The sequence below is a fragment of the Glycine max genome, chromosome 2 (genome assembly GCF_000004515.6).
Source record: "Glycine max cultivar Williams 82 chromosome 2, Glycine_max_v4.0, whole genome shotgun sequence".
Lineage (NCBI taxonomy): Eukaryota > Viridiplantae > Streptophyta > Magnoliopsida > Fabales > Fabaceae > Glycine > Glycine max.
In genome coordinates, this window is record NC_016089.4 from 33534784 (window position 1) to 33606872 (window position 72089).

At 34.9% G+C, this 72089-nt stretch overlaps 1 protein-coding gene, 1 non-coding gene and 1 pseudogene across 2 annotated transcripts; 1 reads left to right on the plus strand and 2 right to left on the minus strand.

Annotated features, from left to right (window-relative positions):
- Window positions 1-15036: 15036 nt before the first annotated feature.
- LOC100775753 (protein SUPPRESSOR OF NPR1-1 CONSTITUTIVE 4-like) lies at window positions 15037-37901 on the minus strand (annotated as a pseudogene).
- Window positions 37902-47301: 9400 nt separating this feature from the next.
- On the minus strand, window positions 47302-47408 carry LOC113001048 (small nucleolar RNA R71). Its single transcript, XR_003266381.1, has one exon. It is a non-coding gene; the product is annotated as a small nucleolar RNA R71 (small nucleolar RNA).
- Window positions 47409-58495: 11087 nt separating this feature from the next.
- LOC102669332 (uncharacterized) lies at window positions 58496-59239 on the plus strand. The gene has a single exon (XM_006575937.1). The coding sequence runs from the start codon at window positions 58496-58498 to the stop codon at window positions 59237-59239; it is 744 nt and encodes a 247-aa protein (XP_006576000.1).
- The last annotated feature ends 12850 nt before the right edge of the window (window positions 59240-72089 follow it).

Genomic DNA, 72089 nt, shown 5'->3' on the forward strand with positions numbered 1-72089 from the left:
TAGCTAAGCTCACCTCCTTGAGATGAGAAGCTAGAGCTTAGCTACACACCCCCTATAATAGCTAAGTTCACCCCTATGCCAAAAAACATGAAAATACAAAAAAAGTCCTTACTACAAAGACTACTCAAAAAGCCCCGAAATACAAGGCTAAAACCCTATACTACTAGAATTTCCCAAATACAAGGCCCAAACGAAGGAAAAACCTATTCTAATATTTACAAAGATAAGCAGGCTCATACTTAGCCCATGGGCTCAAAATCTACCCTAAGGCTCATGAGAACCCTAGGGCCTTCCCTTGGATCTCTGGCACAATCTACTTGCACTCTTCTATCCAATGCCCTTGTGGGGTAGGATTGCATCATGTGATGTGCCTATGTTTGAGTTAGGTTTTTTATTTCCTAATATATGGAATTGTTTGTGGTTTCTGTTTGTGTAGAATGGATGCAAGATAACTTTAATATTGCACCATGGAGGAAGATTCACTCCACGTGCCAGTGATGGAAAGGTTGAATATATAGGCGGAGAATTTGACGCTTGGGAGGATATATTTGCAGATTACATGAACACATTTATCCTATGTAAGAAGTATAGCAGGATAGGAGATTGTTTTTGGTTGATTGATAAGGACTTAGATTTTAATCATGGGTTAAGGATCTGTACAACAGAGGGAGATATATTTACTTAGTGAAGGATGCTTTGGAAAATGAGAATGAGATAAATGTTTATTTTCATCATGAAGTAGATCCAATTCCAGAAGAAGTCCCACTGATGTTGGACTTCAAATGTCATCCAATTCCAGAAGCTAGTAATGAGGATGATTTAGATGATGTACCTGTTGTTGGCCATGAGGAAGGTAAATTTTAATTGATCTCTACTTGGTCCAACATGGTTAGCATAATTTTGAATAATTTTGGAATTTAATGTTTATAATTGATTAATATAATTTATTTGTACTTGGTCACCATTGATGCAGATGTTGGTGGTGGAGAGAAAGGTATTAATGTGGACGTTGGTGGTGGTGAATAGAGAGATGTTGGTGGTGGTGAAGAGAAAGATGTAGGTGGTGATGAGGAGGAAAAGGTTGGTAATCTTGATGATGAAGATGACAAGGATGAGGATGAGTGGTTTACAAACTTCTCTTGCATGAGGAAGATGTTGGTGGTGATGAGGAGGAAAAGGTTGGTAATCCTGATGTTGAAGTTGAATATGAAACATATGGTTATCATTCATAGGAGCTCAAAAACCCCATTAGTAGTGATGATGAAGATGAGATGTTCACAAAGTTTATCCTCAATATAATGAAAGTAGTCGATTTGGTGAAATGAAGTTGGAAGTAGGGATGAAGTTTGGTACTCTGCCTAAATTTAAATCTACCTTGAGGGAGTATAGCATATTCATGGGCAGGGAGTTCAAGTGGAAGAAGAATGATAAATAGAGACGCACCCAAACAAAACAACATTTTAGACACTTCAACAATAGACTTACTTGTTGTGGATGGCCCACCAACAACACCCTTACTTTTCATGCCAACACCAAGGTTCACTAGAAGGAAAGCTGCTGATAAAGATCCAGTATAAAAATGAAGAAAAGTGAAGACCCATTTCTTGTTTTATTTTGTTATTAGGATGTGTTGTTGGATATGACTAATTTATATTCAGTAGGTACTAGTTTATGTTGTGTACTTTGGTACTTTAAATTTGAAAGCTTGAACGATGTAAACATTATGGTACTTATCTATCAAAGCTTGAGTTATCTATTTTGGTTTATGGTGTGAAAGCTTTATATGGTGTGAAAGCTTGCCCTGCTGAAGGATTGCTTGTAACTAGAATGCCAAGAAGCATTATAAGTAGAAAGTATGGCAATTACTCTATTGTACCATATCTGACAGTAGTAGACACCAATAATTAACAGTTTAATAGAATATCACTGGTCTTAATCCTAACTTAATCTTTATATTTTTCTGTCAATGCATAGCATGCCAATGAGACGCATATAACTAATCAACACACATATAACACATAACACATAAGAGCAGAGGCAAGGAGGCAAGATGAAGAGGTGGCAGAAAGCCAGAAGCAATAGAAGTTGCGCTTATAACACATAAATGAATATGTTTAGGTAATGATAAATAAATATAAATAAAATTATATTTAATTGAAATGGGTTTAGGTGAATTGATTAAACTACATTTTTTCCCTTTAATTAGAAAACATCAACGCAATCAACACCATAAAAGTATAACCAATTATATGATATTTGATCAAGTTGAGCATCATTCTATTGTTCTGCAAAGTAATTGACAGTGGATAGACCCAAATCAAATTTCAAATGAAAAACTTTAGGAACTGCAAAGTAACTGATAGTAGCAACAAAAACTTGAGGAACTTCATTCACAATATTTCTTCAGCAAAACAACACTTATAATATTAGAAGATGCTACTACAAATTTTTCCTAAAATATATTCCCCCTAAAACTAACATTATAATTAAAATTGAAAAACCTAACAACACAATGTTTGTTAAATTTCTCATTTTCTTCTGCAATGCTTCAATTTGTAGGTTCAAATCAGCCACTATCATTGATTCTCTTGTGACAGAAGAAGGATTAGAAACTTGATTTTCTTCTTCAACCCATTGAAAAAATTGACAGTTATCTGGGTCTATTTGGGGCAATGCAAAGGTATAAAATAACTTTCTTGGGTTCCTCCTTGTTCTTGCAGTTTGAATAGTTGCACGTCTTCCATGGTAGCATTGGTGAATAGTTCTACTAGAAAATGCAGAAGAACTGCCACTTGCAGACATGGAGAAATCAAAGCCCACTAGGAAGAAAATGGAGTGAGGGGAGGAAAAAGATAGAGCGAGGGGAACAAATAAGACTAGGGAGAAACACACACACTTAAGACTCCACCATGTTGGAATTGAGAGGAGAGAAGCTTTAGAAACCCTAATTTGAGGAAGAAGAAGCAAGTGAAGAAGAAAATATTTGACAACTTTTTATATTTTGCATCAAAGTCCAGTCTACGTGTCACAATCTGGGACAATTTGCCACGTTGGATAGTCTATGTGTCATTAAAATTTCCAACAATGCACCTCACTTACGGCGTTACTTTTAAATTTAACGGCAAGGACTATTTTGCAAAACTTATGCAAAGATAGAGACTATTTTTTACATTTCAAAAAGATAGGGACTAATTTGCAAAAGGGATCAAAAGTCAGGGACCAAAATGCCTATTTACTGGAGAAAAAAAAATTTTGTCAATGTTTGTGGAGTCTAAAAGTCCCAAGGGATACTCTTCAAGTATAGAGCCATGTATCCGTCAATGATCTCAAATTGGTCGGCTTAAAGTCTCATGGTTGTCATATGTTAATGCAACAACTATTGGTTGTAGCGATTTGCAGTATCTTGCCTAACAAAGTTAGGGTTGCTATAACTCGTTTGTGCTTTTTCTTTAATGTTATTTGTAGCAAAGTCATTGACTCTTGACACTTGGATGATTTGGAGAATGAAATTGTCATTGTCCTTTGTCATTGGAGATGTATTTTTCTCCTTCATTTTTTGACATAATGGTTCACTTAATTGTTCATCAAGTGAGGGAGATTAGGTTGTGTGGTCCCATTTTTTTTATGGTGGATGTATCCAGTTGAGCGGTACATGATGGTCTTAAAAGGTTATACCAAGAATCAATAAAACAAAAGCTTCCATTGTTAAAAGGTATGTTGCTGAAGAATCTATAGATTTTTGTTTCGAGTACATTGAAATAGTTAAACCTATTGGGCTTCCTCAAATTCATCATGACCGGACACGGGCAAGTAAGGTACACAAGGATACAATGTTGTAACTATGAGTCGACAGGAGATCTCAATGCACATTTGTATATATTGAATAACACATAAGAGGTTCTTCCGTACATAGATACTCACAAACAATATCTGGCAGCTACTCACCTAAAAATGAACATCATAAAGGTGTTGCAAGAACATAATACAACTTTCATAAACTAGTTTAAAGAAACAATCTTCGATGATGATAGTGCTTCCAAAACATTAAGACTAATAGTTGTTGGGCCAAATCTCAATGTCCCCATTTGGAAGGAATATGATGTCAACAAATATTCCTTCTATGCAAAGTCACAAGATGATGAAAGCAGTGTGCATAACAATGGGGTGAATCTTGAGGCTGATTTTGAACACTTTTGTGGTGCATCAGATAACAACTCGATTCGAGCGTTGATGCCTTACTTTGGAGTGATTGAAGAAATCTAGGAGCTTGATTATAGTGAATTAAGATTGTCTATTTTTAAGTGTAAGTGGGTTAATGGAAATATCGGTGTGCATCAAGATCAATTGGGGTTAACTTTAGTAGACCTCCATAAGGTGGCTTACAAGGACGAGCTTTTCATCATGGTAGAACAATCCAAACAAGTGTTTTGCATCCAAGATCCATGTGACTCAAGATTGCCCGTGGTTCTACAAGGAAGAAAAAGTGGTATCAGTCACCAAGATGATGATTCTACACTTGATATTTGTGAGATGTCTGCTTTTTCCACACGAATGACTTCCATAATTGAAGAACACGAGGTGGATGATGTACATGCAAATCCTAATAATAATGATGAAATTTTATGGGAGAACATTCCTACGTAACTGCGTTATATCAAAATAATGTACTTCATATTTAATAGGAAATAAAATCAATTTTTTTAACTATGCTATTTACCATTTTTTACCTTTATGGTCTTTGTAATTGATGTACTTAAATGAATTTGTTTTATTTGCATAGAGTCATGGCAACACCCACAAGGCCCCCTCTACATTCAGATGATCCTTTGGAGTCTACGTCTAGGAGGAGTAGACAATCAACACGATTGAGAAGCTTAACTGTAAAAAACTAGGATCAGCCCAGGCCAATGATTAATGTCAATCCTGCGATTGGGAAAGGATCGGGCCCAGAAAAAGAGAAGTTCCATAGCTATCTGGGGGTCATAGCTCAAGAAAAAATTCCTATTGTCCACATATGGGATGACATTTTTGTATGTCTACATAACTATCTGTCTATGAATTTGTTTACTTTAAGTTGAAAATGTTGCCATTTACTAATTGTTACATAACATATTCTGATGCAGGGAAAATTTGATATCCTAGAAGCATCGAATGCCAAGAAGGTGATGTCATTGGTGGCCACTAGATGGAGGCAATTTAAGTCTTCCCTAACCACTAAATACATATATGCTGACAATGAGGGTCAAGATAAACAAGATCCTTCTATTAAGTATGGACTAGATCCACAAACTTGAGAGGAATTTGCAGGAAGCCAAAAAACTCATAGTTGGTAGGTTAGATATGGATGTCTTTTTATTTAAACTTGATTTGAAATATGTAATTTCATTTCATTAATTTGTTGAAATTATTTTTAATTTATCACAAGGAATCAGAAAAAAAAGGCTCATGAAATTTAAAAAAAAAACAATAACGGCCCCCACTTACTGTTTCATAGGGGTTATGATTTGCTTGAAAAGAACCTCATGGAGGAGAAAAGGAAAAAAAAGACAACAAGATGCAATGAATACTGAGGATTCAGCAATGATCATCAACCTTCCATCTCCAATTGCAATACATGTGAAGTCGAAGATGGCCCGCACAAAGCGATATAGGTAGATGACATCTAAGGTGGCACAAGAAATATTTGATAAAATTGTGAGTTCATGTTAAGATTTACTTTGATATGTTTATTTTTGTATAATAACAACCACCTCATTTGATGTTTGTCCATGTCGTGCTTGTTGTAGGACTTGTTACAAGAACAGACAACACACGACAGCTTTGTTTCCCATGGCTGTCACAACATATTCAATATTGTCATTGGACGACCAGAGCACCCAAGTCGTGTTCATGTAGCGGGGACTGGTGTGGCAATCAGTCAATACTTTGGAGAAGCATCGCATGCCTCCAACAATTCATCTGCAATGATCAGCCCAGAACAATTAGCTAACATTTATTGTTACATTAAGGAATAGTGCAAGAGAGAAATAGAAGAGGAAAACAAACAGATTCTAGAGAAAATTAAACAAGCGTTGAAGAAGGCCATCAAAATTGAGTGATCCCAAATGACATCACGGCACACACCCCCGATTGAGGTAGATATACAACTATTAGCTGCACGTGTGAGCACAAAGGGGAATTATGCTGAAACTGCGGCCAATCCATCAGGGGAAGAGTATGTTATTGATGTGGTGCCTAAAATGGGGTTGTACGTTCAATGTCATCATTGTACTTGTCTAGTGGCCTTGGGAAAAGTTTACAACGGGGCATCCACCATATGTAATGTGGCTTATGAAGATGATGTGATCAGGGTAAGTGTTGAAAAAGTTTACAACAGTGACGCTCAAGTCCCTTTTCCAACGTCAAAGACTCAATATGTCTAACAGACCCTTGACACATTCATTGCATGGTCGAGACATCTTGTGAAACCTGTATCACAACATGTATTTATTTATGTTTTACATTATTAAGACAATTTTAGATTGTAAAAATTTCTTTATTAACATTTGCTTATGCATTATGTTTATCAAACAAATAGGATTCACAGATTCATCCAAAGAAACCCATTGAAACTATTCAAAGGTCGAATACCCTTGGTAGAGTTGAGCCCTTGGGTGACTTGATTCATAACCTGTATGATGTTTACGAGAAGCTGCTTGAGTTGTTGTGGGATAAGAGTAAATTTAGGATTCTTAATGTAGAAGCATCCTTCTTCATAATATATGATGTAAATGAAATAATACCAGGTCAGAAATGTTTGAACATATCTATACTATAGTTGTGGATGATGTAAGTAAATTATATTTGAAGGTTTCCTTTCATTGACTAATAATTAATATTCCTTACAATATATGTTATTAACAATTTTCATTTCAAATGTTAAAAATAGGTTTATGGATGAGTGGAGTACAAGGTTGGGTCATGGTTCGGTGTATGAATTCCTTGAGCCTCAGTCCATACACAATGCAAAGGATAGATGTGTTAAATGTCAACAATACATTGAAACATGGGTGAAGGAATCACAAAGAGAGGCCTACCTATGAGCTTACTTGAATCAATAAGTAAAATTTAGCAAATGCATTAAAATAATGTTTGCATTATACATAGCTAATTATTCTTGAATTTAGGGTCCATTGGCAGCTTGTTGTTATGTGTCCTAGGAACAACATTGTTGTCTGGTTATATTCGTTGCAAAAGAAGCTTGATATTCACATCAAAGCCGCAATTAACAAGTTAGTTTTAAATTATAACTCATTTACTCTATTATGAACTTGGGTATGTAAATATTTAAATCCTCCATCCCTCATTGATGTTTTTTTATAACGAATGCAATGAAGACATTGAAGACTAGTTGGGATGGTAAATCTAATCAACCTACCCCTAATTGGATTGAAGTAAAGGTCAGTTATTTAATCAAAGCTTATTTTCGACGAGTGATATTTTGTAACTTTGTAATTATGGGATTTAAATATATTTTATCCTGAATTTAGAGCCATGTTCAAAGCAGAGGCTATGAGTGTGGCTATCTCATGCATTGGATGTGGAATATAGTAAGTTGGGGTTTGAAGAATGAATAGAGACCATGGTATATTTACTTTAACAAGTTTCAATTATTTGTTTACTATCAATTTTTAATCATTTTACATGTACATGACTAATTTTTGTATTTTATATTTTGTAGTGCTTTGGTGATGAAACACCGTTAGACATTGACACCATAACAATAATTTGCATGAAATGGGCAGCATATTTTTTACAAAGTTATAAACAATTGATTTAGAAAGATTTAGATGATATAGAACGAACCACTATGGTGTATTTCATTATTATTGTAAACATTATAAACAAGTTTGTTAAATTATTGACAATTATCTGAGCATAAAGATATATATTTGTTTATTACAATTTGTCTCCACCAAAGCCCTTGGACAATACATTGTATTTGTAACACCCATTTTCTTTTTTATATAAAAATCTAATTAAAAGGTTTTTCAATTAAAATAAATGATTTTTATTTAAATAAAAATAGATGTTTGGAATAAATAATAAATATGAGTTTCAAAAAATAAAAAGAGAGTTTTAGAAAATAAGTAAAAGGTTTATTTATCTTTTTATTTATTTAATAGAGATAAAAGAGTTTTTTTTATAACTAATAAAATAAACTAAAAAAAGTAGGAATAAGAATTAAGTCATCAGATTTCTCAATATATAAAAAAGCTTTTAACCCTCAAAGTAGCTTTACAAAACATTTTATACGTTCTCTATTTCTTTTTCTTTGACGCTAAAGAATCCTAACAAAGCAACTAGAGGATGAGCTCTAGAGAGTACTGGAAAATCCACCATTGCTAACGGAGAACACTTGGGCGACTACATCAAGATAAGGAATTAGTTACTCACTCTTGGGGATTAGAACGAACATGTGTAGGAATTCCCAGAGGATAATTTTTTTGTTATTTTGGATTGTTTTATGAAATTCAATTGTGTTCTTATGCTTTTATTCGTAAATTGGCTGTGTTTGACAGATCAATTGATGTCCCGATGCAAAATTTTTGTGAAATTGATATGTTCTTGCGTTGAGTGTGAACCCAAGAAATTAGGTCTTTTTCTTATTAGCATGAATTGATGAAACTAAGTAAGGAGGGGTTTACAGTAAAGGGAAGTGAGTTTTCTCTTTTCCTTCTCTTGTATTTAAATTCAATCAAATAAATTATTAAATTCATTTTTTAAGCAGCGTTTGTGTTTTCACGATTCTTTTTTTTTTCTGAGTTGTGGCAAATTCCTTTTTTTTAATGTTTGGTAACCGTATTCTATTTTCATGGCGTGTAATATGAATTTTAGATATATGAGTGTTTTTCAAAGGTTTCAATAGCCTAATTCGCTTATCATCATCTTGTCTTTCCATTCATGTCATCTTTGTATTATTAGATATGTGAACACAAACTTTTATGGCATCAAATTGTACGTGTTGAAGCACACCCTCTATACCATTATTGGATGAGCTAAAGGATGTTTTCCATTATTGGATGTGTGGCATCAATTTTAATAGCTAATGGACAAAAATATTAACCATGTTGAAATTACTATTGGATGCTTTCCATCCTCTATACCGCTAGGATCATGCTGGAATGGGAATTTATTGTCCATGATTCTCAAGGTGCAATGGTAAGGTGGACAAATATATATATATATATATATATGAATTAATATAATATAACCATTTTAAACAAGTCTACAATTATTTTATATGTTTTGTGGTGTGTGTTTTGTATATATTTATGTTAGCATAACCAAATTCACAATCAATGTGAATTTAACACTTACCTAGTCACCTTGCTTTTCTATTTATACATGGAAAAATACAAAACTTATATTTAACATATATAGATCAAAGGGTATTTTCAAACACACCTAGCCTTTGTAAGGGGAAGAGAAATCAAATCACACACATACACACATATTTTTTAAAAATATTTGAGAATAACTTATGTTAATAATATCATATTATGCATGTTAGTTTGGAAAGGTATTTTCAACGGCAACTTTAGTTACTATAATAGTTATTTACTTTTATGATTGAGTCCAGTAGATTTGTTTTCTATTTATTTTTCTTATATATTTGAATTGTTTACTCTTATGCCTCGTTTCATGATAGTTACATGTACACACACACACATATATAAATGTGTGGTAAAGTGTTCATATAATTATTTGGAATTGGTGCATTGAAAGTTTACTTTGAAATTCATGATCTAGCATGATGAGGGCTAGTTTTATATATATAGATTTAGTTATATAATTATTTATATCAATATTTGATGTTTATAATATTGTAGTGTTGTTATAGTATGATTCTGAAAATTATTCAAGTGTTGGAATTTGAGAATATTACGGTTAGATTTGAGATACATGAGAACTAAGTTATGAGCTATGATCACACAAATGTAAGACCCTTTAAGGGTGATGGGTTAAGGCACAATGAGTTTTATGATGGGCTCCATTGTGGGAACCCAACAAGTTTAATCACTTGATGTTCGATGAGTTAAAACAATTTGTAAAATAATTGAGATTTTGAAAACAATTTAGTAGTTGTGTTGTCATGTACTCCTAGGCGTCTGACGAGGTTTTTCACTGAAAATGGTACAACATTGCATGTAAGCTTCAGTCTGGTATATTTGTTGCATAACGCTTGTGTTTGACTTTCATTGAGTTAATGATTGAGGTTTTGGTGTTATTTTGTGGAGTCCAAATTATTCTATTTCCTTATGTTAGCAATGTATACTGATCAAATAGGAATATTTTCTTCTCAATACATTTTACTTTTTTTTCGTCATGTATGAATTCAAAAAGTTTCTTTTCCACTAGGAATGTTGTTATTGGTCCCTTTTAAGTTTATACTATGTAATGCGTGAACTTGAATAAGTGTGAATACTTGTGTTTGATTTGGTGAAGTGATGTTATTTGTGTAAATTCAGCTCTATGTATTTATATGTTTCACAGGCTCTAGTGTTTTATCATATATGAATGTGATAACTCATTCCCAGTATGTGTTTGTGTTTGGGTTGAATATCATTTTGTTTCAGGTGAGCCAACATATTACGAGTTCCATGCTGGAGATGGAAAGGCTTGGCCTTTGTCAGGGAAATGCTCTAATAGATGTGATATCGAGGCATGTGGTTTTATTTCATATGTTACTGTTCCATCAACAATATAGTTGTTTTATGTTTTTCGCTATTAGTTTGACTTCCTTTCATTCAGTTTGGATGGCCTTGTTTTGAGTCAAGATGATTTTATTATTTAATTGGACAAGTTCTATAATGATGTTCGAAAATCAAAAGTGAACCTTTTACCCTTTTTGAAATGTTTTTATTTAAATGTGTTTTAAAACTTTTAATTAATTCTGCATTTCTATTCTTTTTATTATTAGTACATATATGTGTGAGGTAGAGGGTGACACAGTATTCACAATGTATAGTTGCGTCGATAGGATAAGTGTTTTTTGTGCGGCCAAGCTGTCCATTTTGCAGGTCATTGTTAAGATGAGGATTTTGATAGTCATGATGATATAGCCCATTTCACAAGAAGAATTATCAGGTTGGAGAACTAGATTCATGCATTTTGATTTGAATCTTTATTTTTATATTTTGCTTATTTCCAATTTTTAACTAATTAATTCTATTTATTTTTCTTAAAATATGGTTGCTGCGTCCAAATTTTCAATTTCAATGGGAGAGTGGAGCCATGTGGGAGTGCCTCTAGGTTCATCAAATGCATCATTATTGGGGATGGTGTTGTGGGCAAAAAAAAATTGGTTATTTCCTACACCAACAATACTTATCCCACCGTGGTGCCAATGTTTTCGTATTGGGTTTGTCTCATATTTTATTTTAATATATTTTTATTTCAATCCACAAAGAATACAGTATCTATGTTGAGCTTGAAATGAGTAACTCTGCATTCAGGTCGTGTGATTTTAGAATTCTGTCTCTATTTCTTTTCACTTAAAATCTCTCATTTTGGTAGAGCTTATATGTGGTAAGCTTTTCTATGAGTAGCTCATTTTTGTGTTGTTTTAATTATGTTAACATGCATATTAGGTGATTAGATTGTCTTTCAAATATCTTTAATTGAAAATGTTGAATCAACCATATTAGCTGCATTTTCCCTTGATTTTTTTTTCTTCGTTACCATTCAAGTTTCTTAAAGATCTGGAGTTTTTTCAATATATTTGCATCTGACTAACTCATCATAAGGTGCTTGTGTTATCAAAATTAATAATTGTCATTTTGTTTGCCTTGCTAGGCCTTCCCTAGGGACTCTCCTTTGGCTGTAGACATGTCAACTGCCATTCTACAGCTCTCTGAAACTGGAGATCTAAAGCAGATTCATGAGCCATTTTGACACAAAGCTCTTGTACTTTAGACAATGCTAAAATTGATCCAGATCGTCTTCAGCTTAAAAGCTTATGGGGTCTCTTTCTCATTTGCGGGATAGCTTGCTTTATTGCTCTTGTTTCACTCACAAGCTAGAAAAAATTCAACCACAAATAAGTAATATACTATAGCTGCCAAGATAACCTATTATATTGCTTAAATTAATTACAGTTGCTACTTCATTAAATTCCCTGCTACAATGTCCATAATTTGCACCATTGTTATTCAAGTTTTGTGGAAATAATACTAACTTTAATTGGCATATTAGATTTATGTTTTGACTTAATAGATCATGTTTAGTTTTTCCACCTCTTTCATTAATTTACATTCTCTACTATAATGGTTCCGGTTTACAATTGCACCTTGAACACTTGCCTCAAGACTACAATGGTTCTGCCCTCACACTTATTGAATCGTTGTCCAGGTACATGGGTCTAATTACTACATGAGCTGTTAGTTTGTGTAATATTATTTTTATTCAATTTGTTCCTTTTTGTGATGAGCACATCTTGTGTATCTTGTTGAGATGGAAACTGATACATATTGTTCTTTTGCCTTTAGTCTTGTTATTATGGGAAATAATATTGAATTCAAGAGGGCAGTGCTCTGGCTTTTGGAAAATCTGACATTTGATGTTGATGCCCGCATAAATCTTTTTGAGGTAAATATTGGATTTGGTTGAAATTATTGAGTCTATAGATTTGTGTAACATGATGTCATATTGCTTAAGATTTGGAAAGGTGGTTGCTTTAATTTACTTCTATATGATATTGGAAAATATTTTTTTGAATTCTGAATATCCTATTGTTTAACTAAATATCCTATTGTTCTTTATTTTCAGTATTTTTGTTCTTGTATTATATTCTTTTTGAATACCTAGGCTTGTTTTCTTTCATTTTCATTGCTGAAGATTGAAAATTAGGGTAACGAGTCATGTTTGTTCTGTATGGGTTTACTAGAGATTGTGATGCTAGGTTGTTTTTGGTAGTTTGACAATAATACTATCATTTTTTTACTCATACACTTAACTGAAATCACAAAATTAAGTGAAGGAAAAAGGGAAAGAAAATCTTCTAAGACAGTTATGTGAAGGAGCCGTCTTAGAAATGTACGAAAAAAAAATAAAAAAAAAATCATTTCTAAGATGATTTTGTCCAACAACTGTCTTAGAAATGACTGTTTTTTTATTAAAAAAATACAATTTCTAAGACGATTCCTGAATAAATCGTCTTGGAAAATGGATGGTTCTAAGACGGTTTCTAGAGAAAAATTGTCTTAGAAGGTTCAATTTCTAAGATGTTTTTTCGCCAGAAACTATCTTAAAACCATTCATTTTTGCATTTTTTTTTAAATTTCTAAGACGGTTCATGATTAAAACCATCATAGAAATTTGATCTTACTAAGATAGGTTGTTGGTAAAACCATCATAGAAATTTGATCATACTAGGTAAAACCATTGTAGAAATTTGAGCATACTAAGACGGTCTCAAAAACATCATGGAAACTATTGACTTTCCACAACGGCAACTTCAAAGACGGTTCATGAACCGTCTTTAAAAGCCCTTAATAACTATCTTTGAAAGCCATAATTTTTATAGTGATTCCTGATCAATTTTAGTTGAATAGTGCAATTGCAAAATGAGATCTATTGCAATTTTATATAACTAAGAAAACTAGCCTAATATATGAGTAAATGTTTCAACTTATACGTCATTTATATTGGAAAAAGCAACAATGGACTATGAGATCAAGAGGAAGACATTGCTACTTCAGAAACTTACCATTTATGATACACATAACAAGACACTCTTCCAATTAAACAATCCTCCCCCATTGGTTAATTTATTTAATATTAATTAACATGATGCCACTAATAATACACTAACACACATACTGCCCACCTCCATTATCCTCTTGGAAAGCATCCCACTACCCATATTAACACTAATCACACAACAAACACTTCACTATAATATCAACAACACTATTAAAATAACATTCCTATACTTAAAATTAAAATAATCTAAATTCCACAAAAACAACCGTTGGAGCAACAATTTAGCCAAAAAATTAATTAAACACCCACAAAATTAAAAACAAATGAATATTCAATTCCCCTAATGAACACAATGACATGCCAGAAAGGCAAGAGCAAATTAGACATAGTATTCCTAAACTAGAACAATTAAATTGCATGAATTCAATAATTAATTAACTACACACACACAATTAGGCAGCAAGAAAAATTCATCAAATAGATAAACGAATTATGGATTTCAACAACAATGTATCATGTAGCAATTTCTCGTCCTTGGAGAAGTAAAAGGCTCTGAGAGAAGGCAAGTTTATGGATGCAAAGCTACGCTTCTAGTGAAGGCAATGACATCCTTGGTAACTCTGAGGACACCTTTGAGATCATATTCCTCTTCGAATCCAAGCTTAAGGAAACTCAAAGCTATCTTAGTGAATTTGGATATCGTCTTATTACCAGAAATTTCAGAGATCCCGCTTTTGAACATTCCTCTAATCTCCGCAAAATCATTTTGAATTCCTGTGATAACGTCTTGTTCTTTGTCATCAATGGGATTGGGATTGGGATTGGAATCAACAATAGCGACAGTGACAATGACAATGGCAGCAGTGACGAGAGGCTAGGGCCACAAAAGTTTGGGCTTGTGAGAGGTTTTGGCACAAGAGGAATGGCACAACAATGAAAATTGATATTATTTAAAAACACACATTGACAACATCGATATTAAATAAAACCAATGTTAAGTGAAAAATAACAACATCAATTTTATTAAAAACCGATATTAACTTAGAACTCACAACAACAGTTTTAAAATAGTCGATGTTAAAGAAAACTCACAACCTTGGTTAAAAAAGACACTTTATTTACAAAAATATCGTGTTTTGTTACATCGGTTTTCATTAGAACTTGAATTTTGTTAGATATGTAATGAAGGCAACATTAGAAACACTTAATTTGTGGTTTAATAATTTATGACAGAAAAAGTACATATACTTGGAACAAAAATAGAAGGCAAAATAACAACAATTTTAATCAAGGAAGAATAATATGTTAAAGAATATCAGGGAAGCCACATTTCTTCACCATAGGATAGAGTTAAAAAAAATACCAATAAGTAACTAACATGTAATCTAACTACTGCAATTTCAAACCCTTTCAACATTAACAAGTATTAATACACCATGTAAATAATTTGGCACTAATCTAATAGTTCTGCCGCAAGTATATATGCATATTACGAGTCTAACTAGGGTATATAATTTGTTGATCACCACTAAACTTAAAATAAGATACGTAGATTACGCACATCCAATATTTATAGGTTCACCGTGGTAGGTATCCATGCTACTGGAATCACTCCATGTTGTTTGGTCAGAGCTGATTATGGCATTAGGTTCTGACATTTCATGTGGGTAAAAAGAGGGTCTTGGAGGCATTTCAAGACTTTCAATTTTCCCTTCAAGCATCTCCACTACTTCATTCATTGAAGGTCGATCTCCCGGTTTCAACTGAATACACCAAAGTGCAACTATAAACATCCTTTTTGTTAAAATTTTATCCTCTTCCGAAACATCTTCCATATCAACATCTTTCTCTTCTTTAAATTGATCGTAGATCCATAATGGGAAGTAATGTTGGCTTGAATGCTCTGCACAAGGATTCGAGTTCCTTCTTCTACTTGTCATTTCCATCAAAAGCATACCAAAACTATAAACATCAGCCTTATAAGATACTCCTCCAATATTTTTGTAGAACAATTCAGGAGCCATGTAACCCAAAGTTCCTCTTGCAGCAGTCAAAGTGACAATGCTATCATTTACGGGATATAACTTTGCAAGTCCAAAATCTGAAACCTTTGGGACGAAGTTCTGATCCAGAAGAATATTATGAGGCTAAATATCAAAATGTAGAATTTGCACATCACAGCCTTGATGCAGGTATGCAATTGCATGAGCTACTCCAAGAGATATTTCATATGTTTTCGCATAACTTAAAGGAACACTTCCTTCTTTAGAGAAAATGTATTTATCCAATGACCCATTAGGCATGTATTCATAAACTAGAGCACGTTTTTGTTTTCCTTCAACACAATATCCAATAAAACGTACCACATTCACATGATGAATTCTTCCAACGGTAGCCACTTCACTAATAAAATCTTGTCCATTAGATTTGGAATTGCTCAGCATCTTTATTGCAACATCTGGCCCACTTCGAAGCTTTCCTTTGTATACAGAGCCAAAACCTCCTTGACCCAATTTAACTTTGAAACCTCCAGTCATTTTTTTTATTTCTCTGTATTCGTACCTAATGGGATTTATATTGTGATCTAGCAGAAAGTTTTCGATATTTTCATACAATGATAAATGTCTTAGTCGCCACTTATAAATTAATAGACCAAGCAAAAGTGTAACTCCAAATAGGTATCTGGCTAGCATGAATATTGGTAAAACATTTCTTCCTATATATATTGATATAAAGCCATCCATGTCCATCGAACGAAATGTTATTCTACTCAATAATCCTGTGTGAGAAATTTTGTTAAAAGAAATTAAAAAAAAACGTAAGTTTTTGTCTAATCAATAATTTTGTTCAAAATATGAAATAAGCTATCAATTACTATGACGTAAATTTTTTTGAAAGGCATTATTATGACGTTAATAATGGGATAATAGATAAAATGTATTACCAGTTATAATGCCGTGAAAATATGCTGCAAAAGACAAAGACTACGTTATGAAAACATTATAGACAAAACAATCAAAGCAAAGAAAACTTAAACATGCTTTGGATAATCACTTTTTACAAAATTGAAGTATTATTCAATTATTTAATATTTATAATGTTGTCAAGTATTTATTAATTATTAAGTAAATAATTACACTATCTTTTCTGATAGATGCGAGTATTATATTGCCATCCCATCTTGTATTAAAATTTACATTTCTCTCTCTTAACAGATTAAACTGTATGATACTTTAATGCATTTTAAATTTGTTAAATATAATTTAATTATTAAAAAGTTAGTACATACTTTAATTAAAAATATATCCTAGAATCTTTTATATAAATATTTTAATGGTATTAAACTAAATGGAGTAAACTATATAATGTAATGCTTCCATTTCTTAGAGAGAGAAAAATGTGTAATTTTATATTTAAACGTGGGAGAGGGTACTATGATACACACATTTCTCAGGGTATGGATGAGTGATTTATTTCAACAGCCTTAAGTTAAATGAACACAGCTTAATTTATATTTGAACATAAAAAGGAATGTTAGTGAATCTCTTGGGACCACGGAGTAAAATTTACTATTTATTGTGTCTAGCAACAGGGCAGCCGGAATTTGATGATGGGAGGATTCTTGGCGATTATAAATACTAGAGTTCATCCAATAATTGTGAGTATCAAGACTATACAAATTTTTCAAAATTGTGACTTCAAAAATGACCCAAAAATAAACCTTTATCTTGTATTTGGATTAAGAATTTCAAAATTTCAGGGAATTTGAAATGTCTAAAATTAAAATTGCTTTGATTTTAATTTTTTTATTTTTCAAATGTTTTGTTTGGATAAATCAATTCAAATTTTTTCAATTTTAAATTCTTTGTTTGGATAGGACAATTCAATTTCCTCCGTATACAAAATTTCAATTTTATATTTTCAATAGATGAAATTTTAATACTAAACTTTATGTAAAACAAACACAATCTAATTTTGAAATATGAATTAAAAAATATTTTTTAATTTTTAATAATTTAAAAATACAAAATATTGATAATTTTAACTAGGGTTGTTTTGTCTGACCAGTACAAGTGATGTTTTTAAACCGACATCAACCAAGACTATTTTTCGGTCGACATCAAATAAGCTTTTTTTTGACAAAGTATGCCGGGAATATTTGTCAGTTGACGTCAGCTGGGGCTATTTTTCGGCTAACGTTGGTTGAGTTTATTTTTCAGCCGATTTTAGCTAGGTTTTTTTACCAGCGTCGACTAGGGTTTGTTTGGCTGACACCAGCTAGGATCTTTTCGAATGACATTGACCAAGGCTATTTTTAGCCAACGTCAGCCTAAAAAATCCTAGTAGGCGTTGACAAAAAGATCTACCCAATATCGGCTAAAAAATAACTTGGTCGATGCCGACCAATAGAACCTACTCGATGTCGGCCGAAAAACATCATTGGTCAATGTTGACCAAAAAATCCTTAGTTGAAGTTGACTAAAAAATAGCCCTGACCAATGTCGGACAAAAGACCCTACCCAACATCGGCTATCAAATAGCCTTGGTTGATGTTAGCTAAAAAATAGCTCTGATGACGACTAAAAAATAGTCTTACTTGATGACGGTCAAAAATACCTAGTTGGTGTTAACAGAAAAAACCCTAGCCAACATCAACCAAAAAACCTAGCTAATATGGTTAAGAAATAGCTCTGGCTGATGTCAGCCAGAAAACCCTAGTCAATGTCAGCAAAAAAATCCTAATCGATATCGACTAAGAAAATCTAGTTGACATCAGCCAAAACACCCTAGCTAACATCAGCTGAAAAATAACCCTAGCCGATATTGGCTAAAAAAAAGCTTTGGCTGATGTTGGCTGGAAAAACCTAATTGACGTCAACTGAAAAACCCTAGCAGGTGTCTACTCAAAAATTAGCCACGACAGATGTCAGTAGAAAAATCTAGCTAACGTCGGCCAAAAAAATCATTGGTCAACATCAACTGAAAAAACCTGGATGACAACGACAAAAAAAATCCTTGGCCAACGTCAGCAAAAAATTCCCATGACTGACGTCAGTGAGAAAATAACCCTAACCAACATCATCTAAAAAATTCTTAGACGATATCGACAAAAAATAACTTTGGTTGACATCATACAAAAAAATCTAACCGAAAAAACCTAGACCAATGTCAGTGAGAAACAATTTATGTCGATGTCGGCCGTAAAAACTTTAGTCACCCGTAGTTGCAATTGTTGAGCAAGAAAGAGTCACGAGCAAGAATGTGAGTTAGAGTGAGCATCTCTGTAAAAAGAATTTCAAATTCTATATTTTTTGAGAGAATTTGAAATCCCATTGTTTTAGTCAATCAAAATGATTCATAAAAATACCAAAAATTAAATCTCCTTTCAAATATTCTATCCTTACAAGTTATTTTATCATGAATCATTTTAAATTCCTTGAAAAAATGAATTTCCCTGCTGAATTTCTCCATCCAAACACATTGTTAGCCTTCTTGCCAATATCCTGATTGCTAGTACCTTTTCGCTCGGCTAAGGGTTTTCTCCGAGGCTTGTGCTCTGGGTTTGTGAGGCTTGTGCTTGATTTGGTTCGAACTATAGAACGGTGGTGGAAAATAGAATTCCTGAAAGAGAAGGAATCGAAGATTCAAATTCTGATTCCAAGGGAGGTGAAGGAAAATGATAATGCAAGTGAGGCATGGTTGGTTGGAAAGGTTTTTTTTTTTTTTTTTTGCAAGGATCTCACAACAATAGAGCCTTCATGTCTACGATGGATCAGAAAAGCCATATCAGTTTTGAAGTGTAAGTTTGGAACTATGGATGAAAGTTTTAAAGCTACATTTGTATATGGACACCCTGAAAGTCAAAATAAATATAAAAATTGGGATTTGTTAAAAGGACAGAAACCGAGGGATGATGTTGCCTAGTTATGTATGGGTGGTTTTAATGAAGTATTGGGGTCGGATGAGAAGTAGGGGGTGGACATATGAACTTTCAGAATGTTGATTTGTTTAACCAAATTATTGTGGATTGTTGTTTGAGGAATTTGGGTTATGAAGGGTATAAATATACTTGGTCTAATAAAAGTAAATATCCTGAGACAGTGGAACAAAGATTAGATAGATATATGGCAACTGATGTATGGATGAATTGCTGGAAGGAAGTAAGGGTATTTCCTTTAGCAAGATATACATACATCTGACTATAATTCAATGGTATTGGATTTTCAAAATCAGATTCTGAAAAGGAAGAAAACAAAGAGGTACAAGTTTGAGAAGGTATGGCTAAATGATGTGGAAGCGTGTCAAGCAGACACTAAAGGATCTTGGTGCAAAGGTGACTTAGTGACAAGAAATTTAAAAAGAGTCAGTACTAATTTTTGGAGGAATGGAGGTTTGCCCGTTTTGGAAAAATTCCAAAAAGAGTAAAAGATCTGAAAAAGAAATTGCAATAATTACAAAAAAAGAAGCAAATAGAGGATATTATTTTGCTGACAACTTAGAAAGACGAGGAGCTGGATAAGTTGCTTAAATTGGAAGAGGAAGTGTGGCTGCAAAGATCAAGAGACATTTGGTTAGAAGGGGAGATAGAAACACAAATTCTTCCATAGAATGGCTTCTCAAAGGAATCAAACAAATAAGATCAGCAAACTAAGGAATGATGGAGGGATGGTTTTTTATGATGAAGAGAACATTGAAAAGGGTTTCACCTTTCACTTTAAAGAAACCTCTAAATCTTCTGATCCAAAAAATATAAATGAGCTGGCTGAACTAGTAAAGGGAAGTCTGGATGATGAGATGAGGGAGATCATGAACAAAGATTTAACTAAGGAAGAAGTAAAAGAGGCATTATTTCAAATGCATCCTCTTAAAGCTCTCCGGCCAGATAGTACTCCAGGGCCTTTTTACCAAAAGTTTTGGCGCATTGTGGGAGATGACGTAAAAAAATGGCACTAAAGTATTGAATGAGAATGCAAACCCAACTAAAATAAATAAAACACTTATTGTTCTAATCCCTAAAGTAAAGAAGCCTGAGTTTAGGCCATAAGCCTTTGTAATGTAATTTTCAAGGTCATTACAGAGGCTTTTGCAAATAGGATGAAAACTGTTTTGCCCTCTTTGATTGGTGAATCTCAAAGTACTTCAGTGTCGGATAAGTTAATAATAGATAATACTATCATAGCTTTTGAATGTTTTCATCATATGAAACAAAAGAAGAAAGGGAGGAAAGGGATTGTGGCTCTAAAGTTTGACATTTTAAAATACTATGATAGGGTGGAGTGGGATTTTATCAAGATGGTGATTCAAAACCTCAGAATTTGAAGGATTATGTCTAAGGGAGTTTTGGCACCAATTATGTTATTTCGTAGTACTCAACTATGCTATAATCAGTAGTGATCAATTTTGTTAGAAATGTTTTGTGCTTTTGATAATTTTGTTATTTCCTATAGTGCTCTATTAGTGCATAGGTGATTCTGTTATTTGCTTTTGTCTGCTAACAGGCACTAATAGTTATAAATATATGAGATGTATTAACAGAAAAATAAGAATAATATAAGCAATTTCCCTTTCCTTCCATGTCTTAAGTTTCCTAACCCGTTCTCTGCATTTTGCATTTCTGCTTCTATCCTTGCTCATAACAGTTTTCCCCAAAATTTTGTGGAGTTAATAATGAAATTTATTACTTTTGTGACTTTCTCTATGTTGGTTAATGGGAAACTGGGTAGGGAATTTATACCTTCGAGAGAAATAAGACAGAGGGATCCATTATCCCACTACCTTTTTATTCTTTGTGCTGAAACTCTGTGAGTTCTAATTAAAGTTGAATGGGAATCTTCATGGGATAAAGAATTGTCCTAGGGCACCCACTATATCACGCTTATTTTTAACATATAATAATGTGATATTTGGGAGGGCAACAATGGAGGAAGCAAGATTTGTAGTTTCTCTCCATCGCAAATATGAAGAAGCTTCAGGTCATAAGATTAATTTTCATAAATCTGAACTCTCATGTAGCAAAAATGTGTATAGTACCATAATAGATGAGCTAAAAGAACTTTTGCGAGTAACAAAATTTGAGAGTCATGTTAGGAATTTTATAATTCCTAATTAATTAATATGGGCTACATATTATATTAGTTATTTACATTTAGATGAGTTCAATATAAAGTGATCTAATTCAATAAGCCCATTAGACTGCAAACAGAAAATTGATATGGACTTAATGAATGGAAACCAGTTTGGCCCATTAGGGGATAATGGGAACCCTAATAGGTTTAAAACCTAAGGCATGGTTATGGTCCCCAATGCACCAAATCAAGAAACAGTTTCTCCTCTCCCCATCTGAAGAGAAAACGAAGGTCCCAAAAGGAAGAATGTGATTTGGTTGAGGAATTTCATTAAACCAAGTGTTTGTGACCACTGTAAGATTCCGCTGCGTGTTGATCAAGCTCTATGGATCCAGGTATTCCTTAAAACCTCTTGATAATTTGATGTAATGTGTTTTGGTGCTCATTTGGTATTTTATTAGGTTTATTGAAAATTCCCAACAAGTGGTATCTAAGCCACCATTACTGTTAGATTATTGGGATTTAAAGTTGTTTGATATGTATTATATCTGGATCGTTTAGTTGTATGAACTCTAATTTTATTTTGGGGAGAAACTATTTCAATCAATAAGATTGTAAAACCCGTAAATTCTTGTGTTATGGTCGTAAAGTTTTTTTTTAAATGAATAAAAGGCCTCTACATTTGATTTACGGGTTTGTACACAGATTTTGTTTGTGTCGCCTACGCTTGCATATTATTCTATTTGGAATAAAGGTTCTACGTATCCGGCGTTGGCATTTTGTACATGGCACAATTTCATATGTGTGTGTGTGTGTGTGTGTGTGTATGTGTGTGTGTGTGTGTGTGTGTGTGTGTGTGTGTGTGTTTGTGTGTGTGTATTTTGTTTATATGCATCACTAATAAGGCAATGGTCTTTTGTCTTATATGAATAATTTTTTTTTTGCCAACTGGTTTTCCTTCATGAATCGGTGATAGGCTGATAGTTTATGATATTCATGTGGTTAGTATAAATTTTTTATAGTACTGTGGTATGTTCGTTTCGGATGCTTAATTCGTTTACCATGATGTTGTTTTCAAACATTTACTGTTATTGTAATTGGGTGCAAATTTAACCATTACGGATCCTTTCCATTTATTTGCGTGTCTGATAATTTTAATTAAATTGATTGAACCATTATGTTGCCAAAGTGATCTCTATTGTGTAAATTGATTTAATTAAATTGCATGGATATTAGTATGGAATTATTTATGCGAATTGTGTTTGGCCCAAAGGAAGACATAATTTGGCCAAATAATAACATACCTGCAATGATAAATATGTGACAATTATAAAGCTTTTTTTCATGTGAATAATAGTCAGTCCAAAGAAAGGCTATTATTTGACAGAACTAATTGTCAATATTTGATCATTGCATTGAGAGTACCAATTACAAATTAATTTCTCTGTCCAAAGATTGGAATTAATGTTGTGTTGGGTATCTTGTGATGGATCTATTATGGGAAATATTTGCATGCCTTGTTATATATACACTTTATACGACTTGCCTGATTATTTGTGAACATGCTATTAGTTTTTGTTCTCTTTTTAGTTAATATTGTCAGTGATGCAAATGTTACTGCCCAAGTGAATTCTATCCCAATGCTGAATGAGATAAATTTTAAGGTCTTGAAGGAAGCCGTAGAAATTGTTCTTAGCTGTATGGATTTGGACTTGGCACTGAGGACGCAACGACCCATTTCCACTCCGGAAACCTCTAATGAGGCAAAAATTGAGAAGTGGGATTGGTCCAACCGAATGTGCCTTATGATCATGAAACGCTTTATTCCAAAGGCATTTCAGGGCTTTATTTCTGAGGGTCAAAGTGCAAAGAAATTCCTTGAGGAAATTGAGCAATATTTTGCCAAAAATGAAAAAGCGGAGACGAGTAACCTTTTGGCTAAACTCATCTCCGTGAAGTATAAAGGCAAAGGGAACATAAGGGAGTACATTACGGAGATGTCCTGTCTTGCATCAAAACTCAAGTCACTTAAGTTAGAGCTTGGTGAAGACCTGCTCGTACACTTGGTTTTGATCTTGCTTCCTGCATATTTTTGGCAATTCAAAGTGAGCTATAACACTCAGAAGGACAAATGGTCCCTCAATGAGCTTATATCTCACTGTGTGCAAGAGGAGGAGAGGCTGTAGAGAGATAGAACTGAAAGTGCTCACTTGACTTCGACCTCTCAGAATAAGAAAAGGAAGAAGACTAAGGGTGCTACAAAAGGGACTTCTCAGCAAAAGAAACAAAAGAAGGATGAGAAATTTACCTGTTACTTCTGCAAGAAGTCGGGACACATGAAGAAAGAGTGTCCCAAGTATGTCGCATGGCATGTGAAGAAAGGTAAATTTCTTACTCTAGTTTGTTCAGAAGTTAATTTGGCTTTTGTACCTAAAGATACTTAGTGGGTAGATTCTAGTACTACTACTCACATAAGTATGACTATGCAGGGTTGCCTGTAGAGCCAACTGCTAAGTGATGATGAAAGATTCATCTTTGTGGGTGATGGTAAGAAGGTTGCAGTGGAAGCTATTGGAACTTTTAGATTATAGTTAAAAACTGGATTTAATTTGGATTTATTTGAGACTTTTGTTGTACCGTCTTTTAGACGGAATTTGATTTCTATTTCTAGTTTGGACAAACTAGGATTTTCTTGTTCATTTGGAAATAATAAAGTTAGTCTCTACCAAAATTCAAATATTGTTGGTTCTGGTTCTTTAATTGATAATCTTTACATGCTTGATGTTGTTAGTTCCTATAATGAAATACTGCAAACAAGTTCACATGGTACAAAACGAAAGTTGAATAAGAATTCAGCCACCTTATGGCATAAGTGTTTAGGCCATATCTCTAAACAGAGAATTCGGAGACTTGTGTCGGATAAAATTCTTGACCCTTTGGATTTATCGAACTTTGAGGTCTGTGTTGAATGCATAAAGGGAAAACAAACAAACATAAGGAAATTAGGTGCCGAAAGAGCTGAAGACATCTTAGAACCAGTGCATACAGACATTTGTGGTCCTTTTCCTACAACTTCTTGGAATGGACAACAATATTTCATTACGTTCATAGATGACTACTCTAGATACGGTTACCTATATTTGATACATAAGAAGTCCCAATCCCTAGACATTTTTAAGACTTTCAAGGTTGAGGTTGAACTTCAACTTGGAAAGAAAATTAAGGCTGTCAAATCTGACCGTAGTGGTGAGTACTATGGCAGATATGATGGATCAGGAGAACAACATTAGGACATTTTGCACTTTTCCTCAAAGAGTGTGGAATTGTTCCGCAATACACTATGTTGGGAAAACCTAGCATGAATGGTGTAGCAGAATGAAGAAACTGAACTCTTAAGGATATGGTGAGAAATATGATTAGTCATTCCTCTTTGCCAAAGTCACTTTGGGGAGAATCCTTAAAGACCGCAGTTTACATCCTTAATAGGGTGCCAGGTAAAGAAGTTAACAAAACCCCTTATGAACTTTGGACTAGTAAAAGGTCAAGCATTAAACATTTGTACATTTGGGGTTGTTTGGCTGAGGCACAACCTTAGAGGCCACATGAAAGAAAGCTGGACTCAAGAATAATTAGTTGCTATTTTGTTGGCTATGTTGAACGCTCTCAGGGCTATAAATTTTACAATCCCACCTTAAGATTCGTTTTTGAGACGGGAAATGCGTGATTTCTTGAGAAAGTTGAGTTTGGGAAGAAAGAGAAAATAAGGAATGTTGTCTTTGAGGAAGAACCTGTTATTTATAGTGATCAAGTCCCCATACCTATTATTGTTCAAGACACAACTCTAGTAATAGAAGACAATGTTCAAACTATTGACATTGTTTCAAAACAAGACAATAATGAGGTTCTCCCTCAAATACCTTTAGAGCAACCTCAACAACCTCAAGAAGTGCCTTTAAGGAGATCCATTAGAGAGAAGAGAAGTGCAATCTCAAATGATTATGTTAAATTTTTTCAAGAACATGAGGATGGTGTTGGTTTAACAGAGGATGATCCAATCAACTTCTGTCAAGCTATGTGCAGTTTTAACTCTCAAAAATGGATTGACGCCAGGAAGGATGAGATGAAGTCTATGAATGACAATGAAGTTTGGGATCTAGTCGAATTGTCTAAAGGTGTGAAACCTATTGGTTGTAAATGGATATTTAAAATCAAGAAGAATTCAAAGGGTAATATCGAGAGATATAAGGCTCGTCTAATTGCTAAAGGCTTTACTCAGAAGGAAGGCATTGACTATAAAGAAACCTTTTCTCCAGTATCTTCAAAGGATTCTTTTGGTTAAATTGTGTAATTTTAAGAAAATTTGTGTAATTTTATGACCTCTCATTTATTATATTAAATTGTCTTGTATTTTTTTGGTTAAATTGATTGAAACAACATGTTGCCAAAGTAACCTTTGTTGCGTAAGTTAATTTGATTGAATTTACATGGATGTTGCATGGAATTATTCATGTAAAGTGTGCTCGGCCCAAAGGAAGACACAATTTGACAGAATAATTACATGCTTGCAATGGTAAACATGTGGTGATTATAAATAGTGTGATTTTCCATGTGAATAATGAAATGTTCAAAGATAATCATTATTTGACCGAAATAATCATCATATAAGTTTTCCATGTGAGCAATGAAGTGTACAAAGACAACCTTGTTTGACAGGACTTATCACCAATGTTTGATCAATGCGTTGAGAGTACCAGTTGCAGTTAATCTTTTTCAATCCAAAGATTGAGGATTAATGGTGCACTAGGTATCTTGTTTGGGTCTTGAAATTTACAATAAAGATTATTTGTGCGTTGCATGTTTGTTGTTCTCTCCTTTAATTGTTGTTGTTGTTGTTACTACTATGGTTTAAATTACTCATATTATGTGAATCCCAAATCTGCATGTTTAAAATTTAGAGTTTGAAAAGGGAGTCCTAAGGTGATATATGAGTTATCTTGGTATGCAACACTAGAAGTAGTAAAGCACATTATGCGTTAATTGAAGAGAACAAGAAACTATGTGTTTTCATATTGAAAGTCTAGAAGTTTAGAGATCATTGGGTATTGTGACTTCAATTTTTTCATAATGTCTTAATAGAAATCACTCCACATAAGGATCCACCTTTAACCATGTTGGTGGAGTTAATATTTTGCTCTGAGACATCATACTAGAATTTATGATTGCTAAATTATTGTAACCAGCTTGCTTGTTGTCGCCAACATTAAGTAGCCATCAGGCGTTTATTGGGACAATATCTTAGCGGTATTATTAAGGATTCAACCAAGTAAAAGTTTGTTGACATAAAGTATTTGGTTATTAAATAAAGAATTCAGAAAATAGAGATTTGTATAGAACATATAGGAACTCATTCCATGCTAGCTGATCTACTTACTAAAGGTATGACACTAAAGTTTTTCACGAGCACACTGCTCATATGGGTGTAATTCCTGATAGTATCTTAGTTTAGTGGGAGTCTTACTCATGTTCTATATCTTACGGTTTACAAACATTTTGTTATTTGGATTTTCTGCAGAAATAAAGTTGATGTTTATCATTCTATTCTGAGTTTGTTTTGTGTGCAATATTTGTATTGCATTTTGGATTGATCTCTATAAAGAATAAAGTTTGGACTAGTTGAAAATAAACATGATTAAGATCACATTGTATGTAATTTCCATGTCGCTTATCCATATTTGATCTATGTCATCGAGTATGAGTAACAGTGGTGATCATTGTGGCTTAGTCACGCTAAATTGTGATGAAAACTGCAGTGGTTTCCTGTTGCTATATAAGCTGGACTAGATTGTATAAAAGGAGTCTAATAGTAAATAACATACGGTTGCGCGCCTAAAGAATTTTGTGATATAAATTTCTAAGGTTAATATGAAGCCCAAGTGGGAGATTGTTAGGAATTTTATAATTCCTAATTAATTAATATGGGCTACATATTATATTATAACATTTATATTCGTTATTTACATTTAGATGGGTTCAATATAAAGTGATCTAATTCAATGAGCCCATTAGACTGCCATCAGAAAATTGATATGGGCTTAATGAGTGAAAACCAGTTTGGCCCATTAGGGGATAATGGGAACCCTAATAGGTTTAAAACCTAAGACATGATTATGGTTCCCAATACACCAAATCAAGAAACAGTTTCTCCTCTCCCCATCTGAAGAGAAAACTAAGGTCCCAAAAGGAAGAAGGTGATTTGGTTGAGGAAGGTCATTAAACCAATTGTTCGTGACCGCTATAAGATTCTGCTGCGTGTTGATCAAGCTCTATGGATCCAGGTATTCCTTAAAACCTCTTGATAATCTGACGTAATGTGTTTTGGTTCTCATTTGGTATTTTATAAGGTTTATTGAAAATTCCCAACAAGTCATGCTAGGTATCTTCGACTTCCTACTACTATTGGGAGATCTAAGAACCAAGTGTTTCAGTTTGTGAAGGAGAGGGTTTGGAAAAGGTTGAAGGGTACGGTAGAAAGAGAAAAGCTTGTCTAGAGCTAGAAGGAAGGTTTTAATTAAATTTATAGTGCTAGCTATCCCGACTTATGTAATCGAATGCTTCTTGCTTCTAGTGGCTATTCGCAACTACATTGAGAGTGTTGGTTCTTCGTATAAATTTTGCCGCTCTTAAACCTGCACAAGATCAAAAAAACCAGAAAAACACAGCAAGCAAACACAACAAAGCAAGAACCCAAAGATTTACGTGGTTCGGCAATATGCCTACATTCACGGGAAAGTGCAGCTCATCATCATCACATTGATCATGAAATTACAAGTTCGATACAAGCAGCAGCTAGCTTTGATCTCTCTTGGTTTCTTATTTCAAAACCTCTCTCAATCACCTAGCGCTTTCTCTCTATTGAACTCTTTGTTTTCTGCAGCAACTTTGATTTTTGCCTCTCTGTTTTCAGCCACTCTCAAAACCACCACACACTGCATTACATGATCAAGAATATATATATATATATATATATATATATATATATATATATATATATATATATATATATATATATATATATATATATATATATATATATATATATATATATATATATACACTCTAGCTATGCTTTGGTGCCAAAACCAATTCAGTTATCATAACTGAATTTAGTTATGACAGCACCTCTTAAAGTCTTCCCACTTGTGCCATTTGTGATTTTTGAGTCACACACCACAAATCTCCACCTTGACTCCAAATCAGCGAGTGTTTATCTTGCGATTCAGGGCTGCACTTCTACCAATCTGCTTTAGGCATCTTCAAAATTTATCAAGTCCAAGAAGTGCTTGAACTTGACACTAGAGAGGGACTTTGTGAACATATCAACAGGGTTTTCTTCTGTTGAAACCTTCTCCACCTTCACCTTCTCAGATTCAATCACATCTCTAATGAAGTGTAGTTTCACATCTATGTGTTTTGTCCTCTCATGGTACATTTGATGATTTGCTAAGTGAATGGCACTTTGACTGTCACAATGAATTGTGACACAAGCTTGTGCTATTCCAAGTTCATTAATCATACCTTTAAGCCAGATTGCTTCCTTCACTCCTTCAGCTAGGGCCATGTACTCTACTTCAGTTGTTGAAAGAGCAACAACTGATTGTTTATTTGCTTTCCAACTGATTGTTGTACCAAACAAAGTAAACACTGTAGAAGCAAGCTTCATGATGTTGAATCATGATTGATTCAAGTTGTTTTGATGATAACAAAGATGATGACAAAAAAGCCCAAGAGAATGATTTCAAGATTGAGTCAAGAACAATTCAAGAATCAAGAGAAAGATTCATCAAGAAGATTCAAGATTCAAGATTCAAGAATAATCAAGATCAAGATTCAAGACTCAAAGATTCAAGAATCAAGAGAAGACTCAATCAAGATAAGTATTAAAAAGTTTTTCAAAACATTGAGTAGCACAAGAAGTTTTTTGCAAAATCATTACCAAAGAGTTTTACTCTCTGGTAATCGATTATCAGATTGTAGTAATCGATTACCAGTGTTTTAAAACATTAAGATTTTCAAAATTCAAAATGAAGAGTCACATCTATTGATGTGTAATCGATTACACCTTTATGGTAATCGATTACCAGTGACTATTTTCGAAAAATTCATTTCCAAAAGTCACATTTCTTCAAGTGACTTGTTTCTGAAGATTCTTTCAAAAGTCATAACTTTTTAAGTGATTAGTTTTAAAGGAATTGCCAAGAGTTACAAGTTTTTACTTGAGTCATCAAGAAACTATAAATATGTGACCTTGGCATGAAACATTGAATTAATATCCATAATCTCTTTCAATCATTCTATCTTTCAATCTATCTTTCAACATCTTCTTTCATTTCTTTCAGAACTTTCTGGTTTCATCTTGTCTTCATCTTTCTAAAAGTTTTTGTTCAAAACTTTCTCTTCCAAGAAAAGTTTTTTGTTCAAAAACTTGTGTTATTCATCTTTTTTCATTCCCTTCTCCCTTTGCCAAAAAGAATTCGCCAAGGACTAACCGCCTGAATTCTTTTTGTGTCTTTCTTCTCCCTTTTTCAAAAGAACAAAGGACTAACCGCCTGAATTCTTTTGTGTCTCCCTTCTCCCTTGTCAAAGAATTCAAAACAACACAGTCTGAGAATTCTTTTGATTCTTCCCTTTCCCATATACAAAAGATTTCAAGGGACTAACCGCCTGAGAATTCTTTTGTATCCCCATTCACAAAGTTTCAAAGGTTTAACCGCCTAAGAACTTTATCTTAACACATTGGAGGGTACATCCTTTGTGGTACAAGTAGAGGGTACATCTACTTGGGTTGTTGACTGAGAACAAGAGAGGGTACATCTCTTGTGGATTAGTTCTAGTGGAGGGTACATCCACTAGGTTGTTCAAAGAGAACAAGGGAGGGTACATCCCTTGTGGATCTTTGCTTGTAAAAGGATTTTCACAAGGTTGAAAAGAAATCTCAAGGACCGTAGGTCGCTTAGGGACTAGATGTAGGCACGGGTTGTTGCCGAACCAGTATAAATCTCTTGTGTTTGTCTTCTTCTTCCCTACTCTTTTAATTTCCGCTGGCACTTTAATTACCGCTTTTACTTTTGGTTAAGTTTATATTTTTGTTCTTTACTTTCTTAACAACATAGTAAAAGCCTAAGAAGGATTAGATTTTTAATTAGTAAAGGTTCATTAATAATTAATTCAACCCCCCCTTCTTAATTATTTCGAGGCCACTTGATCCAACAAACACATATCCTGTTAAAGATTTCCTTGTGTCTACATTTCCTGCAAAATCTGCATCTACATAGCCTGTGATTGCTGCCTCATGTGCTGTCTTCTTGTACCTTAATCCAACTTTCAAATATCCATTTAGATACCTTAGTGTCCACTTCACAACTTCCCAATGTGCACTGCCAGGATCTCCCATGAATTTGCTTATAATACTTACAGCATGAGCTAAGTCAGGTCTGCTGCAAACCATTCCATACATTATGCTTCCAACACCATTGGCATAGGGTGTTCGATCCATTTTAGACCTTTCTTCAGCTATTTCCGGTGCTTGAATAACAGATAGCTTTGTATGATGGCCAAGTGGTGTGTTAACAGGTTTTCTTAGATGCATCCTTAAACTTTCAACCACTTTCTTGAGGTAATTGCTTTGGGATAGGAATAATTCACCCTTTGCACTATCCCTATGAATATCAATCCCGAGTATTCTTCTAGCTGATCCTAGATCTTTCATCTCAAATTCTGTGTTCAAGCTTTCTTTGAGTTTCCTAATCTCTTCCTTATTAGCACTTGCTATGAGGATGTCATCCACATACAAGAGAAGGTAAAGAACACGTACTTTCCCATTTTTTAGGATATATACACACCTGTCATATTTGTTTCAAATGAAGCCATATCTGATTAAGAACTCATCAAATTTTAGGTACCACATTCGAGGACTTTGCTTTAGTCCATACAAAGATTTTTTCAACAAGCACACCTTGTTTTTCCCTTCTTCAAAACCTTCAGGCTGGTTCATGTAAATGGTTTCCTTCAGATTTTCATGGAGAAAAGTTGTTTTAACATCCAGCTGTTCAAGTTCCAAATCATACTGATTTACCAGACTAAGTATGATTCTAATTAAGCAATGCTTCACAACTGGTGAAAAAATCTCATTATAATCAATTCCTTCAACCTGTGTAAAGCCTTTTGCTACCAATCTTGCCTTGAATCTAGGCCTTTCTACTCCTTGAATGCCTTCTTTCTTCTTGAAAATCCACTTACATCCAACAACCTTCTGCTTCTTGGGTTGATCCACAAGTATCCAGGTCTTGTTCTTTCTCAAAGATTCCATTTCTTCACTCATTGCCTGAAGCCACAGCTGGCTGTCTTCACTTTCAATTGCTTCCCTCCAGGTCTTAGGTTCTGAATTTTGAATCTCCTCAGCAACACTCAAGGCATAGCAAATAATATCAGCATGACCATACCTCCTTGGAGGCTTTATCACCCTTTTTTCTCTATCTCTAGTCAATTGATAATTGGACAAGTCATGTTGAATAGCTAGCTCTTCATTATCTCTATCAGCATTACATCCCTGCTGATGATGCATCTTGTCTCACCCGGTTCCAATTTCCACAGCTTGTACCCTTTAACTCCTTCAGGATAGCCAATGAACACACACTTTACAGCCCTTGCATCCATCTTTCCTTGTTTAACATGAGGAAAGGCCAGCGATCCAAACACCTTTAATTCTGAATAATCAGGTGGTTCACCACTCCAAGCTCCCATTGGTGTCTTGAAATCTAAGGCTGATGAAGGACATCTATTAATCAAATATGTTGTTGTGTTTGCAGCTTCTCCCTAAAAGGTCTTTGGCAGTCCGGCACTTAGAAGCATGCACCTCACTCTTTCCAAAATGGTCCTATTCATTCTTTTTGCCAAACCATTCTGCTGTGGAGTGTGAGGGATTGTTTTATGCCTTTTGATGCCTATTTTCCTGCAAAACTCATTGAACTGCTCTGAAACAAACTCCAGGCCATTGTCAGTTCTTAAAACTTTTAATTTTGTACCAATTTCATTTCCAACAAGAGTATGCCATTCTCTGAATTTTTGAAAAGCTTCTGACTTATTTTTCAAAACATACAGCCATACTCTTCTTGAGAAATCATCTATGATGGTGAGAAAGTATGAGCTTCCACCATGAGTTTTCACTCTAGATGGTCCCCATAAATCTGGATGCACATACTCAAAAGGCCTTGATTAAACATGAATACCCGTGCAAAAGCTTATTCTATGGGATTTACCAAGCACGCAATGATTTCAAAATTCAAGTTTATATAGTTTATCACCACCTAACAGATTTTGTTTCTCAAGTTCATGTAATCCTTTTTCACTAACATGACCTAATCTCAAATGCCAAAGTTTTGTTTTATCAATCAATGTATTACTAGCTACCGATGCATGTCCAACAATAGTGGAACCTTCAAGAATAAACAAGCCATTAGTTTTATTCTTGTTACCCTTAGCTATGATTAAAGATCCATTTGAAATCTTAAGAACACCATTTAAAATTCTAGTTGAATATCCTAGATCATCAAACATGTTTATGGAAATAAGATTTCTTTTGCATTTTGGAATGTACCTTACATTTTTTAGTAGATACTCTATATTATCAAACATCTTCAATCTCACAGTTCCAATGCCTTGTACCTTGCAGGGGTAGTTATCTCCTAGCAGTACAGCTCCTGCTGGTTTCAGTTCCAAGGTTTCAAAATAGTCCTTTCTCGGGCTGTTGTGATATGAGCATCCAGAATCCATAATCCATTCTGTTTGTGTTTTGGTATTAAAAGCTACTAAAACACCTGCACTCTCATAACCTTCAGAGGCTTCAACTATGTCAGCAGAGTCCAAAGATCCTTTCTTGATCTTGTCTAGGCAGTCTTTCTTGAAATGACCAGTTTTGTGACAATTAAAGCATTTGAACTTTGTTTTCTGGCCATTCTTTGAATCCCTTGACCTTGATCTGGACTTCTTTCCTCTTGTTCCCTTCTTTTCATTCCTTCCCCTTGAAATATTCAGGCTTTCACCATTATCCTCAGATTTGGAGTCTTGCTGTTTTTGCATCTCCTTAGTCCTTATTGAGGTCTGGACTTCTTCTAGGGTAATGTCTTGATCTTTGCCATAAAGAATTGCATCCTTGAAATGTTCAAAGGATTTTGGTAAGGAATTCAGAAGCAAGAGAGCTTTATCCTCCTCTTCAAGCTTTACTTCAATATTTTCCAAATCATCAAGAATCTTGTTGAAATCAGCCAATTGTTCAGTGGCAGTTCTTGACTCTGTCATCTTGAAGATGTACAGTTGTTGCTTCAAGCATAGCCGATTTGCAAGGAACTTTGTCATATACAATGACTCCAGTTTCAACCACATTGAGGTTGTTGTCCTTTCTCTTGCAACTTCTCTTAAAGCTTTATCTCCAAGGCATAGAATGATTGCACTTCTGGCTTTAGCAATCATCTCTAATTTCTCCTTTGAGCTTAGAGATTCTGACATCCTTTCTTCCCCTTCAAGAGCTTCTACACAGCCATGTTGAATCAAGATTGCTCCCATCTTGATTCTCCATAACCCGAAGTCATTTTCCCCTGAAAACTTCTCAATGTCGTACTTTGTTGTTCCCATCTTTCTTGATCTTGATCTTGTCCCCACAGACAGCGCCACTAGTTGGTTCTTCATATAAATTCTGCTGCTCTTAAACTTGCACAAGATAAAAAAAACAAGAAAAACACAGCAAGCAAACACAGCAGAGCAAGAACCCAAAGATTTACGTGGTTCGGTAATGTGCCTACATCCACGGGAAAGTGCAGCTCATCATCATCACATTGATCATGAAATTACAAGTTCAATACAAGCAGCAGCTAGCTTTGATCTCTCTTGGTTTCTTATTTCAAAACCAGTCTCAATCACCTAGTGCTCTCTCTCTATTGAACTTTCTGTTTTCTGCAGCAACTTTGATTTTTGCCTCTTTGTTTTGAGCCACTCTCAAAACCACCATACACTGCATTACATGATCAAGAATATATATATACACTCTAGCTATGCTTTGGTGCCAAAACCAATTCAGTTATCATAACTGAATTTAGTTATGATAGCACCTCTTAAAGTCTTCCCACTTGTGCCATTTGTGATTTTTGAGTCACACACCACAGAGAGTCTAACAGCAAGATTTTTCTAGGGAGGAATATTGAAGGAAGGAAAATTCATTGGCTGAGAGTCTAATGCGGGTCTAGGTTTTAGAATGACATCTTAGCAAAACAAATATGGAGAATGATTCATTTTGAGAATTGTTTGATGGCTGGGTTATGAGGCAAAATGTTTCCTTAGGGTGTATCCTCTTGAAGAAAAAAAGGGGCATAATCCGAGCTTCATTTGGTCGAGCATAATAGTAGCATGGCATATTTTAAAATAGGGTATTGTTTAGCAAGTTGGGGATGGGAAGAAGGTGAAAGATTGGAGCGATAAATGGATTAGGGGGTGTGAAGATAATATGTTGAGATCAATTCCTAGTGAGGGTTTGGAAGACTTGATGGTAGCAGATCTTATAGAAAATGACTCTAGAAAATGAAATAGGTCCCTTATCTTATATATATATTGGAAGAAGGAGAAAGTGACCAAATCCTTGCTATTCCGTTGGGATATAGCCAAAGAGATAATAAGTTGGCTTGGGGGCTAAGTTCAGATGAAAATTGCTCTGTAAAAAATGGGTATAGAGTAGCACAGAGGAACAACGGAAAGGAAATTGGGAGTTCTAGTAGCTACAATGTTTTGTTTGGGGACCATTGAGTTGTAAGTCAATAATAATGCTAGAGTTGAGAAATTGACAATAAAATACTAATGCTAGAGTTATCTCCAATTTAACTAGTATTGCAGTTAGCTCTATAAGTGCATTGTCAATATTAAAGGGAAAAATAATCGTAGGAGAGAAACAACAAGATGGGTAAGCGCAAACTTACATAGTATATATTCATGAATCCGTGGTAGAATTCCTAGAACACAAAAAAGAAAACATTAGCATATTTTTAATTGTCAACAAGAATAAGTATTTTTTTATCATGTTATTCGTACTTTGTTAGTAAATTAATATTTATTAAAAAAACGTGGCTTATCACTTTCAATTAAATTTTTTTCTTCCAATAATTTTTTTTTCATTCACATAACTAAAATTTTAAAAACATACTTAAAAGGATAAATTTCAAACTACTAGGACCAACGATTTATGGATAGGAAGCCATTTTTTTACTATTTAATTAAGTGTAAATTGCAATAATAGAAATTTAAAATCTTATGATGATTTGAAAATTTTCTAAATTTGAGAAATAAATGTTCTTTATCTTCTTTAAAAAAAAGTAAATAACTCTAATTCTCCTTGAAATTTCTTGAAATTACATATAAACTTTATGCTTTTTTAACTTTTACAACTAAAAAGGTTAGTTTAGGTGTAAGAAAGGAGTTGGAATTACATGTAACTTCGAAAAACATTGGGAGATGTTATATTTTACTCTTAAAAATTGTGATTTTTGATGTTGGAGGAATGAAATCAAATAATATTTTATAGAGATCAAAATTAACTTATTCTATGCAGCTAAAAATAATGATTTCAAATTTTACAGAGATAAAAAAAAAAGTTTGATAAATGTGTTCTCGATCACTCTAAAACATTTCAAATTTGATTTTGGTTTCACTAAAAAAAATTGTTTGATCTTGGTCCTCTAGATTTGAAATGCTTTAGTTTAGCTTCCGTAATGGCTATCCATTTAAATTTCTTTATATAGCATGTTATCTAAACTATTTAGAGCACTAAAAAATAATGAATTTAAAAATTAGAGAAATAAAAAATAATAAAAATAAATAAAATTAGAGAGATTAAAATTAAACTTTAAAAATTTTAGATGGACAAAAATATATTACCCAATAAAGTTTAACAAAAATCAAAATCAAAACATATTAACTTCATGACAACTCTACCGATTCTGTTAAAAAAAAAAAACAACTAAAAACATATTTAAATAGAAACATTAAATAAATAAAGTAGTATTGGAAAAAGACTTAGAGAAGAATTCCCACCACAGTTGGTACTGGTAGTTGTGACGTAATGGCAGTAACGATGCCGATCGCATTGAACTTGTGCGGTTTCGTTGAGAAAGCATTTGATGTCCTTTCCACATTGCTTCCTACAAATAACCGGTGCCAACCAAGACAGCCAAAATCCACCGTTCAGCCACTTGCGGATATCAGCAGAGGAAGCGTTTATGTAATCAACATATTCTGCACCATAGTAATCATCATCAATCTTTTTGATTGATTTGAACAAGTTTGCAAAGGTGGCAACCTTAAGATGACACCCAACCTTGATGTCCATCAGATTAAAGCCAATTAAGTCACACATCAGAATGGCATAAATATGCCCTCCGGAATCGCAACGATGGGTATCCATTTCCACATATCGAGGGTCATTAGTCACTGCATTACTACAGTTTAAGAACCCTATGCTTGGATACCCAAACCTTGCTATCTCCATATCACCAAAAGTTAGCGCATCTGGTGTACTATAGTAAGGAATTTCGAAAGAACTAAAATTTTGTTCGTATAAGAAATAGCGAGGAACGGAGCAAGCGTCCTCCACAATACCAACATCAGTGAGTCGGATCTGATATTTCTTGTAATTGATTTCCTGCACGTGGTATTTCCCTGAAAACAGAGTTAACACTGTTACGTTATTCACGCAATCTAACTCATACCCTGAGAGGCCGCAACCGCGTGGATCGCCTTTCAGTCGAAATGGATAAGTTATGTTGCGAATTTTGCCGCATGAGGAAGGAGGACAGGACGGGTGATGCTTAGCAGAGGAAGGCTGTTGGAATAGCAAAAAAATGATAACCACAATGGCAACCATTGATTGCGCATAGCGGGAGGAAGAAGGTAAGACAATCATTGGGTACTCTCTGCTAGTCTATGTGAAAAAATATGCTAGTTAAATAATTCTTCAACAAGAGCTGAAGGCTGGACTCCTGGACCACACAATAATAAAAGGTTAAATTATTTTTCTTATCTCTTAATTTAGGTTCAATTTGGTTCTTTTATTTTTTTAAAGTTAAATTAAGTCTCTTATTTTTTAAAATGAATTTAATTTTATTCCATTTTCCTTTTGGCACATCTGAGGTTTTAAAAAATATGATTACATTTGGTTTAAAATTACATCAAATTGAATTCATTATAAGAAAATATATAAATTAATTAAAACCTATCAAATTAATAAAGAGATTAAATTTAACCTATTAAATAAATTAAGAGAAAAAATAATTTAACTAAAAAAACAAGACATAACTTTCCTTTAGTGTGCGTTTTTTTTTTTTTGTGAATTTTCCTTTAGTGTCTATCTGTGTAAGAAACTACACTAAGGATCTTGCATATTACAATTTTCACTGTTTCAATTATGAGGGATTAAAGACCTTTACTTAAATCCATGTATTTCTAATAAATGATTTCTATATGTTTCATCTCAAGCCTCGATCATTTATAAATTAATGTGAGGGTTTTATATGAAATCTAATCATTTAATATCACTAGTCTCAAATCTTTTAATTTGGCTTGATTTTTGTGTAGAGTTTCTTAAAAAACGATAGTAGTACAAGATAACATATGTACGTTTGTCCACTATCTTTCACGCTTTTTGTCTAGTTAGGCGCAAGAAAAAAATATTTCTCCTTAAAATCTATAAATAATAATCTTATCAATTGCATGTGACTTGAATCGGACAAAATTGTTTTATATGTTTTACTTGATAACCAAAATATAGGTCAACCTTTTAGACAAACTACATGATGTTTAATAGACTAAACGTCACATTGTTTTTTCTATAAAACTATATCAACTAATTACAAATTAATCAAAAGTTAAAAAGAACCAGAAATTTAATTATAATCAAAAGTATTTGAAATAACTTTTCACAAAATTAATTACATACACAATACTACTTGAACATCAATTTTAAACTGATATTGAAATGACCATCATTCAAAGTATGTCATTTTTAACATTAATTTTAAAATTTTTAACATTAATTTTAAAAAACGATGTTAAAATCCATTATATAACATCAGTTCTTCCTAAAAATGATGTGGTATAATAGCAAATAGATAAAAAAAAACAAAAAAATATTTTTTCTAAGAAAATTAATGTTATAAGTACCATATATACAACATCGATTATGCTAAAATTGATGTTATATAGCACTTACAACAACATTTTTAGACCAACCAATGCTATTTTTTGTAATTTTTAAAAAATATTTTGTTATAATCACAAGAGCTAATTAATGTTCTAATAACTATTAAACAAATATTCATGAATTTTATATTCACAAGTATTTATAGATTTAGAAAAAAAAGATAAAATAAAAAAGTAAAAATGTAATTTTACACCAAAAATATTTGATGCCTTTTGGTACAAATTTTAAAATAATTTTTAGTTCATATGTTAATTATTGATTATTGATTTTGTATCTTTCACATTTAAATAATTTCATATTGGAGGTAGATAGGTATCTTGTTATTGACCTATGACATTTAAAATATTCACTAAAATAAAACTAAAATAAAAAAAGAAGCCTGTGTATAATTTATTATAGTTCTTTACAAATTTTGGTTTAACAAGATACAGCATTCTAAAATTCTTGGCCATACTATAGTAAGGAATAATAGAAATGGTAACAATAAACTACCTTATTTTCATTGGATATAACATAGAAGAATCAACATCATTCTGGGCAAACTCCTTTGATCCATCATGCAGTAATTGTATAAAAAAACACATCAAGCACATATATATTAAGGATTACATTTTACTCAGTTAGCACCAATAAGACTCTCGATTCACAAAAAGGTTTTTCAAACTATAAGCAGTTGACACTACAAACTCTGTATTTTAAAGAGAAAAATAATTATCCGAGAACAATTTATAAAAATTATTTAATTAATGCAAATTAAAATTACCTAAGAACTTCACAACTAGTATCTGACATCAGTGTCAAAAATTTGATGTGTAAAATATGTTGTACAATAATAAGTGTACCCTACACAATAATATCTTGGACTCAAAAGTTTGAATATTATACCATAAAAACTAGTTGTGCTCTTAAATAATTCAAATTATATAAACTAAATAGTTTTGAGGATTTTATCTTGAGTATGGAGATTGTTTATCAATTACGTCAAAGAGATAAAAATTAAGTCAAACAATAGTTTCTAAGAGAGAAATGTATGAGTAGAAACAAACCAGATCATGAATTTGCATGTAGCCATTTTCCCCTAATTCCTATTTTAATTAAGAATCCTAAGTTATTGATTAATCACCAATTACCTCTTAATTTAATTATCAACCTTTGCTCAAGGTGTGAAAGTACTTTTTCCCTTAAATTAATTCTCAATTGGCCATTTGGGGATTCAAATTAGGGTTAAGGATGAATGGCAAACAGGTTTGTAAAAAATGGAGTTTCATGCCACCAATTCGATCATGTAAGTTTTATGAATCCTATTATTCTACAAGTTAGTTAATTATAAATAGACGGTCACTAGCATATGTAATTAACTATAAAAGAGAGAATAATAGAACAACACAATCAATTAAATAACACAAAAAAAAAACTCATTTAAAATGGGGAATTAGAGTACATGGTTACAACTTTATCATAATCCGAGCTCTAAGGGTTAAGTTGACCATGGTCACAATATAGCCAAAAAACATATAAAATAGCATTGAGAATAAAAGAGATAAATAATCCTTACAGACTAGGTTAGCACGAGTCATGTTAAAGGCAACATGGCCTTGTTCGAAACTTTGTGCGCTGATTCTCAATTTTTGGCTCTAGAGTAGCATGGGTCGTTCTATCTGTAGCACGATTATTCCCAATTTTGATCCTAGAGAAACATGGGTCGTGCTATCAGTAGCACTACCGTGCTCAAATGCGTGATGGTTATTGAGAAATTTCTAAAAAGTCAGCACGACCATGTTAGAATTGCATGACGTGCAGGTGCAACACAGGCTGTGTTCTTTGAAGATGCTTTGAACTTCATCTTTTCTCTTCTCTTTTAGCTCTTTTCTCAGTTTAACAACTTTCTTGCTCAATTGTTCACACTTAACACATACCCATAAGCTTTAATAAAGAAATTAAGCTAAAACAAAATAAAATGGTACAACAGTTAGAGTTCAAACACAATCCAATAACGATTTATCAAGAGCCAATAATGGCCTGGTAGGACAAAAAATGTTGGGTTGTAACAAACTTGATGTAGAGCTTGTGTTGTAGAGCCAGAAGTGGGAGTCATTAGTAATTGTAAGCTTGTTGAAATTAGTGGAACTTAGTGGTTATCAAAAAATTATACATAATCTTAATTATGAAGATGAACTAATATAAATCTTTGTCATATGTGCTTTCAATTTTTCTCTGCTTTAAATTGATCTAGGGTTTTAATTGGATTTTGTTTTGAAAACTCTATCTATTTTTCTAAATTTGTTTTCATTGCCTAATAGTGTTTTTGTGAAAATTTGTTAATTGTTTTACAAAGTTTCTCTTTAGTCGATAACTTTGTTCTTCATGGAAAATTCTTTAAGAAATTATAAAAATCACAATCAACCCTCTTTTAATATCAAGAATCGTTTAACTTAACTTTTTGTCTTTTCCAATCTATTATTTTCAAAAATTTATTACTAATTTTAATTAGAATTTTTCACAATATAAATTATTTATCATAAATCTAAAATATCATTTATATGTTTAAAATTTTTATTTATTGTAAATTTTTATTATTATATAATTTATATATATTTCAAACTATCAATTTAGTTATATAAAATAAATATTTATTTTGTATAATTTTCTGTGCTGTAAAAATCCAATTTAAACAAAATTCTAAAACAGAAAACTTAAATTTATATAGAACTTCTTGACTGTGGCACACGGATCCAGACTATAAAATCAAACAATGTTAATTTAAATTAAATACATAATTAATTAAATATAAAATAAATAAATAAAAATTTGGAAAGTACTAGGAAAGTGAACAAGGACTGAGTTAGTCAACTAAGAGATAAATTTCTATTCTTCGCCATCGACCCACACCCTCAGAAATCAAGATAAACATTTTCGACGTCTTGGACTGGGCTGCTGGTGTATTTGCCTACTCATATCACTCTTACCGTCACATGCCAAAAAAATGTTGTACGTACGTATCACTAAAACTATTGGTTTAAATATATTTTTTCCTCTTAAATTAATTTTAATTTTTGTTATTTTTATGAAAATTTGTTACCTGCGTTACAAAAATTTTCTTCAGTCGATAACTTTGTTGTTCATGAAAAAATCTTTATAAAATTACAAAAATCACAATCAATCCTCCTTTTTTGTGATATATATTTTTACAACTCCTTATATATATTTAATATATGATCTTGTGCTTTTAATATAAGAATGATTTAACTTAATTTTTTATCTTTTTCAATTTATTATTTTCAAAAATTTATTGCTAATTTTAATTAGAATTTTTCACAATATAAATTATTTATCATAAATCTAAAATATCATTTATATGTTTTAAATTTTTATTTATTGTAAATTTTTATTATTATATAATTTATATATATTTCAAATTATCAATTTAGTTATATAAAATAAATATTTATTTTGTATAATTTTCTGTGCTGTAAAAAACCAATTTTAACAAAATTCTAAAACAGAAAACTTAAATTTATATAAAACTTCTGGACTGTGGCACACGGATCCAGATTATAAAATCAATCAATTTTTATTTAAATTAAATACATAATTAATTAAAAATCAAAGAAATAAATAAAAATTTGGAAAGTTCTAGGAAAGTGAACACGGACTGACTTAGTCAACTACGAGATAAATTTCTATTCTTCACGGTAGACCCACACACCCTCACAAATGAATATATACATTTTCGACGTCTTGGACTGGGCTGCTGGTGTATTTGCCTACTCATATCACTCTGACCGTCACATGCCAAAAAAATGTTGTATGTACGTATCATTAAAACTATTGGTTTAAATATATTTTTCCTCTTAAATTAATTTATATTTTAACTTTAATTTTTGTTATTTTTTCGACTAAACTAACAGTTTACCTTTCATCTTATTTTTTGTTTTTGTTTAATCTTTCAAGTTTAAAAGTTTTATTTTTTCTTTTAATGTGTTTTTGTTCATTAAATGACTTAATTAAATCTTTTAGAAAAAAAAGAAGATAAAATTAAACTTAGTATTAAAGTACAGAAACGTAATTTAACTAGCAGACATAGTTTTTCTTTTTATCTAATATAAAAGACTACATTTTTTTATACATAAATGTAAAAACTACATTGAGAGTCTTGCATATTACAAATTTCCATCGTTATAATTATGAGGAATTAAAATATTTTTTTACATTATAATCAAATTTTCCAAATTGTCTTTGTAAGGTGACAAGCTAATGGAATAGTTCATGCTTTAGTGAAGACTGTCAAAAGTTGTGTGTGTGTGTGTTTTGTGTTTGTCTCTTTATCTGTGTGTGTGTGTGTGTGTGTTTGTGTATGTGTGTGTCTGTGACTTAGTGTGTGTGTCTTTGTGTGTGTGTCTGTGGCTCAGTGTGTTTGTGTGTTTGTCTGTCTCTTTATGTGTGTGTGACTCTATGTGTGTGTGTGTGTGTGTTTGTGCTTGTCTCTTTATCTGTGTGTGTGTGTGTGTTTGTCTCTTTATGTGTGTGTGTGTGTCTGTCTATGTGTGAGTGTGTTTGTGTATGTGTGTGTCTGTGACTCAGTGTGTGTGTCTGTGGGTCAGTGTGTTTGTGTGTTTGTCTGTCTCTTTATGTGCGTGTGACTCTGTGTGTGTGTGTGTGTGTTTGTGTTTGTCTCTATATGTGTGTGTGTGTGTGTCTGTCTGTCTATGTGTGTGAGTGTGTTTGTGTATGTGTGTGTCTGTGGCTCAGTGTGTTTGTGTGTTTGTCTGTCTCTTTATGTGTGTGTGACTGTGTGTGTGTGTGTGTGTGTATCTTTATGTGTGTGTGTGTGTGTTTGTGTTTGTGTCTGCCTGTGTTTGTCTCTATGTGTGTGTGTTTGTGTATCTGTGTGTGTCTCATTGCAGGGTAGCAAAGGATCATTAAATTGTAAACATCATCAGCCACATGATGAGGGAAGCAGTATCAAATCAATGCTTTACAAGCTTTTTGGTGGGGAGCAATAAGGTGCCTGTGGATGTTCTTCAATACGCTGACGATACGATATTCTTTGGAGAAGCATCTATGGCAAATGTCAAAACTGTGAAGGTTACTCTCAGAAGTTTTGAGCTGGTTTCTGGATTGAGAATTAATTTTGCTAAGAGCAAATTTGGAGCTGTTAGTCAATCTGAGGAGTGGTGTCTTCATGCTGCAAACTACCTCAATTGTGCTCTGCTCCAATTTCCTTTCTGCTATCTAGGTATTCCGATTGGTGTCAATCCCAAAAGAAAGGTGGTGTGGGATCCTATAATTAGGAAATTTGAGGATAGGCTGAACAGGTGGAAGATGGGTAGGGCTGACCAAATCCTGTTCTCGGAAGATGCTTGGGCTGAGGATGGGATTCCCCTGAAAGACCAATTTCCAGAAAGGTAGAAATTGATGGTTTTTGGGTGGAAAATCCTAATTTGGTTAAGGCAAAAATTCTGCAGCATTTGCAGAGCAGATTCAAATTAATTGAAGTTATGTACAAGCACTGCAGCGTTTACAAAAATAAGCACTGCAACTTATTTAAGGCAGAAATTCTGCAGCATTTGCAGTATGTGGGTGGAAAAATAAGCATTGCAGCTTTTAAAATTAAGTTAATTGAACTTATTGATGTGCCATCATTTTCTTCTATTTTCTAAACCCTTTTTGCACCATTTTAATTACTGATTGGTCTTAATTGTCAATTAATTAGGCAATTTTATTATTTGGGCTCATTTAGCTAATTTGATGTTTTTAATCTGATTTCAGGAATTAACGAAACATTGGGCTTAATCCGGATTTTGGTTATGGACTTGAAGAGGGCAAATTAAGCAGCGCTTACCTTAGTTAATTAGGAAATTTCGCAATTTTATTTTATGTTGTTCAGCGTTTATTTCGTTTTGGGCCAGAGTATTGTAATAGGGCCCAGTGACTTTGAGTGACTCTTTTTAAATAGTAGCCTTGGGATTCGTGCAAGGCATTCTGTTATGCTATTTTCATTATTCAGAGCTTTGGTTTTAGGTTTTCACATTTTTCTGTTCCCTTGTTACGGTTTTGGTTCTTAATGCAAATTTCCGTTTTCTGCTTCTAATTACGAGTTCATTCTTGCTTCTTCTTCTACTTTCATTTACGTTTCTGTCTCATTTACGTTTTTGTTCATTTACGTTTTTGTTCATTTACGTTTCTGCTTCATGTTTCATTTGCGTTTTCTGTTTGAATCCATGGAAGGCTAGATTTTCTGGTGTTGTTTCCTTTTGAGGACGAAGCCCAACTCTCTTTGAGGTTTCGCTTGTAATGTGGTTTCCTGCCAGTTTTCCCTTCATCAGTTATCCCAAATTCATGAATATTAATCAGTGCACGCTTCGTGTTTGATTAATTGCCTTTGAGCCTAACTTGCATTCATGCTTAATGGACGAAGGGCTAACTGGTGTATGTGGTGCCTAATCACGTATTGACAACCCTAATTGATTTTCGCTTAGTAAATTGAAATAGGGTTGGATTAAGTGGCTGACTGTTAGGGACGAATTCTCCATAACCCAGGATAAGAGAATGGCTTCTGAATCAGAGGAAACAACCCGTTTTTAATATTAGTAGTTTCGTACCCCAGTTTACTTGTTCTGCTCTTTAATCACAAAACAAACAAACCCCCCCCCCCCAATCGTTACTGCTACTGCAAGTATATTATGAACATTTGGTTTGTCACTGCTCGTTGGGAAACGACCTAGGATCACTTCCTAGTTACTGCATTTTCATGTTTATTTGATTCGGGTACGGCCTCGATCAAATTTGGCGCCGTTGCCGGGGAGCAGTGTCCAAAGGTTCATAATAGCTAGCTAGTGTGTGTGTTTAAATTGTTAGTATTGTGTTAGTATGTGTGTTAGTGTTGTTTAGTATCCTGGTATTTTGTTTAATGTGTGTTCTGTTTCAGTTTTCCCATTAAGCGTTTCCCCTGTTTCAGTCTTGGGTGTTTTGCTGTGAAGATTGTGCTTGCGGCAAAACAGAGTAGTAGTAGAAATCAATTAGAGACGGATTTTAGCGACCACCCTTGCTGAATTATTTGTGATTTTTTGTTTTTGTAGCTAGAGTTGTTATTTTTGGCTGAATTTTTTGTGGTAACTTCTTTTAATCTATATTTTTTGGGAAAAATAGCTAGAGCCTTTAGTTTGGTCAGATTTGAATGTTCCAAAAAAGTAGCAAATTTGATTTTTGTCAAAACTTCAAACGCCCATAACTTTCGCTCCGATTATCAGAATCGCAATTATTATATATGCATTTGGGGTAGAAAAAAATTTCCTACGCCGTGGCAGCCCACCATAGGCCGGCTGAGGTCTCCATCTTCCAAAAAAAGCGATTCTGTCAAAAGTTTTTTATTTTTCAAGTTTTATTCACTTATTTTTCTTAACCTACCAATTTTAGATTTCATAGTTAGACTTTGAATTTTTGTCTGAAATTTTTTGTGCTATCTTCTCATCATTTTATAAGGTTTCTCACAAATTTTCAAGTCATTTGGATATCATTTGAGGGTAGTTGTAGTTCAAACCTACACCTTTATTTACATGACAAGGCAACTAGTTGTGCATGCTGAATGTAGTGTATGACTAGAGGCAATCCATCTGACTTACAACCCTTTGACCCTGAGATAGATAGGACATTTCATAGATTAGTTAGGCATCATTTTATACCTTTTGATCATCCTGAGCATTCCATTACTGGTGAATCTGTGCATTCTGCTATTGGTGATTTTGAACATCCTGATTTGGAGCATTATAATTTTGAGCATTCTGATTCTGAGCATTCTGATTTTGCACATTCTGAATACATGGCACAACCTCCACCCCGTGAGAGGACTCTAAGGGAAATGGCTGCCCTGATTTCACCTACGAAAGCTTGTGCATCCAATACCCTGATGAGGATGTCCCATATGTTCTTAAAACTGGACTGATTCATTTGCTTCCAAAGTTTCATGGCCTTGCAGGTGAAGACCCGCACAAACATTTGAAGGAATTTCATATTGTCTGCTCCACCATGAAACCCCCAGATGTCCAAGAGGATCACATATTTCTGAAGGCTTTTCCTCATTCATTAAAGGGAGTGACAAAGGACTTGCTGTATTACCTTGCTCCAAGGTCCATCACGAGCTAGGATGACCTTAAGAGAGTATTCTTAGAAAAAATTTTCCCTTCTTCTAGGACCACAGCCATCAGGAAGGATATCTCAGGTATTAGACAACTCAGTGGAGAGAGCCTGTATGAGTACTGGGAGAGATTTAAGAAACTATGTGCCAGTTGCCCCCACCATCAGATTTCAGAGCAGCTTCTTCTCCAATATTTTTATGAAGGACTCAGTAATATGGAGAGAAGTATGATAGATGCTGCCAGTGGTGGAGCCCTTGGAGACATGACTCCTGCTGAAGCCAGAAATTTAATTGAGAAGATGGCTTTCAACTCTCAGCAGTTTAGCGCCAGAAATGATGCCATAGTCATTAGAGGAGTGAATGAGGTAGCTACAAACTCAGCTGCATCATCTGAGACTAAGAAGCTTGAAGGCAAACTGGATGCATTGGTTAACTTGGGTAACCCAGCTGGCCTTGAATCAGAAATCTGTTCCTGTCGCAAGGGTTTGTGGTTTGTGCTCCTCTGCTGACCACCATACAGACCTTTGCCCTTCCATGCAGCAACCTGGAGCAATTGAGCAGCCTGAAGCTTATGCTGCAAACATTTACAATAGACCTCCTCAACCTCAGCAGCAAAATCAACCATAGCAGAACAATTATGACCTCTCTAGCAACAGATACAACCCTGAATGGAGGAATCACCCTAACCTCAGATGGTCCAGCCCTCAGCAACAACAACAACAGCAGCCTGCTCCTTCCTTCCAAAATGCTGCTGGCCCAAGCAGACCATACATTCCTCCACCAATCCAACAACAGCAACAACCCCAGAAACAACCAACAGTTGAGGCCCCTCCACAACCTTCCCTCGAAGAACTTGTGAGGCAAATGACTATGCAGAACATGCAGTTTCAGCAAGAGACCAGAGCTTACATTCAGAGCTTGACTAATCAGATGGGACAATTAGCTACACAATTGAATCAACAATAGTCCCAAAATTCTGACAAGCTACCTTCTCAAGCTGTCCAAAATCCCAAAAATGTCAGTGCTATTTCATTGAGGTCGGGAAAGCAGTGTCAAGGACCTCAACCCGTAGCACCTTCCTCATCTGCAAATGAACCTGCCAAACTTCACTCTACTCCAGAAAAAGGTGATGACAAAAATTTACCTAACAATTTCTGTGCAGGTGAATCTTCTTCCACAGGTAATTCTGATTTGTAGCAGCAGCACATTCCCCCTTTTCCATTCCCTCCAAGAGCAGTTTCCAACAAAACAATGGAAGAGGCAGAGAAAGAGATCTTGGAAACGTTTAGAAAAGTAGAGGTAAACATACCTCTGTTGGATGCAATAAAGCAAATTCCAAGATATGCTAAATTCCTGAAGGAGCTGTGCACTAATAAGCGGAAGCTTAAAGGAAGTGAACGAATTAGCATGGGCAGAAATGTCTCTGCATTGATTGGTAAATCTGTTCCTCAAATTCCTGAAAAATGCAAAGATCCAGGTACATTCAGCATACCTTGTATTATAGGGAATAGTAAGTTTGACAATGCCATGCTAGATTTAGGAGCTTCTGTTAGTGTTATGCCTCTGTCTATTTTTAATTCTCTATCTCTAGGCCCCTTGCAGTCAACTGATGTGGTAATTCATTTAGCTAATAGAAGTGTTGCCTACCCTGTTGGTTTCATAGAAGATGTCTTAGTTAGAGTTGGTGAACTGATTTTCCCTGTTGATTTTTATATTTTGAATATGGAAGATGGATTTTCTCAAGGATCAGTTCCCATCATTCTAGGCAGACCCTTTATGAAAACTGCTAGAACTAAGATAGATTTTTATGCAGGCACACTATCCATGGAGTTTGGTGATATAACTGTTCATTTTAATATTCTGGATGCTATGAAATACCCATCTGAAGATCTTTCTGTATTTCGTGCTGAAATAATTGACCATGTTGTTGATGAATACATGACTGATCTTTATTCTAATCTGCATGCCTCTCACTCTTCATGCATTGAGTCTGAAATTGTACCTGATCATATGTCTGAATTTGATGCTGAGAGTGAATCTGAGAGTGATATTGATTGCATGTCTGGTGGTGGTGTTTTACCTCTTGAGATTGATTTTATAGAGTCAGATAGGACTAACCATGTTTCAGAAAGGACACATACCTCTGACTTTCTTTATGAGGTAAAGGCTGAGAAACCATCTCCTTCTACCACTGTCCAGCCGACCACACCAGAATTGAAGCCTCTGCCATCAAATTTAAAATACGCTTACTTGGATGATAGCAAGAGTTTTCCAGTGATTATATTTGCCTCCCTTGCTGATGAGCAAGAGGAGAAGTTGTCAGTTCTCAAGAAGCATAAGAAGGCTATAGGATGGACCTTGGCAGACATTCCTGGTATTAGCCCATCCACATGTATGCATCGAATAAATTTAGAGGATGGAGCTAAACCAGTAAGATAGCCACAGAGAAGACTCAACCCGGTGATTCTTGATGTAGTGAAGAAGGAGATAACCAAGCTTTTGCAAGCTGGAATCATTTATCCTATCTCCGACAGCCAATGGGTGAGTCCCGTCCAGGTAGTCCCAAAGAAGACCGGCCTCACAGTGATCAAAAATGAGAAGGAGGAGCTGATTCCTACTCGGGTGCAGAACAGTTGGAGAGTCTGCATTGACTATAGGAGGCTGAACCAGGTTACCAAAAAGGACCATTTTCCTATGCCATTCATTGACCAGATGCTTGAACGCCTGGCAGGTAAATCCCACTACTGTTTCCTTGATGGTTTTTCTGGTTATATGCAAATTACTATTGCTCCTGAGGATCAGGAAAAGACCACATTCACCTGCCCCTTCGGCACTTTTGCCTATAGGAGGATGCCTTTTGGCCTGTGCAATGCCCCTGGTACCTTCTAGCGGTGCATGATTAGTATTTTAAGTGATTTTTTAGAAAATTGCATAGAGGTGTTTATGGATGATTTCACTGTATATGGATCCTCTTTTGATGGTTGTTTGAATAGTTTGGAAAAAGTTTTGAATAGATGCATTGAAACTAACCTTGTTCTAAATTTTGAAAAATGTCATTTTATGGTTGAGCAAGGTATAGTTTTAGGCCACATTATTTCCAATAAGGGTATTGAAGTAGATCCTGCAAAAATTTCTGTTATTTCACAATTGCCTTACCCCTCTTGTGTGCGAGAGGTGCGATCTTTTCTTGGTCATGCAGGATTCTACAGGCACTTTATAAGGGATTTTAGCAAAGTAGCCCTTCCATTGTCCAACTTGTTGCAAAAGGAGGTGGAGTTTGACTTTAATGACAGAGGCAAAGAGGCTTTTGATTGCCTCAAAAGAGCGCTGACTACCACCCCCATCATCCAGGCACCCGATTGGACAGCCCCTTTTGAGCTTATGTGTGATGCATCAAATTATGCATTGGGGGTTGTCCTTGCTCAGAAAATTGATAAATTGCCCAGGGTGATATATTATGCTTCTAGGACTTTAGATGCTGCCCAAGCGAATTATACTACTACTGAGAAAGAGCTTCTAGCCATAGTTTTTGCTCTTGAAAAATTTCGATCTTATTTGCTTGGTACCCGCATTATTGTTTATACTAACCATGCACCTCTAAAGTACTTGTTGAAGAAGGCTGATTCTAAGCCTAGGTTGATCCGATGGATGCTCTGGCTCCAAGAGTTTGACTTGGAGATCCGTGATAGGAGCGGAGCACAAAATCCAGTTGCTAATCATTTGAGTCGGATCGAACGTGTATCTGATGCAGATTCACCTATCCGGGATGATTTCCTGGATGATGATTTGTATATACTGTATAGTATTTCTGACTCTCTTTCTACTCCCTAGTTTGCTAATATTGTCAATTATTTAGTTGCTTTTGTTTTTCCTCCCTTAGCATCTAAGGCCCAAAAAGATAAAATTAAAAGTGATGCTAAGCATTTTATTTGGGATGACCCCTACTTGTGGAAATTGTGCAGTGATCAGGTCATTAGACGGTGCATTCCAGATCATGAGACTAACTCAGTCCTGCAGTTCTGTCATTCTTCCGCACCGGGAGGTCATCTGGGTGTTCAAAGGACAGCTCACAAAGTGCTTGATTGTGGTTTTTATTGGCCCACCATCTTTAAAGATGCGTGGAAGATTTGCAACACTTGTGAGTAGTGTCAAAGAGCAGGAAATACACTTACATGGCGACAACAAATGCCTCAGCAACCTATGCTATTTTGTGAGGTGTTTGATGTCTGGGGTATAGATTTCATGGGTCCTTTTCTTGTCTCTTTTGGTTATGTTTACATTCTCCTTGCAGTTGACTTTGTTTCAAAATGGGTGGAAGCCAAGCCCACTAGAACTAATGATGCTAAAGTTGTTGCAGACTTTGTCAGGTCTAATCTGTTTTGCAGGTTTGGAGTACCTAAAGCAATTGTTAGTGATCAAGGAACCCATTTTTGCAACAGGACAATGCATGCCCTGCTTAAAAAGTACGGGGTGGTACACAGGGTATCCACACCATACCACCCCCAGACCAATGGACAGGCAGAAATTTCTAACAGGGAAATCAAGAGAATTCTAGAGAAGATTGTGCAGCCAAGCAGGAAAGATTGGAGTACCAGGCTTGATGATGCTCTCTGGGCACATCGGACTGCCTACAAAGCACCCATAGGAATGTCTCCTTATCGGGTTATCTTTGGAAAGACATGTCATCTTCCAGTGGAAATTGAGCACAAAGCATACTGGGCAGTGAAGACTTGCAACTTCTCTATGGATCAAGCTGGTGAGGAAAGGAAGTTGCAACTGAGTGAGTTAGATGAAATCCGCCTAGAAGCCTACGAGAATGCCAAGTTCTACAAAGAAAAGACCAAGAAGTTCCATGATAGCATGATAGTTAAAAAGGACTTCATGGTTGGGCAAAAAGTGTTATTGTATAATTCTAGGCTTGGACTCATGAGTGGTAAGTTGAGGTCTAAGTGGATTGGTCCTTTTGTTGTTACTAATGTTTTTCCTTATGGTACAGTTGAGATCAAAAGCGACTCCACAAACAAGAGCTTCAAGGTCAACGGACATCGACTTAAGCCATTCCTCACGAACCCTTCTCTAGTGGACGTAGTGGTGGAAGAGACTTCCTTACTCCACCCTACTCTTCCTCCACCATGACTTAGGGAGTTTTTCTTTTCCTATCTCCTTCTTTGCTTTTACTACACTTGTCCGATTCTATTTGATGATTTAATTGTTTTTAATCTTTTAATTGTGCTACATTGAGGACAATGTGTTGTTTAAGTATGGGGGGGGGGGGAGTGTTCTTTGGTTTTGCTAGTTTTGTTGGTTTTGTTAATTTGTTAATGTTGTTAGTTTCGTCGGATTGTTAGTTTAATATTTTGGGTCAATTTTGTGTGCATGTACGACTTTGCATGTTTTTCTTTGAATTATAGGATATGTTCAAGAAATGGGTAATTGTTTTGAAAATAAAAGTTTTTGACATTTTGTGACTTGAAATCCTTGATTCTCCTCTACATGTCATGATAGTTTTGAAAGCTCAATTTGAAAGTGATGAGTTTACCTTTGTGAGAATTTGAGCCATCCATCATCATAATCATTTGGTGTGTTTTGCCCCATTGATTGCTTGCACAATAGGCTTGGCTTGATTCTTGTTGATGCGTCCTAATTCACATGCATATTTGGAAATGATTGAGGCAATTTTGTTCTTATAAGCTTCTAGCCAAATGGACTTACCTTGAATTAATTCCTTTGATAGCCCTTTTGAGCCTTGTTTCCCCTTCCTTGTTTTGAAGCTCACTACAAGCCTTAAGTGAAAAACCATGATATCACCATATCCTTAAGGAATTTTGGAGCTTTGGAATTGTTTTGGGAATAAGTGTGGGGGGGTTTTGTTTCATTGGATAACTTGTTTTGTTGGTTATACTTCATGATGTATTTTGGGCCATACTTGATGTACATTGTATATTGGTTAAATGTTGGACATGCTGAATGAAATGTTGTTTCTCAAAGGATATAAAAAAATAAAAAAAAAATAAAAAATTCGAAAATGAAAAAGAAAAGCAATAAAGTTGAGTGAATAAGATCTTAAATGGCAAAAGAATGACGAGACTCTTGGTTCTACTCTTTATGTTTAAATTTTATCCTTACTTCTTTTTATTTTCTTATTTTTTTCTTATTATGCACTTATTCCCCATTGCTCCTCTATTCCTTTGAGATTTAGCCACTTATTCCATATTTTTCCATATCTTGTCCTTGGCCCCATTACAACCTTAAAAGACCTTTTGATCCTCATGTGCTTGTGTTTATGGGTTGATTGTCAATTTTAGAATCTTGCCAAGTTTATGTGGTGTTTGTTTTCATGGCTGCTTTGAGGGTAAATAGTAGCCTAGACACTTGAGAGATAGAGTGTATATCTTGTGAGGCTTTATCACTTTTCATTCTTGAGCTGATTAACTATTTTGCCATGATTGGGTTGCTTGGATGATTTTCATGAATGTCTTGACTTTTCAGATCTCCTTATGTTAGATGTTACCCATTACTTTCATTCCTTGATGTTCATTGAGAAATATGTGAATGTTTTCATTTGTCTCTCTTTGATACCCTTGGATTTTGTTCTTTGTTTCATTTTGCCCAGGAGTGCAAAAGGCTAAGTATGGGGGGTTTTGATGTGCCATCATTTTCTTCTATTTTCTAAACCCTTTTTGCACCATTTTAATTACTGATTGGTCTTAATTGTCAATTAATTAGGCAATTTTATTATTTGGGCTCATTTAGCTAATTTGATGTTTTTAATCTGATTTCAGGAATTAACGAAACATTGGGCTTAATCCGGATTTTGGTTATGGACTTGAAGAGGGCAAATTAAGCAGCGCTTACCTTAGTTAATTAGGAAATTTCGCAATTTTATTTTATGTTGTTCAGCGTTTATTTCGTTTTGGGCCAGAGTATTGTAATAGGGCCCAGTGACTTTGAGTGACTCTTTTTAAATAGCAGCCTTGGGATTCGTGCAAAGCATTCTGTTATGCTATTTTCATTATTCAGAGCTTTGGTTTTAGGTTTTCACATTTTTCTGTTCCCTTGTTACGGTTTTGGTTCTTAATGCAAATTTCCGTTTTCTGCTTCTAATTACGAGTTCATTCTTGCTTCTTCTTCTACTTTCATTTACGTTTCTGTCTCATTTACGTTTTTGTTCATTTACGTTTTTGTTCATTTACGTTTCTGCTTCATGTTTCATTTGCGTTTTCTGTTTGAATCCATGGAAGGCTAGATTTTCTGGTGTTGTTTCCTTTTGAGGACGAAGCCCAACTCTCTTTGAGGTTTCGCTTGTAATGTGGTTTCCTGGCAGTTTTCCCTTCATCAGTTATCCCAAATTCGTGAATATTAATCAGTGCACGCTTCGTGTTCGATTAATTGCCTCTGAGCCTAACTTGCGTTCATGCTTAATGGACGAAGGGCTAACTGGTGTATGTGGTGCCTAATCACGTATTGACAACCCTAAGTTGATTTTCGCTTAGTAAATTGAAATAGGGTTGGATTAAGTGGTTGACTGTTAGGGACGAATTCTCCATAACCCAGGATAAGAGAATGGCTTCTGAATCAGAGGAAACAACCCGTTTTTAATATTAGTAGTTTCGTATCCCAGTTTACTTGTTCTTCTCTTTAATCACAAAACAAACAAACCCCCCCAATCGTTACTGTTACTGCAAGTATATTATGAACATTTGGTTTGTCACTGCTCGTTGGGAAACGACCTAGGATCACTTCCTAGTTACTGCATTTTCATGTTTATTTGATTCGGGTACGGCCTCGATCACTTATGTACAAGCACAAGTTCAAATTAATAAGGTTTGACAGAAGGTTTTCTGTTTTTTAAAAAATTTTCACTGCAGCTTTTTGAGAAGTTAAAATGGAAGCATCTTTATTAATTACAATTGAAGTATATAAGTTGGTTTTAACATATAGGAGATAAGGTTTAATTACAACAGAGAGTGGTTATTCAAAATAACATTGATGAAGGTGGGGGATGGAGAGAAAATTAGATTCTAAGGTTTATTGCAGAATTTCATATGAATGCTTCATTTCCTAAGGGACTCAATTCCTCATTCATTGAAACCAGTATGCAACATTTTACATGAAACACCAGTATATAACATTTTAAAGCAAACACCACTATATAATATTTTAAATGAAACAACAATATATACATACTAGTTCCTACATACGTACCTGGAGTTGCTATAACCCAAACGACCTTCAACAACAATGTCAATTAAAAGTAGTCTATGATAACCTGAAAAAAAAAACCAATGGTCATGGACATGGCTGACACATTTGGAGAAGGATTTTGGTATTCATTTCAACCAATGGTCATCCAATATCAGAGCAAGATTTAATCCTTTAAAAGAAATGGAAGCCATTAAACCAAAGTCAATACTCATGAATGCTAGAACATCCATCAAGAATGATAACAAAGCAGTAATTTAAATTAAATTCATGTTAGTTTTTCTATTTTATGATCACTCCCGATTCAAGACAAAATCAATTACTAATTATCATGTATTCTTTTCCAAAATGGCCTCGGGACCTGCGGTTGGTGTCTGCCAATACTGTCACAAGAAAATTGTCTCCTTTGTGAGGCAAGGTTACTAATCCTATTATTGAATCTTTTTAAAAATGTTATCCACTAGTATATAGACATAGCATAAAAGCTTCAAGTTGAGGAAGACACACATGTGGAGGACAGCCAAAGAGGTAGGTAAGGGGCTTTTAGAAGTTAGGACAACCTCCCACGAGTACCTAAGCACATGACAAACTCGTGTTGCTGTGTTGGCTATCACCACACACTACAGAAACAAAACAATCATGTAAATGCAAATCGTACGCCACAGACTCACTCTCTGCATAATGTAATGTATATATTTTCCTTTCAATTTTCATCTTTGTTTGATTTTCTTCCCATCCCATGTGGTGTGCAGCAAGAGAGAACCCCTTAGGTTGCTCCTCAAATGCTTATGAATCTCTTTTAAGGCAAAAATCTAGAGCTAAGTGGTTAAAAGAAGGGGACAACAACTCAGCTTAATTCCATAAACTTATAAATTTCAGAAGACATTATAATGGTCTTGAAGGAATTCTCATTCATGGTGTATGGATTCCGAACCCCAATGAAGTTAAGAATGAAGCTGTGAATTTTTTTCCTCAACAGATTCACTGAACAATAGCTTTTCAGACCCACCCTTGATGAAGTACATTTTTCTTCAATTAACCAGAGGCAGAGGGAGGAATTGATTGCTCCTTTCTCGGATCATGAGATCAAAGAAGCAGTGTGGAGCTGTGGTGGGGAAAAATGTCCTGGACCTGATGGATTCAACTTCAATTTCATTAAAGAATTTTGGGGAGTGCTGAAAACTGACTTCAGAAGATTTGTAGATGAATTCCATGTGCATGGCAGCTTCCCTAGAGGCAGCAATGCTTCCTTTTTGGCTCTAATTCCCAAAGTTAAACACCCTCAGTCCTTTAATGATTACAGACCAATCTCCTTGATTGGGTGTATGTACAAGGTGATAGCTAAGTTATTAGCAAATAGACTGAGGCATGTTATATCTGTCCTTATTGATGAGAGACAAACAACCTTCATCAAAGACAGACACATCCTTCATGGCATATTAATTCTCAATGAGGTGATTGAGGAAGCTTGTAGAAGCAAAATGCCAGTTATGGTCTTCAAGGTGGATTTTGAAAAGGCCTATGACTCAGTCTCATGGGCTTTTTTGGATTATATGCTGCAAAGAATGGGCTTTTGTCCCAAATGGAGACAATGGATTTCTGCCTGCCTCAATTCAGCAACCATGACAATGTAATTCAAGTTATTTCCACAAGCTCATCAACTATAACCATAGGACCAATGTAGTAAATGGAGTGATGATTGGAGGGTCATGGGTTGAGGAACCAAATACAATAAAAGAAGCAGTCCGCAATTTCTTTGAGAGCAGATTCAGTGAGCCCGATTGTGATAGACCAGAAATTAATGGGGCAAATTTCCGAAGTATTGGACAGCAGCAAAACGCAATGCTGGTTAAGCATCCCCAGGCCCTCAATGACTTCAGGCCTATTTCATTAATAGGTTGTGTCTACAAGATCGTGGCAAAGATTTTGGCAAATAGATTGAAAAAAGTGCTGCCGGATGTAACTGATGAGAGACAAACTGCATTCCTAAAGGGTAGGCATATGTTGCATGGTGTGCTGATTGCCAATGAAGTTATGGAGGAGGCAAAAAGGTGTAAAAAACCTTGTTTGGTGTTTAAGGTAGACTATGAAAAAGCCTATGATTCTCTCTCATGGAAGTTCTTAATTTACATGATGTCAAGACTAGGTTTCTGCCCCAAATGGCTACAATGGATCACAGGATGCCTCCATTCAGCCTCCATATCTGTTTTGGTTAATGGAAGCCCTACTAGAGAATTTTCTCCGCATAGAGGTCTCCGACAAGGAGATCCTCTTGCACCCCTGCTGTTCAACATTGCTGCTGAAGGTCTTACTGGCCTAATGAGAGAGGTTGTGGCTAGAAATCACTATAAAAGCTTCGCTGTGGGGAAATATAAGGAACTCGTCAGCATTCTACAATATGCTGATGACACTATTTTCTTTGGGGAGGCAACAATGGAGAATGTGAGGGTTATCAAATCAATTCTCAGAGGTTTTGAGCTAGCTTCTGATCTTAAAATTAATTTCGCAAAAAGCCGCTTTGGGGCAATCCTAATAGCGCTTCCTATATACTTTTTCTCATTTTTCAGGGTTCCCAACATTGTAGCAGACAAGCTAGTCAAGATCCAGTACAATTTTCTTTGGGGTGGAGGCCTGGAGCAAAGGAGGATCGCCTGGGTAAGGTGGGATACAGTTTGTCTTCCTAAGGAGAGAGGAGGTTTAGGTGTAAAAAAACTTGCGGAAATTCAATATAGCATTGCTTGGCAAGTGGAGATGGGAGCTATTCCACCAGAATGGACAGTTGTGGACTAGAATATTGAACTCAAAATATAGGGGGTGGAGAAATTTAGATGAGGAAAGAAATAACAGCTTACACTCCCATTGCTGGAAGGACCTAAGGCAGCTCAATCAAATAGAGGAGTCAATAGAAATAAAAGATCAAATAGAGTGGAAGGTGCGCTATGGAGACATGACCAGATTTTGGGAGGACAAATGGTTAGGAGGGACATAACTTTAATGGACAAATTTCCTACGCTGTATCAAGTTTGTAACCAACAATAGCAAACTATCAGCCTCATGGGAAGCCACAAGGAGGAAGGGTGGGAATGGAATTTCAATTGGAGGAGAAACCTATTCGATAGTGAAGCTTCAATTGCTGCCGAATTGCTAGAGGAAACAGGACTGATATCAGTTCAACAACATGGAGCAGATTCTTGGATTTGGAAGCAACATTCGAGTGGTATTTATTCGACCAACACTGCTTACAAGTTTCTGATGGAGGAAATAAGGGGGGATCCAGTGGATGGGAGTTTTGTGTTTCTGTGGAAGCTTAAGATACCACCTAAGGCAAAGATATTTACCTGGCGACTCATCAAAGACCGCTTACCGACGAAGCTGAACCTAAGAGGGAGACAAGTGGAGATAACTGACCCAATGTGCCCGTTATGCAACAATTCTGAGGAGGATGCAGCACACCTTTTCTTCAACTGCAGCAAGGTCCTCCCCTTGTGGTGGGAGTCACTTTCATGGGTTAAGTCAGTGGGTGTTTTCCCCAAAGAACCCATAGATCATTTTATGCAGCATACTATAAGGAACGCTACACGATCAAAAGATATGAGATGGAGCTGCTGGTGGATAGCCTTCACAAGGACCATATGGCAACACAGAAACAACCTGGTATTTGATAATCAAACTTTTAACGCAACTAAGCTGATGGATGAAGCACTTCTTCTTCTATGGTCCTGGCTTAAAGCAATGGAAAAAGATTTTGATACACATGTCAATCAGTGGTCCTCTAATCTGGCAGATGCCTTTATTTAATCAGAAAGGGAATGTACTGGACTTAGATCATAAATATTGAGGATATAGGAGTTAAGAAAGGCTTGTTGGACTTAGACAAATGGGCTCAGTCAAGAATGTATATGAAGTAATTATGTAAAGGATAAATCCTTTGAAGTAGGAATATGTTAACCTCTAGAGAAGTGAAAAGGTGTACTAAGACTTTACTTTTCTTTTGAAAATGGTCCATTACTTTTTTAACTATTGATTATATAATCAATAGTTATTACTCTGTAATATTGTTTTATAAAGTACAGTCCATGCTTTAATTAGAGGAGCTAAATTCATAAAGAATAAAGAAATTCAATTTAACAGTCCAATTTCATTGTTATGAAATAAACTTGTGTATTTTTTTTGTTGCACAAAAAACTACAACAGCTGGTCTGAAAAAAAACACAAGTTGCTACACACTCCTATAACTCAAGCCATTTAAGCCACTACAATTGATTAATTGTATAAGAGCTTGGGATGTGAATGGAATCAAAAATTCAAATTTCTATTACTTTCTTTATACCAAAAAGAGAAAACTCTTTCTCTCTCTTTTTCACACACACACAAGCCTATTTAAATAAGCATTTATAACAACTGAAATGCTATTCTTTTATTTATATTTGTTGATATGATAGTACATTTATGTCAATATTAAAGCCAGAGCTGCGGGCTATATGTTCCTCCTTGCAACCTCCTCAGCCCCCTCACACTTTGAATAAACAAAGAAAAGAAAAATGGGTTGCTAATGCTGGGTAATTAATATTCCAGCAGCACCCATACATAAAACACTTTAACATTTAATGCAAACACCCCCCCGATTTACATTTATATTAATTATTAACCTTACTTTCACTTTTACTTTTTCTTACCTTGGAATTCCAGTGGGGTCGACCTCTAAAAGTTGGAATGTTTGGCAGCCTCTAATCAGCAAGTTTGAAACTAAACTAGCAAAATGGAAGCAGAGATGCCTATCTATGGGAGGCAGGATATCCCTCGTCAATTCTGTCTTAACAGCCCTTCCTATTTACCTATTGTCTTTCTTTAAAATTCCTAAAAAAGTGGTGCATAAGGTAGTATCTATCCAGAGGAAGTTTTTATGGGGAGGAGGCTCTGAGGCAGCCAAGATTGCCTAAGTTAATTGGGACTTTGTGTGTCTTTCCAAGAACAAAGGAGGGCTCGGGATTAAAGACCTGTCCAACTTTAATGAAGCCTTGCTTGCTAAATGGGGGTGGGAATTGGCAAACAATCAGAATCAGCTCTGGGCTAGAGTCTTGATATCCAAATATGGAGGGTGGAATGCACTATGTTATGGCAGGGACAATGCACATTTCTCTCATTGGACTATATTTTTGTAGTTGGGTTTGGCAGAATCTTCCTTTGTAATTATCTATTATTTTCAGTACACCTAGTACTGAAGCTTTATTAATACTATCTGATTTTTGCAGTGCAAAAAAAAAAAACACTAACTAAAAAATGGATTAAAGAGGGGGACAACAACAGCTTCTATTTCCATAAACTAATCAATTACAGCAGGAGGACAAGGGGTTATGGACTGGTGGTTGAAGGACAAAGGGTTCTAGCAACTAGTGGAGCAACAATGGGGCAACTAGTGGACCACAATTTTGTCTTGTATTTTTTTAATCCTCTCTTCAGTACACCTAGTACTGTATTATATATAATACTACTGATTTTTGCTGTGCAAAAAAAAACCATACAAGAACAAAAAATGTTATTCAAGAAATTGAGGCAGCTACCACATTTTTAGAACATACAACAAAGATTCATATTCATCCACATTCAGTACATTGTTGGAAATGGAGAGCAGAACCTAATGGATACACAACAAGGAGCGCATACCTTTTGATGCAAGGAGAAGCAACTTAGGAAAATAGTGAGCAGAACCTAATGGATACATAGCTTTCCAAGCAACACTACCTGCATTCCAAACCCTAGCTAGTAGTAGTAACTAATTAAGAAACTAACTAACAATCTATAAGAACAAAGAGCACAAACACCATGTACGCAGAAGCACAAACTTACAATGAAGACATGAAGCTTACCTCGAACACAACAGCGACAATGCCGGCGAGATTGTACCTCAGGTGAAATGTACCTCAGCTGACCACAAACACCATGTACTACCAGTCAAATGTACCTCAGGTAACCACCAATTCGCCAATCCTTGCACCAGAAACCAAAAAAGGTCCTTAGCTTAACCACGAGTTCCAGAAACAGACCTAGCACGATCACGCTCTTTAGTTCAATAGAACAACACAGGTAGACGAAGCGTACCTGTCACGGTCTTCAGTGCAATGGAGAACAACAGCCTTCGATGTTAACAATGCAATGGAGAAGAGAGCGCGAAAGGGTTCACAAAGAAGAAGAAAACGCGAGAAGGTAAACGGAGAAGAAGGGAGCACGAGCGAAATAGGTCGCGTCAAATACAATTTAAAATGTAAGTTTAACATCGGTTTTCAATAAAACACCGATGTTAACAAATTGATGTCAACGTTAACATCGGTTTTATTTACAAAACCGATGTTAACTGATTATATGTTAACATCGGTTTTCTGAAAACCGATGTTAACGAATCGACTATAACATCGGTTTTTTTCAAAACCGATGTTAACGAAGCGACGATAACATCGGTTTTATGAAAACCGATGTTAACGTCACTTCGTTAACTTCGTTACCATCAGAGTTATTCTAAGTATTGTAGCTGCAGAGAATCTTCAGTTGGAGCAGTTAGATGTTAAAACTACATTCTTGCATGGGGATTTAGAGGAAGACATCTATATGACCTAATTAGAAGGTTTTGAAGTGCCAGGCAAGGGGAATCTTGTGTGGAAACTTCATAAAAGTTTATATGGCTTGAAACAAGCACTGAGGCAGTGATACAAGAAGTTTAATGAGTTTTTGAGCAACTCGGGATTCAACAGATGTGACATGGACTATTTTATCAGGGAGTTGATAAATGATGGAGACTTATCTTTGTTGAAGATCTTAGGATCAGAGAATCTAGCAAATATGTTGATTAAAGCTATTACAACTGACAAGCTGAGGCTTTGCATTGCCTCATTTGACCTTCAAGGATGATTGAAGATGAAGGTGCTACATTAGGTAAAGAGTCGATGAACTCATTACTTTCAAGGAGCTGCTATAGTTTAGAACTTAGACCCCAAGTAGGAGAATTATTAGAGTTTTGTGGTCTTAGTTCCTTTGTCCCACATTGCCTGGTTTGTAAAAACTTGTGCCTCATTAGAGTTATATATAGAGACACCTTGTAAGCTTTAAAATAAGCAAGTAATAAAAAAGTTCTCTTTTTTCTCCTCATTGTTGGATCAAGTGGCCTCATAATAATTAAGAAGGGGGGGTTGAATTAATTATTAATGAACCTTTAGTAATTAAAAATCTAATCCTTCTTAGGCTTTTACTATGTTGTTAAGAAAGTAAAGATCATAAATAGAAATTTAACCAAAAGTAAAACCAGTAATTAAAGTGCACATCGGAAATTAAAGAGTGTAGGGAAAAAGAAGACAAACACAAGAGTTTTATACTGGTTCGGCAACAACCCGTGCCTACATCCAGTCCTTAAGCGACCTGCGGTCCTTGAGATTTCTTTTCAACCTTGTAAAATCCTTTACAAGCAAAGATCCACAAGGGATGTACCCTCCCTTGTTCTCTTTGTAACAACCTAGTGATGTATCCTCCACTTGAACTGATCCACAAGAGATGTACCCTCTCTTGTTCTCAGTTACAATAACCCAAGTAGATGTACCCTCTACTTGTACCACAAAGGATGTACCCTCCAATGTGTTAAGACAAAGTTCTCAGGCAGTTAGTCCTTTGAAACTTTGTGAAGGGGATACAAAAGATATCTCAGGCAGTTAGTCCTTTGAAATCTTTTGTATAAGGGAAATGGAAGAATCAAAAGAATTCTCAGACTGTGTCGTTTTGAATTCTTTGACAAGGGAGAAGGGAGACACAAAAGAATTCAGGCGGTTAGTCCTTTGTTCTTTTGGAAAAGGGAGAAAAGAGACACAAAAAGAATTCAGGCGGTTAGTCCTTGGCAAATTCTTTTTGGCGAAGGGAGAAAAGAAAGAAAAAGATGAATAGCACAATTTTGTTTTCAAGGTTTGGAAAACCAGAAAACTTAAGAAAGATTTTTGCAAAGAAAGAAGAAGAAGAAGTTGAAAAAGATGTTCAAAGAGATTCAAAGGTTGTAAAAGAATATGTGGAAAAGTTTTTTGTAAAGGTTGTAAGTTTTTTTTTTAAAATGTAAATCAAGGTCTTGCTTTTATAGACTCTTCAAGTCTGGTTAAGAAAACCATTGGAAGAGTTACAACTTTTAGAAAAACCTGAAAACCATTGGAAGAGTTACATCTTTTGATTTTTGTTCAAAACTTGTCACTCGTAATTGATTACCAAATCCTTGTAATCGATTACATAAGGCTTTTTATGAAAGGATGTGCCTCTTCACAATTGAATTTGAATTTCAATGTTCAAACACACTGGTAATTGATTACCAATATCTTGTAATCGATTACACCATTTTGAAATCAATTGGAACGTTGTAAATTCAATTAAAAGCTTTTGAAAACAAACTTTGCCACTGGTAATCAATTACAGGAAACTGGTAATCGATTACCAAAGAGTAAAAACTCTGGTAACTTAGAAAATTTTGTGAAAACTCTTTTGAAAAACAAAATTGTGCTATGTTTGTTTTTTGAAAAATCTTTTCAATACTTCCCCTTGTGATGTCTTCTTGAATTCTTCTCTTGAAACTTGAATTCATCTTTTCTTGAATCTTGAAATCAAACTTCTCTTGAACTTGAACTTGAATTTGTTGACTCAACCTTGAAATCATTCTTTGGGCTGTTTGTCATCATCATCTTTGTCATTATCAAAACTTCTTGAATCAGCGTGATTCATCATCATGAAGCTTGCTTCTACACTTATCCTTTCTCTTCGTCTAATGCCTTAAGGTTTTGGATTAGAGTGTGGCGTCAGGTCTCCTTATGTGGTGGCTTATGATCCACAGGTGTAAATCTCCCTAGTGTTTCCTCCCCTCGAATCTCCCCAACAATTGGTATCAGAGCTGATGGTTCGAATTGGTGACTGACTCAGATGAGTAAGATGGCAGTGATGGATCTCAGCCTTGGGGATCCCTTGTATCAAAAGTCTTCCACTCGAGGGGGAGACTACCATGTGGAAGAGACTCTCACTCGAGGGGGAGATGTGTTAGGTTACAAGTGTGAGGTGAAGTCCCACATCTAGTAGAAGTAGAAAGGTTGAGCACCATATAAGTGAGGAGAAGACCCATAAACCTGAGCCTTAAGGTTTTGGGTTAGAGTGTGGTGTCAAGTTCACTTATGTAGTGACTCATGGTCCACACGAGGTGTAAATCTCCTCGGTGTTTCCTCCCCTCGAATCTCCCTAACAATTGGTATCAGAATCGATGGTTCGACTTGGTGACCGGCTCAGACGAGTAAGATAGCAATGATGGATACTTAGCCTTGGGGATCCCTTGTATCAAAAGTCTTCCTGGCGATGAGTTCAGGCAGCATTGTCTCTTGCTAGGCTCAGCGCACGATTGGCGCCAAGCCCAAATCCACTTACTTGCGCTAAGCGCAAGGGTGACGCTAAGCACGACGTCGCAATTTCAAAGCCTATTTAAGCCTGAATTGTCAGAATTAGGGTGAGGAATTTGGAGACCAGAGCTACATACTTTTGCACAGAATTCGAGATAGTGCTCTGGAGGCAGCAAAAAGGAGCAGTTATACAGAGAAGCCGAGGGTTCTACATTTTTAGAGAGATTAGTGAGTGTTAGAGTGATTGTGAGGTGCCAAGAAGAGGAGGAGGGATCCCCCTTATTGTGTAAGTAACAATTGTTCTGTATTCTCTATCCCATTTGTGTTAGGGTTTCTGTGTAAGGCTAACTAAACACCCTAGTTGGAGATTTCTAATGAACAGTTGATGTAATTACATTTCATATCTAATTAATTGTGTTTTGTGTGTTTAATGCTTTTTTCAATGCTTAATTACTACATGTTCTTGGCCTGATCACCCACTTATGTGTACTGTTAGGTGACTTAGGTTAATTACTATAGGGGGGAGTTACTTATGCACGACAGGGTTGTATGTATACATGATTTTGATGATGTCAAAAGAAGAATCAAAACAAGGCTTATTTGCTTTAAGATTAATACAAGATTGTTTCAACAAACAAAGACTTGATTCAAGATTTCTTCAAGATCAAGCCTTGCCTCAAAACGAAAGGTTTCAAGTCATCCAAGGCACATGTAATCGATTACCAAGGAACATGTAATCGATTACCAATGGTTTGAAAGTGTGTAATCGATTACCAATGGTTTGAAAGTGTGTAATCGATTACCAGAGACTCTAAACATTGGGAAATCAAATTTTAAATGAAGAGTCACAAGTGTTCAAGAAAAATAACTGTGTAATCGATTACACTAATGCTATAATCGACTACCAGAGAGGATGCTTCAGAAAATCTACCAACAGTCACATCTTTTCATTGGATTTGTGAATGGCCATCTAAGGCCTATAAATAGGTGACTTGGGCACGAATTTTGAGTAGAGAGTTTTTGCTGGTCCAAAATGTCTTATCCTCTCAAAAGAAAAAGAAAGATATTTCAAGGGAACTTCATTGTCAAAGGCTCTCTCAAGAACTCTTGGGCAAACACTTGCAAATCCATTAAGAGTTCATCCATGGATCTTCATTGTAATATTCTTCTCTTGAAGAGAGAATTCTTCTTACTCAATGAGATTGATTAAGGGACTAGGGGTCTCTTGAGTTGTAAGGATTCCTGAACACAAGGGATGGGTTGTCCCTGTGTGGTTCAGAAGTTGTAAAGGATTTTACAAAGATAGTGGAAATCTCAAGTGGGTTGCTTGAGTACTGGACATAGGGATGGAATTTTCCGAACCAATATAAAATTGTGTTTGCATTCTCTCTTCCTTTATCTAATTTATTTTTGTGTCTTGCATGTTTAAAGAACATGAATAAATTGATTGCTGCTTCTTCTACATTCTAAGCCTATCCCTCTTAAGTTATTAAGGCCACAAGGTCTAACAAGTGGTATCAGAGCAGGATTCTTGTATAAAGTTTAAAAACTTCAAGAATATGGCCTCATCCAACTTTCCATTTCCTGAGGCAAATTCTATCAATAGGCTCTTATGTTCAATGGTGAGGGTTATCATTATTGGAAAACCCAAATGCAGATCTTTATAGAAGCCATAGATTTAAAGATATGGGAAGCCATTGAATTTGATTCCTTTATTCCTACAATGGTAGAGAGAAATGCAACTATATAAAAAAACTAGAGAAGAATGGAATGATGATGAAAGAAGAAAGAAGAAGATTCCTATTTAGCCCCAAAATGCTGAGTGAGATCAACTTGTGTTGGATCGAGTGGCCTCAGAATAATTAAGAAGGGAGGGTTGAATTAATTATTCCTAAACCTTTACTAATTAAAAATTACTCTTTTTAAGGCTTTTACTTAAGTTGTTAAGAGAATAAGGAGTAGAAGAGAAACTTAACAGAAAGTAAAAGCGGAAATTAAATGCACAGCGGAAAGTAAAAGAGTAGGGAAGAAGAAGACAAACACACAAGAGTTTTTATACTGGTTCGGCAACAACCCGTGCCTACATCCAGTCCCCAAGCGACCTGCAGTCCTTGAGAATTCTTTCAACCTTGTAAAAATCCTTTTACAAGCAAAGATCCACAAGGGATGTACCCTCCACTAGAACTGATCCACAAGAGATGTACCCTCTCCTGTTCTCAGTCAAACCCAAGTAGATGTACCCTCTACTTGTACCACAAAGGATGTACCCTCCAATGTGTTAAGACAAAGATCTCAGGCGGTTAAACCTTTGATACTTTGTGAATGGGGATACAAAAGAATTCTCAGGGGGTTAGTCCTTTGAATAATTTTGTATAAGGGAAAGGGAAGAATCAAAAGAATTCTCAGACTGTGTCTTATTGAATTCTTTGACAAGGGAGAAGGGAGACACAAAAGAATTCAGGCGGTTAGTCCTTTGTTCTTTTGAAAAAGGGAGAAGAGAGACACAAAAAGAATTCAGGCGGTTAGTCCTTGGCGAATTCTTTTTGGCAAAGGGAGAAGAGAATGAAAAGATGAATAAGTTTTCAAGGTTTAGAAAACCAGAAAACTTTGGAAAGCTTTTAATACAAAGAAGAAGAAGATTTTCAAAGAGATTTAAGGCTTGTAAAGGATTGTAATAGAATGATTGGAAAAGTATTCATGATTATTTTTAAATGCAAAACAAAGCCTTGCTTTTATAGACTCTTCATGTCTGGTCAAGACAACCATTAGAAGAGTTATAACTTTTAGAAAAACTTAAAACCAATTTGAAAAAGTCAAAAACCATTTGAAGAGTTACACCTTTTGATTTTTTCAGAAACAATCACTGGTAATTGATTACCAAATAAGTGTAATCCATTACACAAATCTTTTATGTGAAAGGATGTGACTCTTCACATTTGAGTTTGAATTTCAACGTTCAAAGGCACTGGTAATCGATTACCAAAACATTGTAATCGATTATAGCTTTTTGAAATTAATTGGAACGTTGTAAATTCAGTTTGAAAACTTTTTTAAATCACTTTTGCTACTGGTAATCGATTACAACAATCTGGTAATCGATTACCAGAGAGTAAAACTCTTTTGTAAACATGTTTTGAGAAAAAAACCATGTGCTATTCAATTTTTGAGAAAATCTTTTCATATTTATCTTGATTAAGCCTTTTCTTGATTCTTGAATCTTGAGTCTTGAATCTTGATCTCTTGAATCTTGATTCTTGATTCTTGAATTCAACTTTCCTTTTGAATCTTGAAGTCTTCTTGATTCTTATCTTGAACTCTTGAATTGTTCTTGATTTACTTGAGTTGTTCTTTGATTGATCTTTGATTCACTTGAGTTGTTCTTTGATTGATCTCTGAGCTTTTTGTCATCACCTTTGTCATCATATTTTGTTATCATCATTTTTATCATCAAAACTCCTTTGAATCATTCTTGATTCACCATGAAGCTTTGCTTCTATAACTTGGGCACATGAGATTTAATTGTCCTGTCTTCAAAAGAAGAATGAAAAATCTGACAAGAGGAATTTCAAAGAGAAGGAAGAAAAGAAAGGATACATCACTTGGAAAGATAATGTCATAAATTCTTCAAGTGATTCAGAGAATAAAATCATAAGTCTGGGTATCATGATGAAAGACTATGAAAACAGAGAAGAGCAAAGTTGATACATTGATAGCAATTTCTTCAAACACATGGCATGCATCAAAGTTTATTCATATTTCTCACCAAGATAAATGGATATGTGATTTATGAAGACAACAAACAAAGGCCACATTTCTCCCTAAGAAAATTGACTATGCGATTTATATTTTTTTCTCGTTTTGTTTTGTTGTTGCTCCTAACCTACAAGTGGTTGTCATCGTCAAAAAGGGGGAGAATGTAAATCATGAAGATTGTGATGATGTAAAAAAGATCAAGCCTTGGATAATGATTTTCATCATCAAAAAGGGGGGAGAATGTAAATCATGAAGGTTTTGATGATGTCAAAAAGAATTTGCTTGACAAAAGGGGAGAATGTGAATCATGCAAGCTTTGATGATGTCGAGAAGAAATCACATGTTTGTCATCATCAAAAATGGGGAGAATGTGAATGTATGTATACATGATTCTGATGATGTCAAAAGAAGAATCAAAACAAGGCTCATTTTCATTAAGATTAATACAAGATTGTTTCAACAAACAAAGCCTTGATTCAATATTTCTTCAAGATCAAGCCTTACCTCAAAACGAAAGGTTTCAAGTCATCCAAGGCACATGTAATCGATTACCAATGGTTTGAAAGTGCGTAATCAATTACACATCATATGTATTCGATTACCAGAGACTCTGAACGTTGGGAATTCAAATTTTAAATGAATAGTCACAAGTGTTCAAGAAAAATAACTGTGTAATCGATTACACTAATGTTGTAATCGATTACTAGAGAGGATGGTTCAGAAAATCTGCCAACAGTCACATCTTTTCATTAGATTTGTGAATGGCCATCAAAGGCCTATAAATAGGTGACTTGGACACGAATTTTGAGTAGAGAGTTTTTGCTGGTCCAAAATGTCTTATCCTTTCAAAAGAAAAAGAGAGATAGTCCAAGGGAACTTCATTGTCAAATGCTCTCTCAATAACTCTTGGGCAAATACTTGCAAATCCATTAAAAGTTCATCCATGGATCTTCAATGTAATATTCTTCTCTTGAAGAGAGAATTCTTCTTCCATTCTTCTTACTCAATGAGATTGATTAAGGGACCAAGGGTCTCTTAAGTTGTAAGAATTCCTGAACACAAGGGATGGGTTGTCCCTGTGGGGTTCAGAAGTTGTAAAGGATTTTACAAAGATAATGGAAATCTCAAGTGGGTTGCTTGAGTATTGGACGTAGGCACAGAATTTGCTAAACCAGTATAAAACTGTGTTTGCATTCTCTCTTCCCTTATCTTATTTATTTTTGTGTCTTGCATGTTTAAAGAATATGATTAAATTGATTGTTGCTTCTTCTGCATTCTAAGCCTATCCCTCTTAAGTTATTGAGGACACAAGGTCCAACAAGGGTGACCTCGACACTTGCTGCCTAGTTTTCCTAAGTGAGATTGTCATGTGGACACACTTAGGCTATTTCCTAATAAATGGTACTACATTTCATTTTAGAGTTGAGTCAAGTACATGCATCATTCTAAGCATAATAGATATAAATTATGGAAAAGTTGATGACTAGTTTGTTAAGTGTATGTTAAACTAGTGGGTTATTGAGAATGATTATGGTGATTGTTATTGTTTTCTTTTTAATCAATGTCATTTGGTGTTTGTTGATATTTTATAATAAACTCACCCTTGCAATTTTTGTACCATGTGATTGGTGCTTGTGATGGTCTCAAACTTTCATTCGTAGGAGCAGATGAGCAGCAGTAGGTGACTTAGAGGGAAGTCTATTGTTGGAACCGCCAAGCTGACATGATAACATTGGAATTTATTTTGGGGGAGGATTGTGGTTTTGTTATTAACTCTTCCTTAGTTGGTTCCTTGACTCTTTTTGATTGGGCATGTAAGTCTCAGTTTTAGATATATGTAAAAACTAAATTATGTTTTGACATTTGAATGATGTATAATGGTTTAATATGTGTGTGTCTGTGTGTGTGTGTGTTTATTCACATGTTTGTGCGTTGCTTGATGAATGTATATCGCAAAAAAATTGATCATCATTTTCATAATCAAATTAATCACGCTTTCACTTAAAATTGAAATATCACATTTTATAGTAGCGATGAGGCGCTGGTTTGAATGGAGAATTGAACCTAAAAGAAAGTATGGCCTTTGTGGTCGATCAGGAAAATAAAGTAGAAAAGAGGAAGTCTTGATTAGTGAAATGGGTAGCTTAGTTGAAAAAGAGAACAAAGGGATGGCCCTTACAGCATCGAAAGAGTAAACAAAGCGAAAAGTCAAAAGAGTTTGACGTTGAGGCCAATTCGAATAATGATGTTTTTCTAGGTGCCTTTGAGCAAGGCTAGATCATAGGTAAACCTTTAGTAGAAGATGATGAAAGACTTGATTGTATCTATGACAATTCACCATTGGGATTTGAAAAGTCCATGTCTCCACCAATAAAAAATATGGAGGCTCAAGACCTCTTGATGAAGTAAATTTGGGAGATGAGGCTAATCGAAAACTAACTTATATTAGTAAGTTTCTTGACGAGGATGTCAGAGGGAAGATGATTTCCTTGTTGCCTACACTGCTAGAAAATAGGCTTTTTACATCGGTTATTAACTGAAGTTGAAACTACCGATGTTAAAGTATCAACGTTAACATCGGTTGTTTAAAAATCGATGTTGTTTTTACCAAAAAAGAACATCAGTTTTTCTAAAAACATTGATGTTATCTGGAAACAATAGCATTGGTTTTCCTAAAACCCAATGTTGTTTTTTCTATCCCAAAAACCGATGTTGTTGTTTCCTGACAATGTTGTTTTTTTGGTTTTTTTAATATCCTATTTTTTCTTAATTACCAACCTATAATTATTCATATCACAACTTATCATTCAAAGTTGTAAAAAAAACGCATAAAATAAGCCATGCACCAAAAGTTATTAACAAAGCATATCATGCACCAAAAGTACTTTAATATTCCACAAAAACAGTTATAAACATTTACAAATTGCTAATAGTAGAGTGGTAATGTACTTTAATTACAAACAAATCCAAAATAAAACAAAGTTAGAAGTTGCATTTGGGAACTCAAATTTTGAACTCAACTATAATATGAGTTCCAGCTTGCAAATTCTGTGATTGTGTCATACCCTAATTTCATTCGAGGATGATCATTTTCAAACATTTGGATTCTTGCCAGCTAAATTGAGCTGCTTAACACCAATTGTCGGGCATTACATAAGGTTTTTCGACGTTTCGGAAGGAAATGTGTAAAATACTCAAAAGGAGGGCAAAAGCGTCACTTTTGGAGCCTTTTTTCAGCCCCTGAGCCACCTAGATAACTTCATGACGGAGTAACCCACTCGCCTGGGCGAGCAAGGCTGCTTCAAAATGAAGGTATCAGCTCGCCTGGATGAGCTACCTTCTGCCCAAATTCCTTGTTTTGAAATAAATAGGCATGGGAAGGTTGAAGTAAAGGGCCTCTGAGTTCTCTAAAGTCCAGAGGTCTAGAAAGAAGAAGAAAGAAGAGAAAACAAGGCCAAAACACTTTTGAATCACATCCATGATCGATTCCTACACCA

Excerpts from the sequence above, each read along its gene's own strand:
- LOC102669332 (XM_006575937.1), top strand. The coding sequence starts at position 58,496 with ATGGGAAGCCACAAGGAGGAAGGGTGGGAATGGAATTTCAATTGGAGG.